Here is a 50,945-nt window from a genome sequence, read left to right as displayed (position 1 = left end):
GTCATCTGCATATCTGAGGTTATTGGTATTTCTCCCAGCAATCTTGATTCCAGCTTGTGCTTCCTCCAGCCCAGCATTTCTCATGATGTACTCTGCATGTAAGTTAAATAAGCAGGGTGGCAATATAATAACAGGCAAACAATAGCAAGTCTACTCTTCAGAATAGCAAGATTATAAAATACTCAGAGGGCACGTGTGTCGTGTGTGTGTGTGTGTCTGGGTGTGTGTGTGTGTGTCTGTGTGTGTGTGTGTGTGTGTCTGTGTGTGTGTGTGTTTAGAATTCTTTTTATCCAGGAAACAGCACACAGGACACATAGTAGGCGCTCAGTAAGAATTTAGTCAAGAATTACAAACATTTTTTCAGAGCTAGAAAGACATTTCTTAGAGATTATCTAGGTTATTCCATCTCCTTATCAGCTCCCCCCTTTTTGTAAATGATGATCCTGAGGTCCTAAGAGAGTGACTGAGTTGCTGGTGATTGCTCAAACACTTGACCTGTTTTGAGGGATCTTATAAAAAGCAGTCATCTTGCATTTTTGTACTGATGTCTTTAAGGATTCACTTGTGAGTCACTGTGTGGCTCCCCAAGGAGTAGCACTGTCAAGAATGCTTTCCTTTTTGATTTTTTAGCACTTTATTTGCCCTCTTCAAAGTTCGTGGATTATTAAACTTTCAAGGCAAAATATTCTTTATAGCTATGTTACAAATTGTCCTCTTTATAAGGGTCCATGAAATAAATTTCTCAAGAAACTCAGACTGAGGAATATTTGTCATTCTTCTGACAACTTGTTTGTGTTTACTTTATAGAAAGTATGATTATGCTTTCTTCTTCAACTTTGCTGTAAGGAAATCCAGACTCAGATTTGTGAAATTAAACATGTTTTTTAATGTAAAAATAAGTATTTATTTTGTGTATATGGTAGTTCTTAGACCCTGAAAGTGAAATCAAACATCTTAATAAGACAGAGCATGTTATGACTTATATTTTGTAAACTACCCTAAAACTTTGTCCTCAGTTTTTTCTGCCTTCTTTTCCTGTTTATTCTTATTTTCTCCCTTCTTGTTTTTATCTTATCGAACTATGGATATTTTTAAGCTGTGTGAGATCTTTTTCAATATTATGCTTAACAAGCATCTTCTACTATTTATTGCACATCAAAGTATGTGAGAAACTGTCAATAGACCCACTGTAGAATTTGTGGTGAGACAAACTTAAAAGATGGAGAATCCAATTACCCTGTCTTTTTAGTACTGAAAAAAAATTGGGAGCCCTAATTTGTGTGTCTGCAAAGAGTTGGACATGACTGAGCAACTGAACAGAATAGGTGGGGTCGCAAAGAAGTGGACACAACTGGGTAACTGAACAACAATGATAACAATAGGCAGAAAGAATATAAAAAGAATAGAGGGTTCTTTCAACTTCAAAGAGGCACTAAATGGGAAAATAAATATTGTATTAAACACATATTTTAAAATATGGTATACCTTACAAATATACGGTTGACTGCTGAACACTGTGAGAGTGTGGGGATGGAGCAGGAAGCTGGATAGTTTGTAGAATCAGGACTCAAACCCTAGTTCTTTTGATTCCACATATTGTGATCTCTAATCAAATATAGACTTCCCCCGCCATAGCCAGTTAGTTAAAGATCTGTAAAATGAAAATACAGGTGCAATATTTACTGGAAAAAAAAATCCTCATGTAAGTGGGCCCATACAGTTGAAACCTGCTTCAAAGGTCACCTGTAATCTATTAAGAGTGAACATAACCCAGGATTCCCTCAAGTGGTTTAGTAGCCCTGAATGGCAGTTATAGGCTTAAGTCTGACCTGAAAATTATATTGTGGGATGACTCAACCCCAGAAATGTGGAATGTTTCAGTATCTCTTCTGTAAGTTTTATAGTCCTTGTTAAAGATATAAATAGGACTCTGTCTCATCTGTTTTTTGAACAAGATTTCAGTCTGCATTTCAGCTAATCATTCCAGTTGTTAAGGATTTTTAGAAAACTGAGGAAGCAGCCCCAAAAATTGATTGGAAAAGTAGTTTGGGATGGTTTAAATTGTTTTCTTTATGAGTTAATAGATTTTCATCTTAGAAGTTAAGACTAAATTGATGGGAATCAAGTCCATATTTTGTGTAAAAAATCGGTAGGTATTTTTTCTATAAGTATCTATAAAGTTTAAGAGGATTTGACTTATTAAAATTTTAACAGATGATCTTATGATTCTAACTGAAAATGTATAACTGAATACACATTTTATTAACATAAGCTAGGATTTATATCCTTAAGACTCTGAGGTCTCTTTTTTCTCTGCCTCCTTGCAAATCACTGTAAGAAAATAATTAGTGTAATTCAATTACTCACCAGTTTACAGGTTAATGCTTAATTTCTAGGTGCTGTTTCCTCTTGTGTGCCAGCTGTCTTATTTTCCCTGGGGGTACTGTGCACTTTCACACCTATTGTGTTTCTTCGGGCTGTTGGACACTCCCTGTCCTGTTTCTGCTTGGAAAAACTTAACCCATCCTTGAAGGCACAGTGGAAAAGTCTCCTTGACTGACATCTTCCACCTCCTCCTCTACAAGAAGGATTTTCTACATCCTCTGTGTGTTCTGGTTTCCCTGCCCTGAAATAAGTATGTTTGACTGTCAGTGGTGTGCTCATGCATCCATAAAGGCAAATGTCTGGTCAATAATAATCACTTAATACATATTAAATTGAGCTAACCTAGTGAGTTAGATTGGCATAAGTTAAATATGCTGACCAGCTAGATAACAGACCATTCATTACTCAGCCAACTCTTATTTAGTATCTCATAGAATCATGGGGGGCTTTCCTGGTGGCTCAGTGGTAAAGAATTGCAGGAGATATGAGTTCAATCCCTGGGTCAGGAAGATACCCTGGAGAAGGAAATGGCAACCTGCTCCAGTATTCTTGCCTGGGAAAGCCCATGGATAGTGGAGCCTGGTGGGCTACAGTCCATGGGGTTCATGGAGTTGGACACAACTTAGCAAGTACAAGCAAAATCATAGGTATTTGAAAGATAATCTAGTTCTAGCTCATATTTTGTGTTCTATGGAGAATTTGATTTGAAGAAAGGTTTCTGTAAACATGGAACAACATGAAAGCCACTTATTCTGGACAAACTATTTTCTGATGAATAAACAAGATTTTTAAATATAAAATCTAGGTAGTCTGATTTCTTTTGAAAAATTAAAAGTCCCAGCAACATGGTTGCAGTTTCTCATTCTTGAAAAGTGTCAGTCTTCTTGGAACCCCTGCCACAGTCCTCACCACTCTCTGATGCAGAAGTGAGCTATCAACAGCAGTACTGAACCCCCCAAATGCTGACTCTGGCCCCATAGAAATACACCTGGCTTCTTCCTTCATGTTATTTGACTATCACTGAAGGCTATTGAACTTGAGGCTCCAGAGATTTGCAGTAGATGGGTTTCTATGAAGTATTGGGGGGGATATTGTTTACAAATTAAACTCCTTCTGAAATGCATATTCTATGCTATTTAGAGGAATCAATTGTAACTGTAAACTAACTCTTCATCAGACGAGCACTGCTGCTGCTGCTGCTGCTAAATCGCTTCATTCATGTCTAACTCTTTGTGACCTCATGGACTGTAGCCTTCCAGGCTCCTCTATCCATGAGATTCTCCAGGCAAGAATACTGGAGTGGGTTGCCATTTCCTTCTCCAAGGGATCATCCTGACCCAGGGATTGAACCCTCAAATAAGCGCACTTGATTGTATTTCTGTTACCTTGACAAGAGCTACAGCTCAGTTTGGCAGACAATTCTGAGAGCTCAATTTGTCCTATTAAAATTCTATAAAATTTTTTTCCTTTTATTATTTACTTTTGCACAGGGGAAGCTTGGGTTTAGTGTGATTGTTCTTCCTGTGCAGTAATCTGTGTGGCTTTCTTTTCCTACATGGATAAGGTCATAGTGCTTATACAGTTTTTGGCATGAGAATAAAATGGTTGGCAAGACAAGTTGGAGTCTGAGCAACAATAATTTCTGCCAGGGGCATGGTGAGCTCATTAGAGTTATAAATTCAAGCTTTTTTTTTCACCATAGGAAGTTTTCCTTCTTATATATGATTTTAAAAAACTTTTATTAGTGTATCAATTTCATATAAAATTTGCACATGCTTAGTGGTAAAGAGTTCAGTGATTTTTGGCTTCAGAACATTTTCATCATCCCCAAAAGTCCCTTTGTCCTCATTTGCAGTTAATCCCTTCTCCCTCCCACTTGCCAAGTCCTAGCAAAGCCTGAGCTAGGAACATACTCGCGCCAGTCCTGACCTCATCACTTCCACCACCAATGCTACTGGACAAGGGTGTTGCCATCCCTCCAAGTGGAGCGAACTCCCTTCCCCCGGAGCACAGCCTGCCCCCTGCCTACTAAGCTGGAGGGGCTCCAGGCAAGAATGCTTCAGACTCCCACTGTTCCTACTTACAGGTCAGCTCTTTTTTTAAGCACAAATGTTTCACAGATTATTGTTTAATGCTGTTGGGGGAAAAGGGTTTGTTGACCTCCTCACTCAGCCTTTAGCCAGAAGGCTCCCTTTTATATTGGTTTTTCTGGATGATATCAATGGCCAGCTGATTGGAACTTTGTAATCTATTGCTGTCTCTTTTTATGTTACCATCTTCATCTGTTTCCTTTGCTCTGCACCACCTTCAAGATGGGCTGTAGTTAGCTATTGCAACACTAGATTTATTTACATTAATGTCATTTCCTTGCTGTCGACTTTTTATATCAGCCTGGTATCTCAGTTCTGTTTTTATTGGGTTTTTTCATAATTTTGTGAAGTTACTTTCTTCTGTGTTTTTGAAAATAGATATGTTTTTAAAATTTTTACTTGATTTTGTAATATTAATAATTTTTCTCTGTATTTTTATAGCAAGAATATTCTTTGGTTTGCAAACGCCCCATGTTATATAACTTTCCAAAGTACTCAATTGAACAAAGAAGAATAGGTTCCAGTCTGACATTTGACCGCTGAGAGGACCCATATTCTCTTGTCATCTACCAATGCACCATCAGAATTCCCTTTTGGGAAATACGCTAGAGGCCAACCAGATGCACACATCCCTAGCATTTAAGTTTTTAATGTCTAGAAGACATTTATCCTGTTCAATATTACTTTATTGAGGTGTGACTATTTTTGTTCCCATTACCTGGTTTTCTAACTATAGTGTACGTATTACTGAAACTTTGAATCAGCATATAACTCATGCTTTGTTGGAAGTAGAACATCCAGTCCCCCAAGTGGATGCCTTCCTCTTTCTGCCCCCACCTACTCAGGTCTTAACCCGACAGAGTATAATTTTGATGGGCCCTTGAGCTCATGCTGCTGCTAAGTAGCTTCAGTCGTGTCTGACTCTGTGCGACCCCATAGACGGCAGCCTACCAGGCTCCCCCGTCCCTGGGATTCTCCAGGCAAGAACACTGGAGTGGGTTGCCATTTCCTTCTCCAATGCATGAAAGTGAAAAGTGAAAGTGGAGTCGCTCAATCATGTCCAACTCCTAGCGACCCCATGGACTGCAGCCCACCAGGCTCCTCCGTCCATGGGATTTTCCAGACAAGAGTACTGGAGTGGGTGGCCACTGCCTTCTCCGCCTTGAGCTCAGGTTCAAATACCGGTTGTTGTAAGTTTCCCTAGGAATGAAACACTGAAGAATCCTCCAGGAAGAATTCTTTTAGGGAGGAACATTCTCCTCAGGAACTAGGTCTCTAATACAATGGTTATTTTTTACGTCTGCGTTGCTATCTTTCAGAGACCTTTATATATGAGCTCACCGGCCATGATTTCTCAGTATGACTCATCTACATTACGGTTAGAACTAATTCCTCACGGTGATTTAAAAACATCCTTGATATCATTGATGATTTAGTTTCTACTGCTATTTTATTTTCTTATCACATTGCTATTTTAAAGTTGAAGTGGAAACTTAGCAACCTGCTAGCATGTAATAAAAGTTTCCAAATACTGGCTAAACTAATGAAATGTTCTCTTGTCCAGGGGAGATTTTTTTCTATGACCCTTAATATTTTTAGCTTAAGTTCCTTAAAAATTTGCATTTTCTGCTCTACTTTGTATACAAAGAAGTATCTTGGAGGAGTGTGTACTAGAGCAGCAAATCTCATATTTTAATATACAAGGCATCTAAAACTTTGTGTGCACAGATCCCCTGGGGGTGCTGTTAAAATGCAGACTCTGCAATTCTCACAAGCTCCCTGGTGATGTAGACACTGCTGTTAAGAGCAGTAAGGTGCTGGGAGGGCTGACCTGATTTGGAGTCAGCTTGGATTTGGGTTACCATTCAGGAAGATACAAACAGGGAAAATCCTGAAATATCTCCATTTCCAGACTCACTGAGGGCCCAGTGTTCTATAACCTAGTGTTCTATGACCTCTCCCCCCAAAGCAGAGACTGTCACCAAGTGATTACTCTGTCAATAATGTGTGCCATTTCACATTCAAATACTCATGGCCTTTTTTTTTTTTTTTTTAATCTGGGAGGGGATTGTTAGAGGACGAATGTGACAGCCACAGATTAGACTTATCATTTTCATGACACCAATCATATGTTATTTATTTATTTAAAATGTCTAAGAGTTTGAGTTTGTTGTGTAGCAAGTGATGTTATAAAAATTCAGACTGTCCTTTGAGGAGCAAGAGATTACGTAGCTTCACAAAAGGATTTCTGAAAAGAATGTAATCTTCCTAGGAAAATAGCCAAGGTTGTGTCTGGAGTTATGGTTTAGAAAGTTGGCTTTGCTCTAGAAGAACTGTGTTGTGGCTGTTTTAACATTCCATAAAAGTAAATACCCTTTTGATCTGGAAGATTTGACAGTCAATAAAAATAAATGCCCTTGTCAATTTGGATGATACGTTATAGAAGTCCCCTCAAAACAGATTCCATTGTAGTGTTCTGTTTGCCAAAGGTCCGTCTAGTCAAGGCTATGGTTTTTCCAGTGGTCATGTATAGATGTGAGAGTTGGACTGTGAAGAAAGCTGAGCGCCGAAGAATTGATGCTTTTAAACTGTGGTGTTGGAGAAGACTCTTGAGAGTCCCTTGGACTGCAAGGAGATCCAACCAGTCCATTCTAAAGGAGATCAGCCCTGGGTGTTCTTTGAAAGGAATGATGCTAAAGCTGAAACGCCGGTACTTTGGCCACCTCATGGAAAGGGTTGACTCATTGGAAAAGACTCTGATGCTGGGAGGGATTGGGGGCAGGAGGAGAAGGGGACGACAGAGGATGAGATGGTTGGATGGCATCACCGACTCAATGGATGTGAGTTTGAGTGAACTCCGGAGTGAGTGATAGACAGGGAGGCCTAGCGTGCTGCGATTCATGGGGTCGCAAAGAGTCAGACTCAACTGAGCCACTGAACTGAACTGATGGTGTCGGACTTAAGTCAGAGTTAATTTTCAGGGTAAGACTGCTTTGATCCCCCTGCCTACTTGTCATCCACTATTTCCTAGACCTCTCCTCCAGCACAATTACTTCCTTATTCTAGTATTTTCTTTAGAGAATCTTCTTCATGACTGACAGTTTCAGTGTATGGGTTATATATATATTTTTTACCAGTAGGTCCTTCTTGGTTATCTGTTTTAAATATAGCAGAGTGTGCATTTCAATCCCAAAGCCCAATTTATTGGTTATGTTGTGGCTGAGCGTTACAAGGCTGAGAATTCCATACAAGTTGTATGGAAATGCCTAAATGGATTTGGCTCCTTTCACTTAGCATCATGTTTTTAAGGTTCATCCACATTGTAGCATGGATCAGTATTTCATTCTTTTTTTATGGATAAGTAACTCCTTTGTTAATTGATGATACCACATTTATTTTATTTTATTTTTTAACTTTACAATATTGTATTGGTTTTGCCACATATCATAATGAATCCGCCACAGGTATACATGTGTTCCCCATCCTGAACCATCCTCCCTCCTCCCTCCCCATACCATCCCTCTGGGTCATCCCAGGGCACCAGCCCCAAGCATCCAGTATCGTGCATCGAACCTGGACTGGCGACTCATTTCATATATGATATTATACAAGTTTCAATGCCATTCTCCCAAATCATCCCACCCTCTCCCTCTCCCACAGAGTCCAAAAGACTGTTCTATACATCAGTGTCTCTTTTGCTATCTCGTATACAGGGTTATTGTTACCATCTTTCTAAATTCCATATATATGCATTAGTATACTGTATTGGTGTTTTTCTTTCTGGCTTACTCTGTATAATAGGCTCCAGTTTCATCCACCTCATTAGAACTGATTCAAATGTATTCTTTTTAATGGCTGAGTAATACTCCATTGTGTATATGTACCACAGCTTTCTTATCCATTCATCTGCTGATGGACATCTAGGTTGCTTCCATGTCCTGGCTATCATAAACAGTGCTGCGATGAACATTGGGGTACATGTGTCTCTTTCAATTCTGGTTTCCTCAGTGTGGATGATACCACATTTTGTTTATCCATTCATCCATTCATCTGTTGATGGACATTTGTATTGTTCCCACTTTTTGTCCACTATGGACAATGTTGCTATGAGCATTTACTTATGAATTTGTGTGTGGACGTGTGTTTGTTTTCAGTTCTCTTAGCTAGGTACCTGGTCGTCAAATTGCTGTATCACATGAGAACTCTATATTTGATATTTTTGAGAAACTGCTAGAGTCTTTTCCAAAGGAGCTACATCATTTTACTGTCTCATTGCAGTTGGCCTTTCCTTTCCTCTTTCATTTAGTTATTCTTCTATAGTGGGCATATATTACTTTAATAATTAGGAAACAAGATGGACTTTTAAAAATTTGTAAACCCCAATCTGTAGGTCCCAGGCTTGTTGCAACGGGCTTTTAATCCATTTGGGTGCCAGTTTTGTCTTTAAACCGAGCAAAGACCCACTTATGCTGTATATAGAAGCTATTGTGATCAAAAGGAAACAGATTCTTTGTTGGAGGAAAGAATCTGCACCCAATCAGTTTATCCAAAATTACAGACCTGTTGCAAAGAGGTGTGAGCTAAATGTTCTTCACAGGATTCCCTGTGTGAGTTGTTAAGGTCCTATCCTAAGTGTTCTCTGTTACACCTACCTGTGAAAGTGCACTGAAACCACCTCTGCTGATCAGGAAACTCAGGATAGGGAAGGGGAGAAGAGGGATGGGAATAACTGTGAGTGGAAAAAATCCATTTCAGTACATTTGGAATAGGTTGCTTTGTCTATACAACCATCTATCTATATACGTCTGTCTGTATACCCGTGTTTATGTCTGTAACTATATCTGTTGAAGTTGGCTATCAGAATTTGACTCATTCAAAGTACGGAAGTGATTTGCTTAAATAAATACTATAACCTATATGTAAAAGTATGTTTCTGAGTAGTATAGGAGAACCTAAACCAATGTAAGCATCGATTTCTTGTCTGTCACAATCATCATGTGTGAGAAACTGGTGGAGCTCAATTTATGTAACTTTAAGGGCTCGGTAACAGTTCTGTGCTGAGCTATACTGGAGCCTGAGGGTAAAAAGAAAAATCAGTAATATTGATCCTGACTTTGTTGAAGGTTTGATGTTTTGTTCATCATGGATTTTGTTTGCATTAACTTTGATTTTTAAAAATATTGCACTATACTAACTCATATATATGGAATTTAGAAAGATGGTAACAATAACCCTGTGTATGTGACAGCAAAAGAGACACCGATGTATAGATCAGTCTTATGGACTCTGTGGGAGAGGGAGAGGGTGGGGAGATTTGGGAGAATAGCATTGAAACTTGTATAATATCATGTATGAAACGAGTCGCCAGTCCAGGTTCGATGCACGGTACTGGATGCTTGGGGCTGGTGCACTGGGACGACCCAGAGGGAGGGTAGGGGAGGGAGGAGGGAGGAGGGTTCAGGATGGGGAACGCAGGTATACCTGTGGCGGATTCATTTCGATATTTGGCAAAACTAATACAATATTGTAAAGTTTAAAAATAAAATAAAATTTAAAAAAAAAAGAAAAAAAAATATTGCACTAAATATTATGTATCTTAATAACTAAGATTTTTGGTATTCTCTTAAATTGTGTGCCCAAGGGGCACTAAGGCTTCACCTTAGTCTCAGTTCTAACACTGACTCTATTTAGAGTTCTTTAGGTAAAGAAACTAGAAAACTGAGTGGTGATTTATTCATTGAGAAACCAAGACGTAGATTAGATTATTTGCTGTAGTCATACAGTGACCTAACTGGGGATCAGAAGAATTTCTCCTCACTCCTAGTCTTGTATCAAATCATAGGTGATACTCCCTTGTTATATATTTACTGAAGTCTCATTCCTTCACCTCAATTCCAATTTCACATGTTCGATTAGAAAAATGAAAAATTTCTAACTTTTTCAATATTGCCTCTCCAATTTTTTAATACTCACAAAAGCAGCACAAATTTCCCAATCACTAACAATTTAATCCTCATTCCCGACCTTTTAGAATTTTCTGTACAGGAGAAGCACTCTGTTTTAAAACCAAGAAAGAAATTAATACTACCCTGGAGTGGAATTTGGATTTTTTTTCTGCATAATTCCTTCATTCCTCTCAGAGAGATTAGGGACCAAAATCTCTGAATCTTTCTTTTTAGCCTACTTCTAAGAGCTTTTCAGTTTAAAAGTAAGATAGAAGGGCCAGAGGGTTATGGAAATTTAGTGCATCGAAATGTTTGTCAAACCCATTGGAAAAACAAACAGCACATCCTGGAGCTATTATTGGCACAGCAAATAATGAGTGACATTCAGAGTTTATGCTGTTTGCTCTCTGATACTGCTGGAACGAGTGTACGTCACACACGGGAGTTACCAAGTGGTGACTCTTTCTGGGCTGACCAATAATTATTTGTTCTTCAGTTTATTATCACAATGAAATAAAATCTTTATTTTTTGTAGTTCAGATCACTGGGGAAGAAAGAAACAGACCCATGAAAAGAAGGCATCATTTTAGCCCAGCATTTTCCAAAGTTATCCCTTGAGGGTAGTTATAAAAATGGTTTCTTGAAAAAAAGAATTGGAAAATACTGCATACTAAGTGCCAGTCTTGGAAATGTACATCCTCATTAACATAGGGAGGCTCTAAGAAATCCTTCAAGGGGAAACAAAAATCTATAGCATTTTGTTTAACTCAATTTTGCCCAATTTTTGTTATAGAAACTTTTTTGTGAAACAAATGCCCCCAAACTTAAAGTCTGAAAACAATAATCATTTCCTTATTTTTCATAGTTTCTATGAGTCAGGAATTTTAGAAGGACTCACCTGGGTGGTTGTGGCTTGGAATCTTTCATGTGGTCCAGACAGGTGGTGACTGGTGCTAGAACAGCAGGTAGGAGCAGATGGGAATCTCTCTTCATATCTTGTTAGGGCTTCTCCTTGTGGTCTTTCAATTTAGTCTCCATTGCGCTTCCCAACAGCATGGCGTCCTCAGGGCAGTAGGATTGTTCCATGGAAACTCAGAGTTCCAAAAACCTATTTCAATTCATAAGGTGAAAGCCACCATGATATAACCTTGACTATAACCTTAGAAATTATGCAGCATTACTTTCACTGTTTTCTGTTAATTACAGGTGAGTTACAAGACCACAAGAATAAGGGAATTCAATTCCACATCTTTCTGAGAAAGTGGCAAAGTTCCATAAGAGCCTGTAGACAGGAGATACTCTTGCTACTGTATTTGGAAAATACAGAACCCTGTTTTTCCTATGGTATCTATTCAACGTTGGTTCCATGAAACATACTTTGTGAATTTGCTTTAAGCAGTAATCACCGGAGCTGTTTCTGGTAGAAGCAGAAGTAGAAAGACAGATTGACTGGTCAGAAACATTTGTCTTCACAAGTTCTGGAGATACCCAGATATACAAGTCACAAAAGAATTACTTGGCATGACTGTACTAAAAGATACCATTATTTAAAATCCTGTATGGATGTACCCACTTAGGTATTTAGATTTCATGACTCAGAAAAAGTTAATACTCTAGCCTTCTTCATTGAGGCCAGTGACTGAATCAGGTTGTATGCAATCTCTTGGCACTTAGATTTTAGACTGCAGTAGGTTCACAAGTGATCTACTATAATCCATAATGGCCCTGGAAAATATTCTGCAAGTAAAGTGGGTCTTTAACAAATTGAATGTCTTTGAGAAAAATACCAATAAGCCACTGGTGTTTTAGAGAGACATACCAATAAGCTACTGGTGTTTCTTGAACCTCCTAACCCTTAAATTCTTGTCCTAGGATCTACTTATGGGGCAACCCAAACTATGACATACCATTGTTAGGAGTGGAAAAGTATTGATACTTAAATATTTGAAATATTGTATATGGAATTGCATCAATACCAATAGCACAGAGAAAATCAGTTGAATTTTGCAAACAGAGTGGGGAGAAAGATTATGAAATGCATTGTTAGAGAAATGGAAGGACCTTGTTGGATTTAAAAGCAGTAATTTACTCAAGAGAGCTAGCTTGAGAACAGTATCCCCCAGCTGGAGGTGACTCCCAAAACATCAGGTACTAGATTTTCAACATTTGAAAGTTGGGGCCTTAGATAAAATCTTAGTCATCACACTAAAACCATCTCCTCAGAAATGGAGGGCTTGGTGATATGTCTCTCAAAACTTGGCTACCCTGCTGTATAAATATTTTTTCCCATCTCAGATGTTCTTCATCAGTTAGTTCAGTCACTCAGTAGTATCCGACTCTTTGTGATCCCATGAATCACAGCATGCCAGGCCTCCCTGTCCATCACCATCTCCCGGAGTTCACTCAAACCCATGTCCATCAAGTTGGTGATGCCATCCAGCCATCTCATCCTCTGTCATCCCCTTCTCCTCCTGCCCCCAATCTCTCCCAGCATCACAGTCTTTTCCAATGAGTCAACCCTTTGCATGAGGTGGCCAAAGTACTGGAGTTTCAGCTTCAGCATCAGTCCCACCAATGAACACCCAGGACTGATCTTCTTTAGGATGGACTGGTTGGATCTCCTTGCAGTCCAAGGGACTCTCAAGAGCCTTCTCCAACACCACACTTCAAAAGCATCAATTCTTCAGCGCTCAGCTTTCTTCACAGTCCAACTCTTACAGCCATACATGACCATTGGAAAAACCATATCCTTGACTAGATGGACCTTTGTAGGTAAAGTAAAGTCTCTGCTTTTCAATATGCTACCTATGTTGGTCATAACTTTCCTTCCAAGGAGTAAGCGTCTTTTAATTTCATGGCTGCAGTCATCATCTGCAGTGACTTTGGAGCCTCAAAAAATAAAGTCTGACACTGTTTCCACTGTTTCCCCATCTATTTCCCAGGAAGTGATGGGACCAGATGCCATGATCTTAGTTTTCTGAATGTTAAGCTTTAAGCCAACTTTTCACTCTTCTCTTTCACTTTCATCAAGAGGCTTTTTAGTTCCTCTTCACTTTCTGCCATAAGGGTGGTGTCATCTGCATATCTGAGGTTATTGATACTTCTCTCAGCAATCTTGATTCCAGCTTGTGCTTCTTCCATCCCAGCATTTCATACAAGCTTGTTTTCAGGCTAAGCCTAGTCTAAGGAAGAGCCACACATTCTAAAAATAATGAACAGGCTTCCACTTAATATCTCACTCATGTGAATTGTAGGCTTAAACGAGAAAGGGGCACTCTTTTAGGAATAAATACTCCAGAATGATAACAATGTTTGACCGTAAAGCAAGAGCTGTTAAATCTTAATTGGCTTTAAGTCAAAGTACTTAAAATTCATTCCCACACTTAGTGATGAATTTTTACTAATTTTATCCAGAGTCCTCTGGGCCCAAACGTACTATTTGAAAGTCATCTGACAAGAGTTAAGAGTATATCAGATCAGATCAGTCGCTCAGTCGTGTCCGACTCTTTTCGACCCCATGAATCCCAGCACGCCACGCCTCCCTATCCATCACCAACTCCTGGAGTTCACTCAGACTCATGTCCATCGAGTCAGGGATGCCATCCAGCCATCTCATCCTCTGTCGTCCCCTTCTCCTCCTGCCCCCAATCCCTCCCAGCATCAGAGTCTTTTCCAATGAGTCAACTCTTCGCATGAGGTGGCCAAAGTACTGGAGTTTCAGCTTTAGCATCATTCCCTCCAAAGAAATCCTGGGGCTGATCTCCTTCAGAATGGACTGGTTGGATCTCCTTGCAGTCCAAGGGACTCTCAAGAGTCTTCTCCAACACCACAGTTCAAAAGCATCAATTCTTTGGCGCTCAGCCTTCTTCACAGTCAAACTCTCACATCCATACATGACCACTGGAAAAACCATAGCCTTGACTAGCCGGACCTTTGTTGGCAAAGTAATGTCTCTGCTTTTGATTATGCTATCTAGGTTGGTCATAACTTTCCTTCCAAGGAGTAAACGTCTTTTAATTTCATGGCTGCAGTCACCATCTGCAGTGATTTTGGAGCCCCCAAAAATAAAGTCTGACACTGTTTCCACTGTTTCCCCATCTATTTCCCATAAAGTGATGGGACCAGATGCCATGATCTTAGTTTTCTGAATGTTGAGCTTTAAGCCAACTTTTTCACTCTCCACTTTCACTTTCATCAAGAGGCTTTTTAGTTCCTCTTCACTTTCTGCCATAAGGGTGGTGTCATCTGCGTATCTGAGGTTATTGATATTTCTCCCAGGAATCTTGATTCCAGCTTGTGTTTCTTCCAGTCCAGCGTTTCTCATAATGTACTCTGCATATAAGTTAAATAAACAGGGTGACAATATACAGCCTTTACATATTCCTTTTCCTATTTGGAACTAGTCTGTTGTTCCATGTCCAGTTCTAACTGTTGCTTTCTGACCTGCATACAGATTTCTCAAGAGGCAGATCAGGTGTTCTGGTATTCCCATCTCTTGAAGAATTTTCCACAGTTTATTGTGATCCACACAGTCAAAGGCTTTGGCATAGTCAATAAAGCAGAAATAAATGCTTTTCTGGAACTCTCTTGCTTTTTCCATGATCCAGCGGACGTTGGCAATTTGATCTCTGGTTCCTCTGCCTTTTCTAAAACCAGCTTGAACATCAGGAAGTTCACAGTTCACATATTGCTGAAGCCTGGCTTGGAGAATTTTGAGCATTACTTTACTAGCGTGTGAGATGAGTACAATTGTGCAGTAGTTTGAGCATTCTTTGGCATTGCCTTTCTTTGGGATTGGAATGAAAACTGACCTTTTCCAGTCCTGTGGCCACTGCTGAGTTTTCCAAATTTGCTGGCATATTGAGTGCAGCACTTTCACACCATCATCTTTCAGGATTTGGAATAGCTCGACTGGAATTCCATCACCTCCACTAGCTTTGTATGACATACACAATAACTTGATTTTTTTCTTTGTTTTTATTTAAAAGTAACTGATCTATGTAGGGATAAAACCATTGATTTTGCTGAAATTGTGATTAACAAATTACTAGGTATGAGTTTGAGAAGAAAATAATATGGAATAAAAACTATTATATTGAAGCTGTCATTATTTTTAGAGTCTCAGAATTGCTAAGATGTTCCATAATGAAAATATTTTGTCTTTATATAAACAACCACTTCAGTATTCTTGCCTTGAGAACCCCATGAACAATATGAAAAGGCAAAAAGATAGGACACTGGAAGATGAACTCCCCAGGTTGGTAGGTGCCCAATATGCTACTGGAGATCAGTGGAGAAATAAGTCCAGAAAGAAGGAAGGGATGGAGCCAAAGCAAAAACAACACCCAGTTGTGGATGTGACTGGTGATAGAAACAAAGTTACAGGCTGTAAAGAGCAATATTGCATAGGAACCTGGAATGTTAGGTCCATGAATCAAGGCAAATTGGAAGTAGTCAAATAGGAGATGGCAAGAGTGAATGTCGACATTCTAGGAATCAGCAAACTAAAATGGACTGGAATGGGTGAATTTAACTCAGATGACCATTATATCTACTACTTAGAAATGGAGTAGCCCTCATAGTAAGCAAAAGAGTCCAAAATGCAGTACTTGGATGCAATCTCAAAAACAGAATGATGTCTTTTCGTTTCCAAGGCAAACCATTCAATATCACAGTAACTCAAGTCTATGTCCCAACCAGTAATGCTGAAGAAGCTGAAGTTGAACGGTTCTATGAAGACCTACAAGACCTTCTAGAAGTAACACCCAAAAAAGATACCCTTTTCATTATAGGGGACTGGATGGAAAAGTAGGAAGTCAAGAGATACCTGGAGTAACAGCAAATTTGGCCTTGGAGTACAGAATGAAGCAGGTCTAAGGCTAACAGAGCTTTGCCAAGAGAATGCACTGCTCATAGCAAACACCCTCTTTCAACAACACAGAAGACTCTACACATGGACATCACCAGATAGTCAATACTGAAATCAGATTGATTATATTCTTTGCAGCCAAAGATAGAGAAGCTCTCTACAGTCAGCAAAAACAAGACCGGAGGCTGACTGTGGTTCAGATCATGAACTCCTTATTGCCAAATTCAGACTCATATTCAAGAAAGTAGGGAAAACCACTAGACCATTCAGGTGCGACCTAAATCAAATCCCTTATGTGTCTAACTCTTTGTGACCCCGTGGACTGTGGCACAACAGGCTTCCCTGTCCATGACCAACTCCTGGAGCTTGCTCAAACTCATGTTCTTTGAGTCAGTGATGCCATCCAACCATCTCATCCTCTCAACCATCTCATCCCCTTCTCCTACCTTCAATCTTCCCCCAGCATCAGGGTCTTTTCAAATGAGTCAGTTCTTCGCATCAGTGGCCAAAGTATCGGAGTTTCAGCTTCAGCATCAGTCCTTCCAATGAAAATTCAGGACTGATTTCCTTTAGGGTGGGCTGGTTGGATCTCCTTGCAGTCCAAGGGACTCTCAAGAGTCTTCTCCAACACCACAGTTCAAAAGTATCAATTTTTCAGCACTCAGCTTTCTTTATGGTCCTCTCAGGCACTCTATTTTTTTGGCCCTGTTCTTTGAGTTTTGGGACAGTGAATAGGAGCAAATAGCAACTCATCTAAGAAATATTGGGATATACTATCCACCACAAGTAGGTTTGGTTCTGGCTGAAACGAGTAAAAAAATTAGGGAAATCATCTCTAAATTTGTTTCTGTGAGTCAGTGGCTCCTGCAGACTTTAGGGTACGCATCTCAGTAGACTTGCCAGGTTTCCCACATCCTTGCTATTATTAATAGTATCCTGTTTCACGCTCCCAGACAAAGGGTCACATGTAAAAGTGGTCACACCCCCAGATCAGGACACGCTGTAACTAACTCTCACCCGCGGTGCATTGGAAATGAAGTTTCTTTTTGTTCCAGTCTATCATTTCACTTTTGTCCCTGCCTTTTCTTTCTCCACTCTTCCTGCCAGCACATTTACAACACTTTTATTCACATGGCTAGAATTGTTCTACTCTGGCACTCATTCTCCCAATCTCATTATTCTCTGAGACTTTTTCTCACCCCATTCCTGCTTTTCCTTTCCCAGCTTGCTCTAACAGAAAGATAACTAAAGTCTCGACTAGGGACTCATAACCTGGGGTCTCTGGATAGAATTGAAGGGGTTTTGAACTTCAATAGGGGAAAAAAATCATTTATTTTCATTTCTACCCTACAATTCATTCATTTAGCATCTCCTTCTACTATGACTCTAGGCAACTGATCATATATTAGCAAAATGTGTGATTTGATCACCAACAGAAATCATATTTTCATTTCACATTAAAATCATTGAATAATCTCAAAATATAGTTTATGTCTGTCACTACTTCAAAACTATGTTAGTTACTGTACCAGGTGGCTAAATCATATTACATACACTATTAATAAACAGGCAAATATGTTAGATCACAAACTTCTTCACATTTTGATTACTGTATTTCAATATAATTGGTTTCCTTTGCAATCCTACATATTATAATTTATTCATTTGCAAACATTATTCAGGCACAGGCTCATATAGGCTGTCAGAGGTGTGCATGGCAAAAAAAGGGCTAAATGCTTCTGTGAACAAATAGACAGGGCTGAGAATCCATGCATGATTCTTTGGTGTCTGAGGAAAGCCCCAGTTATTATTTCAAATAAAAATATAATAGATCAAAACAAAATTAATTTGGTGATCTTTAATTAGAACACCATTGTGCGTAACACTTTTGGTGCTGATGGTGAACAGGAAATGTCTGGTAGTGTTGGTTATTTGTAAAAAGCTAAGAGCTGCCATCCAGGTGAGTAGGCAGCCACTGGGAATCCTCCCAGGGAAAATGTGGAGCTTTAGGTATAATGCTCCAGCTCCCAGTCTTTAGCCTATTGAATCTGGGATAGGAGTAGAAATCAAGTTGAGGCTCTCGGTCAATATTATTTCATATAATTCAGTTTTAACTCAGCCTCTCAAAACTTTTAGATTCTACTGGTAGAAAATTTCTGTTGCCTGGGATGACAAGCTTCTAGCCTAGAAAGACTGATTTCTCTGTTCCTTTTTTACATCAAACAACAGTCACTCCTGTTATGTGTGGAAAAATGAAAACAGGTGTGAACTGGTAAGTCAGTAAGGCCGCCATTATGGAGAATGTGTTTAAGATGGTCCAGATTCTAGGGGTTTGGTGAATCCTGTTCAGCTCAGATAAAAGTAATAGAGTGACATATCCAACTGATAATATCCTCCAGCTATTTATTTCAAATGAATAACCTTTTAATAAAAAAAGAATACTTACATCCAAGTATCTAATTTAGAATTCTTAGTTTTCACCAACTGGCTTTATGAAAGCCTACCAGTAACTCTTACCTCCAACACTAGTACAAAGCTCTGGTGTGGATTGAAGGACAGACCAGACTTAGGTTTTGTTTGCATTTTCCCATCATTTTGTAATTAAAAGTTTAAAATATGTTTAAAAATTAAAGGAATTGTATAGTTAACATCTATATTTGCCACCTTGGCTCTATAGTTGGGTGATAGCATATTTACTTTACCACAGTTCTATCAATCCATTCCTCTATCTGTGCATCAATCCATCTTCATTTTCTTTGAGTTCTTTTTCAAAGTTATGGACATCTGGTATACTTCACTCCTAAATATTTCAACATGTATATCATTACAATTCCTTTTTATTTTTGAGGTAAAATGTATATACAATTGGAGAAGGCAATGGCACCCCACTCCAGTACTCTTGCCTGGAAAATCCCATGGACAGAGGAGCCTGGTAGGCTGCAGTCCATGGGGTCGCTAAGAGTCAGACACAACTGAGCTACTTCACTTTCACTTTTCACTTTCATGCATTGGAGAAGGAAATGGCAACCCACTCCAGTGTTCTTGCCTGGAGAATCCCAGGGACGGGGGAGCTTGGTGGGCTGCCGTCTATGGGGTCGCACAGAGTTGGACATGACTGAAGTGACTTAGCAGCAGCAGTATATATAATGAAACACACATATTGTAAGTGTAACATTTATGGAGTTTTGACAAATGCAGACACCTGTGTTACCCATCCCATCCCGATGCAAACATTCCCACCATCTCAGAAAGTTGCCCCATGCCACCTTCCCATTCAGTCCCCACACCACCATCCCCCAGAGGTAATCACTCATCTGGATTTTTCCACTATAAATTGGCCTCACTTTGTTCATAAATAACATTTTTTAAGCTACAAATCAATACATATTTATTTAAGGGCATTTTAACACATTTATAGAAATACTGGAGATTATAAAAAGTATAAAACATTTTGTAGTCATTTTCATTTGAGCATTTTCTCAATTAATTAAAAACTCTTCAGGAAAATAATTTTTAATGGCTACATCATCATTGGCTGTTTGAATGAGCTCCATGATAATCCTATCATGGTAATACAGTTATCTCCCCTGTTGTCAGGAGGAAAGTGTGGCAGGTTCAGTAAGCAGGCCTGAAGGAAGATGAGTTGATTGAACAGAGACATACCGAGTAGTTTTAATTGCTCACCTCATGTTTTTCTTCCTCCTTTGCTGAGCTGTTTATATCTCAGCTGTTGGCCTCTGTGTTGATTTCTCTTACTCCCTAGTATTTTTAGTAAAAATCTTCTGATCATGCCCTATTCTGAAGGGATTCAGAAGCATTTCTAATGAAGGCTCACTTGGTTTTAATCCACCCAGGAGCTGACTGAGACAAGCAGCAGTGGCCGTGGGCTTAGGGGAGACAAGGTCCTGCTCCATGCAGGGGCCCTTTTTAGCAGATTGACAGCAGTGGATCTAAGTTGGTCTGGGGACCACAGATGTGGGCATGATGGCACTCATACAAGCAGTTTCAAGGTAATGCATCAAAAGTTGCCCTGCCACTTCCCCACTAATTAATTGACAATATATTTTTAAAATAAAACTTTTCTTGTTCCTGTTATATGCAAGCCACTGTTTTACATGTTATATCTGCATTATATTAATCCCTAGAACATCTCTATGAGGTTCAGTTCAGTTCAGTCGCTCGGTAATGTCCGACTCTTTGTAACCCCATGGACTGCAGCACTCCAGGCCTCCCTGTCCATCAGCAACTCCTGGAGTTTACTCAAACTCATGTCCATTGCATCAGTGATGCCATGCAACCATCTCACCCTCTGTCATCCCCTTCTCCTCCCATCTTCGATCCTCCCCAGCATCAGGGTCTTTTTCAATGAGTCGGTTCTTTGCATCAAGTGGCCAAAGTATTGGAGTTTCAGCTTCAGCATCAGTCCTTCCAATGAACACCCAGGACTGATCTCCTTTAGAATGGACTGGTTGGATCTCCTTGCAGTCCAAGGGACTCTCAAGAGTCTTCTCCAATACCACAGTTCAAAAGCATCAACTCTTTGGCGCTCAGCTTTCTTTATAGTCCAAGGAAATATGATAGCTTTGACTAGACAGACCTTTGTTGGTAAAGTAATGTCTCTGCTTTTTAATATGCTGTTTAGATTGGTCATAACTTTTCTTCCAAGGAGCAAGCGTCTTTTAATCTCATGTCTACAGTCATAATCTGCAGTGATTTAGGAGCCCCAGAAAATAAAGTCTCTCACTGCTTCCATTGTTTTCCCATCTATTTGCCATGAAGTGATAGGTATTATTATTTTCCTCATTTTGCTGAGGAGGAAAGCCTAGACTTAGTGAGGTTAAGTAACTTGCCTAACTTCACACGTGTAGTAAGTAGTAGTTTGAACTGGAACCTAAACAAGGGGATTCAGATTCTGACTACCCTCTGCCTCATATCTATTTCTTACAGAAATAAAACATGAGGATGTTTCCTTCAGGATTTAATGTTTGGCTCTAAGCATGCCATCCATGATTTTTGTAGACTTGGCCTGGGTAGGCTCAGTTCACAACCAGGAGCGCCAGGTTTCCAGATGGACCAGCGTCCAGAGCAGGGATCGAACGCTTTGTCTCTCAAGTGCCAGGTAGTTTGTATTTCAGGCCTTGCAGGCCATACAATCTGTCATAACTACTTAACTCTGCCTTTGTAGCTTCCCTAGATGGTACGTAAATAAACTAACATAGTCCTGTTCCAGTAACACTTTGTTTACACAATCAGATGGCGAATGCATTTGGCTGATGGGCCATAATTTGCTAACTCCTAGTCTTGAGAAGTGCTTAAAATACTATGGATAACAACTTCTTTGAGACTCAGATGAAAGTAATGGATTCCTTACCCATAAATGAGCCACATAAGCACATGCATAAAAGCTTTTGCATATATTAATATGTAGGTCAATATTTACAAATGTGTGTGTGAAAGTTGCTCAGTCATGTCCAACTGTTTAATATACATATGTATATATTTAAATGGTATGATGTTTTTACCTATACTGATATGTTGCCTTGAAAATTTTTTCTTTTTCTGATTTGCAGAAAAATCAGAATACAAAATAATCTTTGCAAGTACTCTACCTTATAAATATTTTTCATGAGAAAATTAATTATATCCCCAACAAACTGAAGTAATTCCAATTTGTATATTGTATATTCAAAGCATAAAGCAAAGATTAAAGAGAAGGAAAGAGAAAACCAGGCATTTGTAAACAGTCATCCCGACATCAAAATTGATCTTCACTAATCTTTTAGAGTAGAATTGTGGCCAAAGTAGTTTTAGTTTTCCACCTGCCTCTCTAACCACCTAATGCCCAGCTCTGATGAAGTTAATGGTAGCTCTCTGGCAGTAGGCAAGGACTCCTTCAGATATTTTAATAGAATCTGTGTAGTAAATATATACCAGATGCCAAAGGCAATCAGTGATTATGGCTTTCCGTCCAGAGTCACAAAATCAGATGTGTTGTCAAGCATCACAAATATACTTTCTGCACCGTATAAGAACTGTTTGGGAAACACATGTAGTGTCATGTTAAACACATCATTGTCTTTGCTGTGCTTAGTCGCTCAATCATTTCTGACTCTTTGCAACCCCGTGAACTGCAGCCCACTAGACTCTTCTGTCCGTGGGGACGCTCCAGGCAAGAATACTGCAGTGGATTGCCATGCCTTCCTCTAGGGGATCTTCCCAACCCAGGGATTGAACCCAGGTCTCCTGCATTGCAGGTGGATTCTTTACCATCTGAGCCACCAGGGAAGCCCAAGAATACTGAAGTGGGTAGCCTATCCCTTCTCCAGGGGAACTTTCTGACCCGGGACCAAACTGGGGGGTCTCCTGCATTGCAGGTGGATTCTTTACCAGCTGAGCTACCAGGGACACCCATGTCCCATTATATTTAGTGGTAAATCTTAAAAGAAATGCTATGTAAGCTCACTATATTTCATTTCTTTGTCAATTTCTAACTGAAGCTTGGTGTTGAGCAAAGAAAATAAGTGTAATGATCATGATGTCACTGTATGTTTTCCTTAATTTATCTCCATAGGAAACTATTCTTGGCTGAATAACATGGTGGTGACGATGGAAACTATACTTTAAGTGGCCACACCCAGGAGCATTCCATATCCCTTACACAACCATGTTCTTTGGTCACAATAAAGAAAATAATTTGAAATGAAAATATGTTTCCCCCAAAGATGAAATCAAGGCAACAGAAAAGAAGTTCAAGAAATAAAGATATATATTTGTGTCTGACTCATTGAGCCCTCCAAAGCTATCAAAAGAAAATTAGAGTGCATGGTTTATCAAAACAAAATCTTCTTTAGATATTTTTTGCAGCTATTTGAATAACTAGTGAACTGCAAGCTTTTGGTATGAAATCCTTCTTTTTAAATAGAGATATTATTGACATGTAATTTCTTTTTCAGCCTGCAAGGACTCTGTTAATGGATCCCAGATCACAGACAAAGCCATTGCAGCTTTAGTTAAAAAGCATGGAAACAGGTAAAATAATGATAAATATTTCATTTACATGTAGCTTCCATTTATGTATGTTTGTATTTCTTTATCTGATGTTCTTATCAAGCACTCATTGAGGTAGGCATTACCTACAGTTGTCTGTCAAGTAATCTGAGACTCAGAGACAGTTCAGTTCAGTTCAGTTTAGTCGCTCAGTCGTGTCTGACTCTTTGCAACCCCATGAATCGCAGCATGTCAGGCGTCCCTGTCCATCACCAACTCCCGAAGTTCACTCAAACTCATGTCCATCGAGTCGGTAATGCCATCCAGCCATCTCATCCTCTGTCGTCCCCTTCTCCTCCTGTCCCCAATCCCTCCCAGCATCAGGGTCTTTTCCAATGAGTCAACTCTTCGCATGAGGTGGCCAAAGTATTGGAGTTTCAGCTTTCCTTCCAAAGAAATCCCAGGGCTGATCTCCTTCAGAATGGACTGGTTGGATCTCCTTGCAGTCCAAGAGACTCTCAAGAGTCTTCTCCAACACCACAGTTCAAAAGCATCAATTCTTCCGTGCTCAGCTTTCTTCACAGTCCAACTCTCACATCCATACATGACCACTGGAAAACCATAGCCTTGACTAGACAGATCTTTGTTGGCAAAGTAATGTCTCTGCTTTTGAATATGCTGTCTAGGTTGGTCATAACTTTTATTCCAAGGAGCAAGTATCTTTTAATTTCATGGCTGCAGTCACCATCTGCAGTGATTTTGGAGCCCCAAAAAATAAAGTCTGACAGTTTCCACTGTTTCCCCATCTATTTCCCATGAAGTGATGGGACCAGATGCCATGATCCCAACCCAGGGAATGAACCCAGCTCTCCTGCATTGCAGGCAGATTACTTACTGTCTGAGCCACCAGGGAAGTCCATTACCTAGCCCATGAACCCTAGTTACCTTATTTATAAAATATGGGTAATAATAATCATCAAGGAGAGCTGTTGTGAAAATTAAAAAATAGTATACATAAAACCCTTAGTGACTAGTACTTAGTGTGTGCTCAATAAATGCTACTTTATTTTATTCCAGGCTCCATTGATTATCCCCCACTCTGAATGCCTACAGCACACATTCCCAACTGTTTCTATAATTATAACCTTGTCTTCTTAACCAACTTTTAACACAAGAATACTTTAAACCCCTGCAGGAATGCAGGCACAATGCAAGACATAACTTGGGGAAACACCTCGAATGGCTTGTAAATTGTGTAATAGCTTACTTGGTAGAAAAACACACCAAGGAGTGTGGCCCCTGTGATGTAAAAAAAAAAAAAAAAAGCCTGGAACTGGCCAATAAAACCTCATCAAATTGAAATCTGACTGGCAAAGTATTTAAGTAAATTAAGAAGGCCAACATTTCTTATGTAAGTTGGCAGCAGCTTGTGGTTTCTCTGAATTATCTCAAGTCTTTTGAATACTAGTCCTTGAACAATTTTGCCATAGTCAAATGGAAAGATAAAACTAGAAATGAAGTGTTGGCATTGAAATCCAAAATGGTCCCTTTTGCCACAGTTTCATATCTCACGGTCACTCACTTTGGAATATTAATACAATGCTTTGGTTCAGAAGGTTCCAGTGTACTTTTTCTTGTTTCTTTGTTAAAACTATTTTGACTGTATTTGCTTTGAATTATTTCTAATGCATCAGTTTTTTAAAAAATAATTGTATAGAACCTTTGTCTTTAGCATTTTAGCAAATATTTTCCTACATTATTGAAAGCTTGCTATTAGCATCATTTTAACCTTTTCAAAATGTATTAGCCATCTCTTAAGTTTTGAACAGTTAGGATGTTCCTAATGTTTTGAAGTAAAAGCTACACCAATGATCCTTTTTGCATGGAGAGTCCCATCTCCCCCTTAATGACTATTAAGGCTAGATTCTTCAAAGTGGAATTTCTGGATTTAACTTTTCTTAATTTACATTTTCAAATGTTCTCAAGGACTGGATTAACATATACTCCATCAACAGTGGAAAAGAATGCCTGTTCATCATACACTTGCCAGTCACTGTTCTTTGGCAGTGGGGGTGGAAAATTGAGGGGTAGGAACAAAGTGAACTTCACTGATTTGATGAATAAAAAAGTTTTTTCTCTTGTAAGATTACTTTCTTATTCTTGTCTTTGATTACTTAGTTTTATCTTTATCTATTTGCTATTTGCATTTTGTCAATTATTAATTTTCTGTTCAAGTCCTATTGAAGGCATAGTGGGTTTTGTAACAAAGAAATTTCATTAATTTTACGACAGCACAGTACTTTTCTATCTAGATGTCAGAATCTTCTATGTATGTTTTATTTTACTTCTTATATATTTGCTGAAACAATTTTTTTTTTACTTTAAAACATACAAAGTTAAAGGAGCACATAAAAACTGCCATTAATTTGTTAAAATGGCAACCCACTCCAGTACTCTTGCCTAGAAAATTCCATGGGCGGAAGAGCCTGGTAGGCTACAGTTCATTGGGTCGCAAAGAGTCAGACACAACTGAGTGACTTGACTTTAATTGGAGGATAATTGCTTTACAATGTTGTGTTGGTTTCTGCCATACAACGATGTGAATCAACCATAAGTTTACATACATCCCTCCTTCTTGAACCTCCCTGCCGTCCATCCCCCATCCCACTCCTCTAGGTCATCACAGAGCACCAGGCTGAGCTCCCTACGGTATACAACAACTTCTTACTAGCCATCTGTTTTACACACGGTAATGTGTATGTTTCAATGCTACTCTCTTGATTTGTCCCACCCTTTCCTTCCCTCGCTGAGTCCAAAAGTCTGTTCTCTATATCTGTGTCTCTATTCCTACCCTGCAAATAGGTTCCTCAGTACCACTTCTCTAGATCCCGTACATATGAGTTAACATATGATATTTGCTTTTCTCTTTCTGACATACTTCACTCTGTAACAGACTCTAGGTCCATCCATCTCAGTTCAACTGACTCGAATTTGTTCCTTTTTTGAAATTGCCCTTAATTTTAATACTCAGTGATGAGCACTGTTTACATCTTATTATTTACTTTCAGTCTGTATTCTATATGTGGGGAAATGTTTTAAACCAAACTATAATCACAAGGATAGTTTTTGTAGTATTTCTTTTCATTAGGTGCGTGGAGAGAATATTCTCAATTCATTAAATACCCTTTGAAAGTATAATTTTTAATGATTGTGTAAAACAAATGCACAATTTCACTACAGATCTTTGGACAATTATTAAATGTTTGCTGTTTTATGTAGTATGGGACTTCCTTGGTAGTTCAGCTGGTAAAGAATCCTCCTGCAATGCAGGAGACCCCAGTTCAATTCCTGGGTCAGGAAGATCCCCTGGAGAAGGAAGAAACTATCCACTCCAGTATTCTTGGGCTTCCCCTGGCTCAAACGGTAAAGAATCTGCCTGCAGTGCAGGAGACCTGGGTTCGATGCCTGGGTTGGGAAGATCCTCTGGAAGAAGATATGGCAACCGACTTCAATATTCTTACCTGGAGAATCCCCATGGACCAACGAGCCTGGCAGTCTATAGTCCATGGGGTCACAAAGAGTTGGACATGACTGAATGACTAACCATATATATAATATGATGAAAATTCTAAGATAGAATCTTAGAGGTGGAATTATTGGATCAGAGGGTAAGAATACAAATACTGCAAAATAGCTTTCTAGAAAGGGGTCACAATATGCATTCCAACAGAATTTAACAATGTAATCTAACCTCACTTTGCTAGCACTGACTACTATTATAATTTTAAATAAAAATATTTGCTTCTTTAATAGACTGGAGTTCTATATTATCAATTTGCTTTGCTGCTCTTTGATAGCAAAATTGAACATCATGTTTATTGATTATTTGTCTCTATTCTTCTATGGAGTACATGTTTGTATTCTTTTCACAGTTAAATATTTATTATTTTTTGAAATATTTTATTCTTGGATATTATTCTTTGAAAACGAAAAACATACATAAATATAACTATGTATTTCTAACACCCCAAATTATCTGCTATCAATATTTAAAAATTTTTTCAGTCTTCTTTTTCCTTATCTTTTCAAGGAAAAAGTCTTCAGCTTATGATTTATATGCCCATTATACATAATTTATTTTGTTTTTCTTCATATTTGAAGGATTGATAAGAATTCTCAGCATTTTACTGTCAGCTTGAATTCTGGGTGTATGGGTGGGGTAGGAATTAAGTCATGCTAAACCGTGAACTTCCTGATGTTCAAGCTGGTTTTAGAAAAGGCAGAGGAACCAGAGATCAAATTGCCAACATCCGCTGAACCATGGAAAAACCAAGAGAGTTCCAGAAAAACATCTATTTCTGCTTTATTGACTATGCCAAAGCCTTTGACTGTGTGGATCACAATAAACTGTAGAAAATTCTGAGAGAGATGGGAATACCAGAACACCTGATCTGCCTCTTGAGAAATCTGTATGCAGGTCAGGAAGCAACAGTTAGAACTGGACATGGAACAACAGACTGGTTCCAAATAGGAAAAGGAGTACGTCAAGGCTGTATATTGTCACCCTGCTTATTTAACTTCTATGCAGAGTATATCATGAGAAACGCTGGACTGGAAGAAACACAAGCTGGAATCAAGATTCCTGGGAGAAATATCAATAACCTCAGATATGCAGATGACACCACTCTTATGGCAGAAAGTGAAGAGGAACTAAAAAGCCTCTTGATGAAAGTGAAAGTGGAGAGTGAAAAAGTTGGCTTAAAGCTCAACATTCAGAAAACAAAGATCATGGCATCCGGTCCCATCACTTTATGGGAAATAGATGGGGAAACAGTGTCAGACTTTATTTTTGGGGGCTCCAAAATCACTGCAGATGGTGACTGCAGCCATGAAATTAAAAGACGCTTACTCCTTGGAAGGAAAGTTATGACCAACCTAGATAGCATATTCAAAAGCAGAGACATTACTTTGCCAACAAAGGTCTGTCTAGTCAAGGCTATGGTTTTTCCAGTGGTCATGTATGGATGTGAGAGTTGGACTGTGAAGGAGGCTGAGCGCCGAAGAATTGATGCTTTTGAACTGTGGTGTTGGAGAAGACTCTTGAGAGTCCCTTGGACTGCAAGGAGATCCACCCCGTCCATTCTGAAGGAGATCAGCCCTGGGATTTCTTTGGAGGGAATGATGCTAAAGCTGAAACTCCAGTACTTTGGCCACCTCATGCGAAGAGTTGACTCATTGGAAAAGACTCTGATGCTGGGAGGGATTGGGGGCAGGAGGAGAAGGGGACGACAGAGGATGAGATGGCTGGATGGCATCACTGACTCGATGGACGTGAGTCTGAGTGAACTCTGGGAGTTGGTGATGGACAGGGAGGCCTGGCGTGCTGCGTTTCATGGGGTCGAAAAGAGTCGGACACGACTGAGCAACTGATCTGATCTGATCTGAATCCTTCTTTGATGCAGAATTTCTTTCTTTCCTTTACCCTCAGATCAGTAGTATAAACTAAAAACCAATTGGTTTTATACTATCATGGGCTCACAGAATTGTGAAGAAGTTTCTAATGCCCTTTAATCCAGTGCTTCTCAGACTTTTATGTGCATACAAATCCCCTGGGGATTTTGTTAAAATGCAGATTATGACTCTGTTGGTCCAGGATGTGACCTGAGAATCTGCATATCTGGCCAGTTCCCGCAAAGTGCTGATACTGTCCCCTTGTAAAACATGCTTTGAGTAGCAGGACTCTCATCTAGTAATCATTATGGATGTGGTTTAGAGACGAAGGCATCTAAGGGTGGTGATGGTGCAAACTCAGAGAGAAATGAGATATTTATGAATGAAATGGATAGAAGTTGCTGAGAAACTGGAATAGTACATGAGGAACAGAAGATACCAAGAATAGTTTCCAGAGGTCAGTCTTTTAAAATTAGATAAATAAAAAAAAAAATAAATAAAATTAGATAAATAATGGCAGCTCTAGATATCGATCCAGATTATTATCCTGCTCTGGATTGCTTATGGCCCTGAATCTTTTTCAGCCACTTAAGAAACTTAAGAATTTTGGTTCCTACTGGAGCCACATAGATTTTCCACCATCCTTGTGTCCAAATTTTCAAGATCTGAATACTCTTCATCTTCCTCTATTGGGTTCATTACGGATTTTTTCTCAAGAAAGGCCTGTACTCTTCATGTCATCATGAGTTAGTTCTCATGATGTTACCTAACCACTTCTACTTTTTTTAAATTGAATTATAGATGATTTGGGCTTCCCAGGTAGCACTAGTGTTAAAATCAAAACAAAGAAAAAAACCCACCTGCCAATGCAGGAGATGTAAGAGACTTGGGTTTGATCCCTGGATTGGGAAGATCTCCTGGAAGAGGGGATGACATCCCACTCCAGTATTCTTGCCTGAAGAAACCCATGGACAGAGGAGCCTAGAAGGCTACAGTCTCTGGAGTCTCAAGGAGTTGGATATGACTGAAGTGACTTAGCATGCATAGCTGATTTACAATGTTGTGTTAGTTCCTGCTGTACAGCAAAGTGACTCAGTTATACATATACATACATACTCATGTTTGTAGTCTTTTCCACTGTGGTTTATTACAGGATATTAAATATGGTTTCCTGTGTTATAAAATAGGTTGTTCATCTATTTTGTATATAGTTGTCTATATCTGCTAATGCCAAACTCCTAATTTATCCCTCCCCTAAGCCCTTTTCCCTTTGGTAGCCTTTTTGTTTTCTATGTCTGTGAGTCTGTTTCATAAATAAGTTCATTTGTGTCATATTTTAGATTTCACATATAAGTAATATCATATGGTATCTCTCTTTCTCTTCCTGACTTACTTAGTGTGATACTTTCTAATTATGATAATTTCATGTTGCTGCCATTCTTTTTTATGGCTGAGTAGTATTCCATTGTAACCACTTCCACTTTTATGTAATAAATATTGGCATTACATTTGCTTTTAGATCATTAACACATTTTAGGGCTTATGATTTTCAAATGTACCCATATCCATTATATCCTCCATTGCCATTCTGTTAAGTATATATTCAGTTCAGTTCAGTTGCTCAGTCGTGTCTGACTCTTTGCAACCCCATGAATTGCAGCACACCAGGACTCCCTATCCATCACCAACTCCCGGAGTCCACCCAAACCCATGTCCATTGAGTCGGTGGTGCCATCCAACCATCTCATCCTCTGTCATCCCCTTCCTCCTCCCCTCAATCTTTCCCAGCATCAGGGTTTTCTCAAATGAGTCAGCTCTTCACATCAGGTGGCCAAAGTATTGAAGTTTCAGCTTCAACATCAGTCCCACCAATGAACACCCAGGACTGATCTCCTTTAGGATGAACTGGTTGCATCTCCTTGTAGTCCAAGGGACTCTCAAGAGTCTTTTCCAACACCACAGTTCAAAAGCATCAATTCTTCAGGGCTCAGTTTTCTTTATAGTCCAACTCTCACATCCATACATGACCACTGGAAAGACCATAACCTTGACTAGACAGACCTTTGTTGGCAAAGTAATGTCTCTGCTTTTTAATATGCTGTCTAGGTTGGTCATCAGAGAAGGCAATGGCACCCCACTCCAGTACTCTTGCCTGGAAAATCCCATGGACGGAGGAGCCTGGTAGGCTGAAGTCCATGGGGTCACTAAGAGTCAGACATGACTGAGCGACTTCACTTTCACTTTTCACCTTAATGCATTGGAGAAGGAAATGGCAACCCACTCTAGTATTCTTGCCTGGAGAATCCCAGGGACAGGGGAGCCTGGTGGGCTGCCGTCTATGGGGTCGCACAGAGTCGGACACGACTGAAGCAACTTAGCAGCAGGTTGGTCATAACTTTCCTTCCAAGGAATAAACGTCTTTTAATTTCATGGCTGCAGTCACCATCTGCAGTGATTTTGGAGCCCAGAAAAATAGTCAGCCACTATTTCCACTGTTTCCCCATCTATTTTCCATGAAGTGATAGGGAAACAGTGGAAATAGTGGCTGACTTTACGTATCACTTCTGCAACATGACCCTCTTACAACAGTTAGAGGTTTTTACAAAAACATGTGATTTTACTGATGTTTATCTCTTGCTTCAGCTTGCCCACAATCATCTCCAGAACTATTGTTCACAACAGCTCATGTTCATGCATGGATTACCTCTTCAGTGAGTTCAAACACACACACATATTATTACGTATTTAAGTACTTCATTTACAGAATGATTATGATTACTAATCCCATAATTTATAACAAGCCCAGCCTAAATTTGTAGTAGTGAGTTGTACAGCGCTTTTGCCTATGAGAACCTTTCTACCCTTCCCTATAATTCCAAAGCCCTGTTTTCAAATCTTTACATAAATAACATTACCAATACAGTCTTTCTTCTATCTTAAAAAATTATGTGTATTTGAAAAATTCCTTGCATATTAAATATTTTAGCACACCATTTAGTAGGTAATTATAAAGTATAAAGAAAACTAATCAGAAATCACTCATATATTTACCATCTTAAGAAACAGAATATCATTGATTGCTTATAAACCTATGTACATTACCCTGCTTATATAATAGAGACCATCAATGGCCTTGACCTTTGTGAGAACCATTAATCTTGTTTTTATTTATAGTTTTACCACATGTGTATGCATCATTAAAAAACAGCTTAATTTTGCCTATTAAAAATTTTGTAACTGGAGTCATTCTGTACAGATTATTTTGTGACTTCCTTCTTTTGTTTAATATTTTTGTGAGATGAACTGATGTTAAGACATATGGTTATGGTATATTCATTTTAATCAATATATGGTATCCCATTGAACTAATATGTCACACTTTTTATTTTACTTAGGTTGTCCAATTTTTGGTTTATTGCAAACTATACTTCTGTGAAAAGACAGAGAAAATTTGGAAGTGAATGTTATTTTGGAGAGGAAAAATGAGTGTGTTCTTGGCTATATTGAGTTTGAAGTGCTTGAGGATATATAAGTGGAGATATTAAGCAGGTATAAGGATAGAGGTAAACCATTCAGATATGACTAGACCATTCAGGTATGACCTGAATCAAATCCCTTACTATTATAAGTGGAAGTGACAAATAGATTCAAGGGATTAGATCTGATAGACAGAGTACCTGAAGAGCTATGGTTGGAGGTTAATGACATCGTACAGGAGGTGGTCATTAAGACCAACCTCAAGAGAAAGAAATGCAAAAAGGCAAAATGGTTGTCTGAGGCAGCCTTACAAATAGTTGAGAAAAGAAGAGAAGCAAAAGGCAAAGGAGAAAAGGAAAGATATACCCATTAGAATGCAGAGTTCCAAGGAATAGCAAGGAGCAATAAGAAAGCCTCCCTCAGTGATCAGTGCAAAGAAATAGAGGAAAACAATAGAATCAGAAAGACTAGAGATCTCTTCAATAAAATTAGAGATACCAAGGGAACATTTCATGCAAAGACGGGACAGAAATGGTATGGACCTTACAGAAGCAGAAGATATTAAGAAGAGGTGGCAAAAATACACAGAAGAACTATACAAAAAAGATCTTCATGACCCAGATAACCATGATGGTGTGATCACTCACCTAAAGCCAGACATCCTGGAATGCAAAGTCAAGTGGGCCTTAGGAAGCATCACTATGAACAAAGATAGTGGAGGTGATGGAATTCCAGTTGAGCTATTTCAAATCCTAAAAGATGATGCTGTGAAAGTGTTGCACTTGATATGCCAGCAAATTTGGAAAACTCAGCAGTGGCCACAGGACTGGAAAAGGTCAGTTTTCATTCCAATCCCAAAGATAGGTAATCCCAAAGAATGCTCAAACTACTGCACAATTGCATTCATCTCACATGCTAGCAAAGTGATGCTCAAAATTCTCCAAGCCAGGCTTCAGCAATATGTGAACTGTGAACTTCCTGATGTTCAAGCTGGTTTTAGAAAAGGCAGAGGAACCAGAGATCAAATTGCCAACATCCACTGGATCATCGAAAAAGCAAGAGAGTTCCAAAAAAACATCTATTTCTGCTTTATTGACTATGCCAAAGCCTTTGACTGTGTGGATCACAATAAACTGTGGAAAATTCTGAAAGAGATGGGAATACCAGACCACCTGGCCTGCCTCTTGAGAAACTTGTTTGCAGGTCAGGAAGCAACAGTTAAAACTAGAGATGGAACAACAGACTGGTTCCAAATAGGAAAAGGAGTACGTCAAGGCTGTATATTGTCACCCTGCTTGTTTAACTTATATGCAGAGCACATCATGAGAAATGCTGGGTTGGAGGAAGCAAGCTGGAATCAAGACTGCTGGGAGAAATATCAATAACCTCAGATGTGCAGATGACACCACCCTTATGGCAGAAAATAAACAGGAACTAAAGAGCCTCTTGATGAAAGTGAAAGAGAAGAGTGAAAAAGTTGGCTTAAAACTCAACATTCAGAAAACTAAGATCATGGCATCCGGTCCCATCACTCCATGGCAAATAGATGGACAGACAATGGAAGCAGTGACAGACCTTTTTTTTTGGGGGGGGGGGGCTCCAAAATCACTGCAGATGGTGACTGAAGCAATGAAATTAAAAGATGCTTGCTCCTTGGAAGAAAAGTTATGACCAACCTAGACAGTATATTAAAAAACAGAGACATTACTTTGCCAACAAAGGTCTGTCTAGTCAAAGCTATGGTTTTTCCTTGGACTATAAAGAAAGCTGAGCACCAAAGAATTGGTGCTTTTTAACTGTGGTGTTGGAGAAGACTCTTAAGAGTCCCTTGGACTGCAAGGAGATCCAACCAGTCCATCATAAAGGAAATAAGTCCTGAATATTCATTGGAAGGACTGATGCTGAAGCTGAAACTCCAGTACTTTGGCCACCTGATGCAACGAACTGACCCATTGGAAAAGATCCTGATGCTGGGAAGGATTGAAGGCCAGAGGAAAAGGGGACGACAGAGGATGACATGGTTGGGTGGCATCACCCACTCAATGGACATGAGTTTAAGTAAACTCCAGGTGATGGTGATGGACAGGGAGACCTGGTGTGCTGCAGTCCACGGCGTCGCAAAGAGTCGGCCACAACTGAGTGACTGGACTGAACTGAACTGAAGGATAGAGGACTCTGGAGCTCAGAGCAGGATCTGCCTAGAGATGGACATTGTAGAAGCTATGGCTGACATCTAGAAAGAGATTATAGTGTGAGGGGAGAAGAGGGTCTTGCCATTAGCCTTGAGAAGCCCCATTTGTCAATGATTATGTAAAGGAAGCTGAGTCTACAAAAGGAATGAGAAGGAAAAGCCAAAGATATATGAGGAAAACAAAAAAAATGTGTTATTTTGAGAAATGGAGAAAAATTTTAAGAAATAGGCAGTGGTTAACAGTGTCCAGTGCTACTTAAAATGTATATAAATTGGGGATTTTAGCATGTTTATTGGATTTAGCTACTAGCAATCATTAATGATCTTCATGAGAACTGTTTTAGGGGTGTGACAGAGTAAAAAAACACATTGACATGAAATGATGAATGAATGGAACAGAGAAATTTTGTCTAAAAGGGTAGGAAAAAAGGAAAAGTGATGACTGGATAGGAACAGGAAGTCAAAGGAGCCTTTTGGCTTTTCATTGATGGGACTTGATCAAATTCTGGTGAAAAGGTTCCATTTGAGACTCTCTGAGACTTCATACCAAGACTTGCTGCTGGAAGATCTAACAAGCTAATTGGAAGCAGGTGACAGTCCTGGGTCAGGTAATTGGGTTGGAGGTCAAACACTAAAAGAATAGCAGAAGGGGACAGACAATGAGGTCAACAGCATGTGAAAGACATCATAACTGAATAATAATTGGCAATCATTCAGTTATCTTGCTAGCTTCCCAAGGTGGGCTGAATTCAGGGGAATTATATTTTTCTTAGATATGAATATCACCTCAAATACATTCCCCTAAGACTGTAGGAAAGGCAGTGTTCTCTCACATTCTGATGTTGAAGCTTCCCCAGTATTTCTTCTCTTAGGTCACCATGCCAGCTGGTCCTGCATACCTCATCCAATTTTGCAGTAGTCAACAGTAAAGGGTTATATCTGAGATTCTCAGTACCTGACTCTACCTCAAGTGTTTCCTCTTCTCTGAGACTCTAGTTCTCAAGCTAACTCTTGGCATTTCCAGCTCAGTTTCCACCTTAGGCAGAATGTTAGATCAGACCCTACTGCTGCTGCTAAGTCACTTCAGTCGTGTCCGACTCTGTGCGACCCCATGGACTGCAGCCTACCAGGCTTCTCTGTCCATGGGATTCTCCAGGCAAGAACACTGGAGTAGGTTGCCATTTCCTTCTCCAAGATCAGACACTACGGACCCTTATAAATTCAACATCCTCATTTTACATATGAGGAAACGAGCCTCAGAGAGGTAAAGGACTGGTCCTAAGAGTATCCCTTGCAAAAAGGTGTAGGCTTTTTAATACTAAAGTACACATTCTTTCATGGTGTTGATAGGTTTAGTCACTAAGTTGTGTCTGACTCTTACCACCCCATGGACTGTAGCCTGCCAGGCTCCTCTGTCCTTGGGATTTCTCAGGCAAGAATACTGGAGTAGGTTGCCATTTCTTTCTCCAGGGGATCTTCCGAACCTAAGGACTGAACCTGGGTCTTCTGCATTACAAGCAAACTCTTTACTGACTGAACCACCAGGAAAGCCACTGTGTTAACTTTTAGTGAAATCTGACTTCTATTCAGTAACAAGTTCTAGTGGACTATGAGTAACTTGGCTGTAACACTATCAAATCAATAGAACAAATATGTATTTAAATAACTGGGAAATTAATCATGTCCTCAGAAAAAATGTTCTTATAATGGTTTGTTGTATTTTATTATAATACTTACACTCTATAATATGCTGTTTTTATTTCTGATTTTTGCTTCTATACACACAAATGTAGTCACAAACACACAACATATACTCATTCTACACCTGAATACTCTCCTATTGTCTTAAAAAAAATTCCTTAATAGAAATTAACCTATCTAGATGGATGGGGCAATAAATTGATGGTTCATGTGTTAAAATATCCCACAATAACTCATTCATGGTCCTGCATACCTCATCCAATTTTGCAGTAGTCAACAGTAAAGTCAACATATTACTCATGTAATATGAATTGATTTTGAAATAATGTATTAAAAATACACTGTCAGTTTAAAAAGGTATTTTATTATGTTGTGCTGGTTCTGGGGAATATAGATTAAAGCTTCATTATTCCGTAGTGAATTCAATTATCCAAGATGTAATCATGGACTCAGGACCCATGTGCCTGTGCTAACTACTCAAGTGACCTGGGAATAATTAGGAAGATTCCTGAGGTCAGTGATTGTCAAATTAAAGAGGCATGAGAATCACCTGGAGGGCTTGTTAAACCACAAGTCACCGGGCCCCACCCTCAGAGGTTCTGGGGTGGGCTCTAGGTATTTGTATTTCTAACAGGTTACTGCTGGTTACAGAACCACATGTGGAGGAGAGCTACTGCTTTAGGTAATCATTCAACTGAAAGTCACACAAAAAGAGGGACTGGTGGGAGTTTCCTGATTTCTTCAGAACCAACGCAGGGGCTTGCAGTCTAATAGCAAGTACCCAATGTGCTCTTTTGTTCTGTTTGTTTTAAAATATTTACTTATTTATTTAACTGCGTGGGGCCTTAGTTGTGGCACACAGGATCTTTCCTTGTGGTGCATGGACTCTCTAGCTGTGGCATGCGGGCTCAGTAGTTGTGGCAACAGGCTTAGTTGCTCCGTGGCATGTGGGATCTTAGTTCCCTGACCCAAGGATTGAAGCCACATACCCTGAATTGCAAGGCAGTTTCTTAACCACTGGATGACAATGTAAGTCCTCCAAGTAGACAGTATTATTACTTACTATCTTCCCTGTGCCCTCACTACGACCTGAAATTTTCTAGGTCATAATAGTGACTCAGGTCAGACAGATATGTGTGAAAAATATACCAAGAGCACCAAGCTGCTAGAACAGACACAAATAACTGCGAGCTTTCATGTTTTAAAACAATCAGACAGGTTTACACGTCCTGTAATTTGAGAGTAAGGGGTGGTTTCATATTCCTGAATATAATCAATTTATAAGAAATGCGAAAATATTTTTATATAAACCTCCACTGCCATTGAGCATTGCTATCCTATAATTTAGGTGTCACTAAGATCATGGCAACTGGTCCCATCACTTCATGGGAAATAGATGGAGAAACTGGAAACAGTGTCAGACTCTATTTTTCTGGGCTCCAAAATCACTGCAGATGGTGATTGCAGCCATGAAATTAAAGACATTTACTCCTTGGAAGGAAAGTTATGACCACTCTAGATAGCATATTAAAAAGCAGAGATATTACTTTGCCAACAAAGGTCCATCTAGTCAAGGCTATGGTTTTTCCAGTGGCCATGTATGGATGTGAGAGCTGGACTGTGAAGAAAGCTGAGCGCCGAAGAATTGATGCTTTTGAGCTGTGGTGTTGGAGAAGACTCTTGAGAGTCCCTTGGACTGCAAGGACATCCAACCAGTCCATCCTAAAGGAGATCAGTCCTGGGTGTTCATTGGAAGGACTGATGTTGAAGCTGAAACTCCAATACTTTGGCCACCTCATGTGAAGAGTTGACTCATTGGAAAAGACCCTGATGCTGGGAGGGATTGGGGGCAGGTGGAGAAGAGGACGACAGAGGATGAGATGGCTGGATGGCATCACCGACTCGATGGACATGAGTTTGAGTAAACTCCAGGTGTTGGTGATGGACAGGGAGGCCTGGCGTGCTTCGATTCATGGGGTCGCAAAGAGTCGGACACGACTGAGCAACTGAACTGAACTGAAAAATTGAGTTGTCCAAGGTGCATGTTCTCAGCTGAGATCCAATAGGGTGAGGTTCTATCTTCTTGTTTTAGTCCTACTGTAAGGAGGTATCCTTTTCATGGTCCATTTAGTGCCATGTTTTCCCCATGTTTGTGCTTTTTATTAGTGACTTGCTATTAAAATGGCCTCCAAATATAGTACTGAAGAGGTATTTAGTATTCCTAAGGGTGAGAGGGCTATTGTGTGCCTTGTAGAGTAAATACACATGTCAAACTGGCTTTGTTCAAGTGCGAGTTATAGTCCTGTTGGCCATGAGTTCAGTGTTAATGAATCAATAATATACATTAAATGAGGTGTTTTTAAACAAAAACACACATTAAAACAAGGTTATGTATTAACCAGTTGACAAAAACATTATGCCAGAAGCTCACAGTTATCTAACCCTGTATTTCCTTACGGGCAATGATTGAGGATTTGCTAACCCAGTGTTTGAGCAGCTTCCTAGAACACAACTACCATAAATAAGGCGAATCAACATGGCTTGGATTTGCTGAAGGCACCACGCTTAGTGAATTTTCTTTATCTGTTGATCAAGTCTACGAGTTCATTTCGTGTTATCAGCACTATATGTTCACTTCTCAAATATAATGTTAAAATGCAGACTTTCCACCATGAAAAAGTAAAAATGTCACTCAGGTGACTTGGGGAATCTGCTCAAGTGCAGTGAATCAGGGAGTATAGTATAATATTTTACTTTTTTTTTTTCCTTCCAGAATCTCCACAAAATAGAAGTATTTGGCTGCCTTGCTCTTACTGCCAGGAGTGTGGGCTCCCTGGCCTCGCAGTGTTCACACCTTCAGATCCTGAATATTGGGAGAGTCCCCAAGGTCTCTAAGGCCTGCCTGGTCAGGAGCCTGGAGAACTTACAAGAGGAGACTGCCCTTAATGTTGCTGGCCTCAAAATGATGAGACTTCTTGGACTCAGACTGACATTTTAATTGGTTTCCACCTGCCTAAGTTTTCAGAACATAAAACTAAATAATGCTTCCATGTCTTTTCCACCTCATCATGAAATAATGTTCTGAAATGTACATTTTACAGGGGACAGAATCACAGAGTATCGGTGTGATAGAAAGGGTTTGGACAGTGGACCATTTCTTCTACTCAAGAGAAGAAATATTTGAAACTGTTTCACTGAGAAAACATTGCTATTTGGTTATAGAATATGTAGGTAGCAGATCTAAAAGTTGACCTAGTTAACTGAATCTTTTTCCATTCTTCTAACTAAGCTAGTATTTACAATAATTCAATGGAACTATTAAATAAGAGATAATGATAATAGCTATTATTTACAGAGCCCCTTCCATGTTTCAGGAACATATAAGGCACTTGTTACACACATTATTTCACCAGCTTCCCATCTACCTGTGTGAGAAGAAGCATTGTCCCCAATTTACAGGTAGAGTCATTGAGGTTCTGGGAGGTGAAAGAAAAATGGTCCAGGTCATGAAGCTTGTAAGTCTGGACCCAGGTTTGCCGGTTTCCCCCACTATATTCACTTGGCTTCAGTCTGTGTGAGAAGGGAATCTGTCCTCCCCCTCAGACATGATTAGCCAAACGGTGGTGTGACAATGGGACAGGCTGCTTTTCACAAATTAAATGTTGATTGAAATTCTGTGAGCTTGGAGTGGATAGTACTTCTGGCTGAAAACAGATTATTATCATTCTGTTTGATGCTGGTTGATTGGAAGCCAATGAAAAGATATTCTGACTTCAGCAGTTGCATTAAAAATTTTAAGTTCTCAGTTTTCTCTTTTTACTAGGATTATCTTGGGTTCTGAAGTGTTCTTGCCTTAAACCCTGAATGAATTAACAAGAGAAGAACAATACTATATTTCTCCTTCTTTTTAATAAAAATGTCATGTCTTTGAAAGGAATTCTTCTTTAAGAGATGACAGTTTGCTCTTAGCTTGCTTGATGTTGTATTTAGATATGTTTGGGGAAGTCTTTCACAAACTCAAAATTCTGGGAATAAGTAAGCTTTCATTCTTAGTCTCTTTTCACTCAAAACAGCAAACTCACACAACAATAGCTCAATCTTACTCAGTTTCTAGGCATTCACTTTTAATCCATGAAGAGTTCCTAAATGAGCATTATGTGAGCCATTCTGGATTACTCAATATCCTAAATAAGATGATGGGTGCCCTACAAGGACAGGGCCTATTGCTTAAATTATTTGAGTGTACTAATGCTGTATTACTATCATATTTGAGTTTCTGTTGTTAATCTAAACACAATATGGGATAAACATGTCCATGACTCTCCTTGATATTCAGATGGGGATTCTGTAGATTCTGGCACTAAAACAGATGTGCAAGAGCACAAATTTGGAGCCTAGCCCCAAAAGGTCATTGGGGCTTTTGGTGTTGATCACGAAGCAAAGCTCAGTTCCCAGCACATAGTCAGTGCACTGTAAATTTTTGTTAACTTCATGATTGGGTTGAAACCAGGTTCTGAAGGCTGTATCACAGTAAATTATGTGTCAATTGAATTTTTGAGAATCAATTCTCATTTTGAATGTATAGTAAGAGCTTGTTATACTTAAGAACTTTGCCTAGAATCATCTGTAAAATGAATAGCTTCTTCTTAATTTGCCTACTCTGTAAGTTTTACTTTAAAAAAAAAAACAATTATATATTCCCTCACACTGCACATTTCATACCTGCGATTCATTTATTTTGCATTTGGGAGTTTGTATCTCTTAATCTCCCTCAGCTACTTCTCTCTTCCTCCTACCCTCCCACCTCTGGAAACCAGCTCTTTTTTTTCTCTGTATCTATAACTCTGTTCCTGTTTTATTATATTAGATTCCACATGTAAGTGAAATCATACAGTATTTGTCTTTCTCTGACTTATTTTACTTAGCATATACCCTCTAGGGCCATTCATGTTGTCACAAATGATAAGATTTCATTCTTTTTTATGGCTTGGGTCTGTGTTCAGTGCCTAGCACCATCCTAATTACAATTAGGTGCTTATTAGTGATTTTTTATATAATGATGATATTAGGGAAATAAAATATTTATGTTAATAGAGTACTATGTAGTCATTAAAATGATGGTCAAAAGTAAAAACCTAATGAGCAATAGTTAAGATAAGTAGAAAAATCATATAAAATCTTGGAGTTAGCCATAGATTATATTGATTTTCCAACATTTATCAGGTTCCAGTTTGGTACATCCTGATCCTTTATAACATATAACTTGTTTCATTAAAACACAACCTATGAAACCTACACTTTTCACTGTAGAATCTTACAGCTAATTTCATTTTATATCATCAGTTTTTCAAGGTCTCTCTTACTTGCTGATTTTACTAATAAAGAACCTTGGTGCTTGCATCAGATCACAGTTTATTTCTAAACTGCAAATGCTTTGGAAAAAGCATGGGCTTTGGAACCACCAGTTCCAGATTTGATTTTCAGCTTTGTTTTTTACACAGGGGTAGCTTTAACAAGACATTTAATTACCAGACCCACAATTTCCTTATTTGTAAAGTGGGGATAAAAATATCTATTTTGTTGGGACTACTGAAAGATTTAGAGCTAACACACATAAAATCCCTTGCTCAGAATCCAACATACCTCAGGCAGTCCTCCAATGAAAACTATTAATATGATGATTGTGATGATGATTATAACACAGCTGAGAAAAACGAACATTTTAATCTCTAACACTCTCCATTCATTGCCCCATCTTCTCTGTGAAGAGAGACGTGTGCTTGAAAATAAATCCTGTCTGTTTTCTCCTGTAGGTGAGAGATCAGACTGTCCATCTCATTGCACATGATGTCCTAAATTTGACAGTCTGGTCCTCAGCTCCTGCTCTCAGGTAACAGACCTGAGCTTGGTGGCAATCAGCACCTATCTGCAAACTCTCGGGTACTTTCTTCTCTGTGGGATCCTAACCAGACCCCAGAAAAGTGGTTACATAAATCTTTAGGGTTTTGGCTTTGTTTTTTTGATTTTTCTTTATTTAAGTCACTGGAATAACCAATACACTCTAGTCGATGGATGAATGGACTGGAAGCCAGGATTCCACCTGATACATTTTTGTGTCTTGGCAGAGCAGCCAGCATCATTCTCTGCAATGACTTGACCCATCATCACTGACTGGAATTGAGGCAAAAGGAAAGGAATGGATGCATGATTTGGGGATATGTGAGACTTTGTTGGACCAAAGATTTTTTTTTCATGTTTTTTTTAAATATAAATTTATTTATTTTAATTGGAGGCTAAGAACTTTACAATATTGTATTGGTTTTGCCATATATTGACATGAATCTGCCATGGGTGTACATGTGTTCCCCATCCTGATCCCCCCTCCCACCTCCCTCCCCATCCCATCCCTCTGGGTCATCCCAGTGCACCAGCCCTGAGCATCCTGTATCATGCATCAAACCTGGTCTAGCGATTCATTTCACATATAATAATATACATGTTTCAGTGCCATTCTCCCAAATCATCCCACCTTCGCCCTCTCCCACAGAGTCCAAAAGGCTATACATCTGTGTCTCTTTTGCTGTCTCACATACAGGGTTATCATTACCATCTTTCTAAATTCCATATATACGTGTTATTATACTGTATTGGTGTTTTTCTTTCTGGATTACTTCACTCTGTATAATAGGCTCCAGTTTCATCCACCCCATTAGAACTGATTCAAATTTATTCTTTTTAATGGCTGACTAATACTCCATTGTGTGTATGTACCACAGCTTTCTTATCCATTCATCTGCTGATGGACATCTAGGTTGCTTCCACGTCCTGGCTATTATAAACAGTGCTGCGACGAACATTGGGGTACACGTGTCTCTTTCAACTCTGGTTTCCTCGGTGTGTATGCCCAGTAGTGGGATTGTGCAATCCCACTGCTGTCGTATGGCAGTTCTATTTCCAGTTTTTTAAGGAATCTCCACACTGTTCTCCATAGTGGCTGTACTAGTTTGCATTCCCACCAACAGTGTAAGAGGGTTCCCTTTTCTCCACACCCTCTCCAGCATTTATTGCTTGTAGACTTTTGGATCGCAGCCATTCTGACTGGCTTGAAATGGTACCTCATAGTGGTTTTGATTTGCATTTCTCTGATAATGAGTGATGTTGAGCATCTTTTCATATGTTTGTTAGCCATCTGTATGTCTTATTTGGAGAAATGTCTGTTTAGTTCTTTGGCCCACTTTTTGATTGGGTCATTTATTTTTCTGGAGTTGAGCTGTAGGAGTTGCTTGTATATTTTTGAGATTAGTTGTTTGTCAGTTGCTTCATTTGCTATTATTTTCTCCCATTCTGAAGGCTGTCTTTTCACCTTGCTTATAGTTTCCTTTGTTGTGCAGAAGCTTTTAATTTTAATTAGGTCCCATTTGTTTATTTTTGCTTTTATTTCCAATATTCTGGGAGGTGGGTCATAGAGGATCCTGCTGTGATTTATGTCGGAGAGTGTTTTGCCTATGTTCTCCTCTAGGAGTTTTATAGTTTCTGGTCCTTGTTTAGATCTTTAATCCATTGTGAGTATATTTTTGTGTATGGTGTTAGAAAGTGGTCTAGTTTCATTCTTTTACAATTGGTTGACCAGGTTTCCCAGCACCACTTGTTAAAGAGATTGTCTTTTCTCCATTGTATATTCTTGCCTCCTTTGTCAAAGATAAGGTGTCCATAGGTGTGTGGATTTATCTCTGGGCTTTCTATTTTGTTCCATTGATCTATATTTCTGTCTTTGTGCCAGTACCATACTGTCTTGATAACTGTGGGTTTGTAGTAGAGCCTGAAGTCAGGTAGGTTGATTCCTCCAGTTCCATTCTTCTTTCTCAAGATAGCTTTGGCTATTCGAGGTTTTTTGTATTTCCATACAAACTGTGAAATTATTTGTTCTAGCTCTGTGAAAAATACCATTGGTAGCTTGATAGGGATTGTATTGAATCTATAGATTGCTTTGGGTAGTATACTCATTTTCACTATATTGATTCTTCTGATCCATGAAGATGGTATATTTCTCCATCTATTAGTGTCCTCTTTGATTTCTTTCATCAGTGTTTTATAGTTTTCTATATATAGGTCTTTTGTTTCTTTAGGTAGAAATATTCCTAAGTATTTTATTCTTTTGGTTGGAATGCTGAATGGAAGTGTTTCCTTAATTTCTCTTTCTATTTTCTCATTGTTAGTGTATAGGAATGCAAGGGATTTCTGTGTGTTGATTTTATATCCTGCAACTTTACTATATTCATTGATTAGCTCTAGTAATTTTCTGGTGGAGTCTTTAGGGTTTTTATGTAGAGGATCATGTCATCTGCAAACAGTGAGAGTTTTACTTCTTCTTTTCCAATTTGGATTCCTTTTATTTCTTTTTCTGCTCTGATTGCTGTGGCCAAAACTTCCAAAACTATGTTGAATAGTAGTGGCGAGAGTGGGCACCCTTGTCTTGTTCTTGACTTTAGGGGAAATGCTTTCAATTTTTCATCACTGAGGATAATGTTTGCTGTGGGTTTGTCATATATAGCTTTTATTATGTTGAGGTATGTTCCTTCTATGTCTGCTTTCTGGAGGGTTTTTATCATAAATGGATGTTGAATTTTGTCAAAGGCTTTCTCTGCATCTATTGAGATAATCATATGGTTTTTATTTTTCAATTTGTTAATGTGGTGTATTACATTGATTTGTGGATATTTAAGAATCCTTGCATCCCTGGGATAAAGCCCACTTGGTCATGATGTATGATCTTTCTAATGTGTTGTTGGATTCTGTTCACTAGAATTTTGTTAAGGATTTTTGCATCTATGTTCATCAGTGATACTGGCCTGTAGTTTTCTTTTTTTGTGGCATCTTTGTCAGGTTTTGGTATTAGGGTGATGGTGGCCTCATAGAATGATTTTTTTGAAGAGCCAATTTAGGATATGAATTCTAAAACAGAACTGTAAGGATTCTGAACTCTGAACTCTACTGCTTTCTTTTACCATCAAACATAAGCAAGAGCTGGGACAGTGGGAAGAGGTAAGAGAAGGCAGAGTGGTCACAGAGGAAATGCACTCCATGACAGAAGCCCACTTACCCATGAGCATTCACCAGAGAAAGATGTGGCATGCAAGGATCTGAGCCATGGCACTATTTGCTTAATTAATTCCCATCTCATGACACTTTGTCCCCAAATTGCAGAGCTTTTAATCCCAAATAACAGAGCTTCAAAATACAATGGGGAAATTTTTGTATCTTTATGCAATATGGTATTGTTAAGAGTATGTTTCCGTTGCTGTTGCTGCATAAAAACCATCCTGGAATTCAATAGTGTGAAATAACCATTTCGTTAGAGTCTGTGGTTTTTTAATGTGGAAAGTGCATAGGAAAGATAGCTTGTCTCTCTTCCACCATGTCTATGGCCTCAGCTGGGAAGACTGAAAGGCTGAGGTAACTTAATATTTATTTATTTATTCACCTATTATTTTTGGCCGTAATGGGTCCCGGTTGCTGTGCATGGGCTTTCTCCAGTTGTGTTGAGTGGGGGCCACTCTCTAGTTGTGGTGAACAGGCTTCTCATTGTGCTGGCTTCTCTTGTTACAGAATACAGACTCTAGGGCACATGGGCTTCAGTAGCTGTTGCTACCAAGGCATGTGGGATCCCAGTTCCCAGACCAGGCCCCAAACTCATGTCCCCTGCATTGGCAGGCAGATGCCCAACCACTGAACCACCAGGGAAGTATCAGGCCATGGTGACTTAATGACTGGGTCTAGAATCATCTGGCGGCTCCTTAACTCACGTCTGGCATCTGGACAGGGATGACTTGAACTCTGGACTCAGCTGATAACATCAACTGAAGAACCTATACATGGCCTTTCCTTATGGCTTAGGCTTCCTCACAACATGGGAGACCTCAGGATAGTAAAACTTCTTACATGGTAGCTCAGGGCTCCAGCATGAGTGTCCCATTAAAAAAAAGAAAAGGGCCATCCTATAGGTGAGGCACCTAAAAGAAAGTATCAATAACTTGTCATATATCTAAATTAATGATAGACTTAGAATTTCTGAGCTGAAAAAATCCTTAAACATCCCCTAATCCAAACACTTGCTTAAATAATGAGGATGTTATCAGGACCCAGAGAGATGTCATGACTTTCCCAAGCTCACACAGATGGGCAGCGGCAGAGCTGGGATTGGATCCCAGTCATCTGATTAACAAGTGCTCTCCCCACCATTGAGTACTAGTGCCCAGACAACATTCACTGCAAACAAGTGTCTCTCTCGTGGAAGAGCACTTTGAAAAGGCAAAGACACCAGCAGTAGCATCAAAGACTGCAGAAAACAGTGACCACACCACTCCTGAAAACATAGGGGATAGAAGAGCAACTAGGAAATCCACAATATGCTACCTGTCAAATAACGTTGCCTTCTATTTGATTAGCACTTTCACAGAGAAATGTATTTATTCACAGTAATAACTCTTTAAGTGTTAAGCAGTTCTCCCCATTTTTTCCCCAAGGGAAACTGGGGTTCAAAGGAATTAAGTAACATGTCCAAATTTGCCTAATCAGTAAGTGGCAGTGTAGGCTTCCCCATCAAGTCATCTGGTTGCACATCCTATGCTATTTTTCCTAAATAAGAAAACTGTTTTCATCTTTAATGAGCAACATACATAGTTAGGGGTATCCTGGTTTTATGTGTTCTAAGAGAGTTGGGTTGAATGTCATGGAAGAATCATAGAACAGGGACACAAAGTCAGCACTTTTGACTCCAGCATCTGAACTCATCTAGTGAATTTTCCACTTCCCAAGAATGTCCTCTTTTGTTTAGAAGAAGGGAAAAGGAGTAAAAGGCAACCAATGTTATTCCTGCTACCAGCAGTGCACCTTGTTACAAGCTGTTACCCATGGCTCCCAGTCAAGCCAAGCAGAGGCTTTAGAGATGGGTATTTGCTTCCCTGGAGAAGCAAGGCAGGTAGGGTGTGGTGGTTTCTAGAAATAAGAGAAGACGAAGGAGGTGATGTTTGAAGGATTATAAACTGACTCCACAAGGTGATTTTAGAAATGGAAGAAGAAAGGGGAATAATAACATAAATAACAGGAACAATTCAAAGTTAATAATATAGTTGTTATTATTATTGTATCTGTGTAAATGTTTATGTAGAAGTTCTCTATTCTGAAAGCTAAAGCTATTTTTGCCCTTGCAAAAATTTGACAATGATTTCTCAAATAGTTTTTCATTTAGAACAGTCTTTTCTATTTCTTGATTTTGATACTTAAATTATTTAAACAAAGCAGCAGAAATATTTGAGCTTTATTTGAACTCTGATCATGGAAATACAGTTTATATTTCATCTCTAACACCTTTTTTAAAATAATTCTTCTGATCAGAACATTTTATGAAAATCTAGATAAGGCTAAACTTGTTAGTTGCTCAGAGCTCATGGTACTTAACCAAATAGATGTGTGGAACATAGAAGACAGAGCCTTTTCTCTATTTAGGAAACTGAGACTTGGGGCAATGCACCATGTGATTTGAAGCATATGTGTCTTCTTTATAGCAGCAAATTCTATAGAAATGGCCTTTTCTCTCAGCTAGTTAAATATGAAGCTAGTGTTTCTCCTCATAGAGACGCACCAATTCTTGTCCTGCTAGCTAAGAGAGGAGAAAGTGAGTGTGCCAATTTGTGGAAAGTCCCTACTAAATCATTTTAAATTAAACTCTACAGTTATCTTGATGTGAGTGAATGCCAACAGGTAACCAATGCAGGCATCCATGCATTGGCAAGAAGCTGCCACCAGCTCAAGTATCTGGATCTAGGTTCTATAGGGATAAGCAAAAGAAGATAGGAATTTTCAGATCATCCTTTTTTATCTAGTTTAAGAACATGAATCATGAGTTTATCCATTTCAGTTTATCACTTTATAATGTCGATTATGATATGCTGGGCCAAAAGGAAGCTATAGATGCTAAATGAAAATATGAATGGAGATTTATCCAATCAACTGAGGGGAGGTTGTTTGCCAAGAAGGATATATACAAATGATATATTGTATATAGCCTAGTATGAACCACTACACAAATAAGGAATTAAAATATGGTAGTACTTATTTACTTTTCTAAGTAATTGTTCATTTAAGCAATTCCTGCCTTATTTATAGGAAATCTATTTTCTTTCTCTTTGGTCTGCCTCTTCACTAAATTATACAGGGGCCTTAGAGGTTTACAGTCAAAAAAGGAGGGAGGGTCATAGTGAAAAGAAGAAGCTCATGAGTCCACTACTGTCTTTGCTTCCTGCTGCCACAAGGGGAGATGTTAAAGACTCATCCTTCATGGTTCAGTAGATTCAGGGTCCCCTGTTCCAGTGATGCTTATGGAACTAGATCTCCAGTGAAGCCAACTGGGTTCTTCGAGGGAGAAATGTTCTCAATACCTCAGTTTACCGCAGCATGTCCCAAGACTGGAATCTCAGTTCCCTTACACAGGTACCTCACAGGGTATTGGCTGACTGATTCCAGCTGCTTTTGAAACCTGTCAACTCATGCTTCCTGAACCATCATCGATTTTTCCCCCAGAGTAGCATTTGCTTCTAAATTCTCAAATCATAATCTCCCTTCCCCATGGTATTGGAAATAATAGACCACTCTTCCAGTGATGCTGCTTCAGTCATTTCAAAGGGCCCTACATTTACCCATAAGAGGAAGAGTCTCACTTAAGCTTGGGCATGGGACTACCTCCACTAAAACATTCATGGAGCTATCAACATGAAGATGTGCTTTCAAAATGCCATCTCATGTTAGTAACATCTTATTATCTGGCATTTTGAGGGAAATAGTTTTTTCCACATTTGAAGATTTTCATAACTTAAGTTTCCAAGATGTATGAGTGAAAATGACAGAGTAAAGACCTTCAAATGTGCCCCTCCATCAAGGCAATGAAAAAAACTGGCAACAATTGTCAGAATCAAACTTTTCCAGAACTGTAACTTGAAGCAAGCCTGGACACATTTATACAAAACAAAACAGCTGTATCTCTATAGGAACAGTGAACTTTGTAGTGTTTTTTTAATTTCAGTTCAGTTCAGTTGCTTAGTCGTGTCCAACTCTTTGCGACCCCATGAATCACAGCACGCCAGGCCTCCCTGTCCATCACCAACACCTGGTGTTCACTCAGACTCACGTCCATCGAGTCAGTGATGCCATCCAGCCATCTCATCCTCTGCCGTCCTCTTCTCCTCCTGCCCCCAATCCCTCCCAGCATCAGGGTCTTTTCCAATGAGTCAACTCTTCGCATGAGGTGGCCAAAGTACTGGAGTTTCAGCTTTAGCATCATTCCTTCCAAAGAAATCCCAGGGCTGATCTCCTTCAGAATGGACTGGTTGGATCTCCTTGCAGTCCAAGGGACTCTCAAGAGTCTTCTCCAACACCACAGTTCAAAAGCATCAGTTCTTCGGTGCTCAGCCTTCTTCACAGTCCAACTCTCACATCCATACATGACCACAGGAAAAACCATAGCCTTGACTAGATGAACCTTTGTTGGCAAAGTAATGTCTCTGCTTTTGAATATGCTATCTAGGTTGGACATAACTTTCCTTCCAAGGAGTAAGCATCTTTTAATATCATGGCTGCAGTCACCATCTGCAGTGATTTGAGAGCCCCAAAAAATAAAGTCTGCCACTGTTTCCCCATCTATTTCCCATGAAGTGATGGGACTGGATGCCATGATCTTTGTTTTCTGAATGTTGAGCTTTAAGCCAACTTTTTCACTCTCCACTTTCACTTTCATCAAGAGGCTTTTGAGTTCCTCTTCACTTTCTGCCATAAGGGTGGTGTCATCTGCATATCTGAGGTTATTGATATTTCTCCCAGCAATCTTGATTCCAGCTTGTGTTTCTTCCAGTCCAGCGTTTCTCATGATGTACTCTGCATATTAGTTAAATAAGCAGGGTGACAATATACAGCCTTGACGGACTCCTTTTCCTATTTGGAACCAGTCTGTTGTTCCATGTCCAGTTCTAACTGTCGCTTCCTGACCTGCATACAGATTTCTCAAGAGGCAGGTCAGGTGGTCTGGTATTCCCATCTCTTTCAGAATTTCCCACAGTTTATTGTGATCCACACAAAGGCTTTGGCATAGTCAATAAAGCAGAAATAGATGTTTTTCTGGAACTCTCTTGCTTTTTCCATGATCCAGCAGATGTTGGCAATTTGATCTCTGGTTCCTTTGCCTTTTCTAAAACCAGCTTGAACATCAGGAAGTTCACAGTTCACATATTGCTGAAGCCTGGCTTGGAGAATTTTGAGCATTACTTTACTAGCATGTGAGATGAGTGCAATTGTGCGGTAGTTTGAGCATTCTTTGGCATTGCCTTTCTTTGGGATTGGAATGAAAACGGACATTTTCCAGTCCTGTGGCCACTGCTGAGTTTTCCAAATTTGCTGGCATATTGAGTGCAGCACTTTCACAGCATCATCTTTCAGGATTTGGAATAGCTCAACTGGAATTCCATCACCTCCACTAGCTTTTTTCGTAGTGATGCTTTCTAAGGCCCACTTGACTTCACATTCCAGGATGTCTGGCTCTAGGTCAGTGATCACACCATCGTGATTATCTGGGACATGAAGATCTTTTTGTACAGTTCTGTGTATTCTTGCCACCTCTTCTTGATATCTTCTGCTTCTGTTAGGTCCATACCATTTCTGTCCTTCATCGAGCCCATCTTTGCATGAAATGTTCCCTTGGTATTCCTAATTTTCTTGAAGAGATCTCTAGTCTTTCCCATTCTGTTGTTTTCCTCTATTTCTTTGCATTGATCGCTGAGGAAGGCTTTCTTATCTCTTCTTGC

General features: G+C 39.3%; 1 long non-coding RNA gene across 1 annotated transcript; it reads left to right on the top strand.

The window, feature by feature from the left end:
* The first annotated feature begins 3,987 nt into the window (after window positions 1-3,987).
* On the top strand, window positions 3,988-40,808 carry LOC133252958 (uncharacterized). Its single transcript, XR_009738127.1, has 3 exons — window positions 3,988-4,471; window positions 23,243-23,318; window positions 38,870-40,808. It is a non-coding gene; the product is annotated as an uncharacterized LOC133252958 (long non-coding RNA).
* The last annotated feature ends 10,137 nt before the right edge of the window (window positions 40,809-50,945 follow it).

Source organism: Bos javanicus, chromosome 8 (genome assembly GCF_032452875.1).
Source record: "Bos javanicus breed banteng chromosome 8, ARS-OSU_banteng_1.0, whole genome shotgun sequence".
In the NCBI taxonomy this organism is placed as follows: Eukaryota; Metazoa; Chordata; class Mammalia; order Artiodactyla; family Bovidae; genus Bos; species Bos javanicus.
Note: the sequence above shows the minus strand (reverse complement) of the source record. Positions and strands in the feature narration are given on the sequence as shown.